This window comes from Helianthus annuus, chromosome 10 (genome assembly GCF_002127325.2).
Source record: "Helianthus annuus cultivar XRQ/B chromosome 10, HanXRQr2.0-SUNRISE, whole genome shotgun sequence".
Taxonomy (NCBI): Eukaryota; Viridiplantae; Streptophyta; class Magnoliopsida; order Asterales; family Asteraceae; genus Helianthus; species Helianthus annuus.
The window spans coordinates 4813854-4885942 of NC_035442.2; the positions used below are offsets into that span (position 1 = coordinate 4813854).

The following is a 72089-nucleotide window of genomic DNA, read 5'->3' on the forward strand; positions in this document are numbered from 1 at the left end:
GTTGTGAAACAAGATGGTCATTGTGGGTTTCGATCGGTAACTGTGGGGTTAGGACTTAAACAAACAAAGTATTTGTCTATCCGGCAACAACTTTTAATGGAGTTGCGTATGAACGAGGGTATTTGGAGGCAAGTCTTCGATCCAGAAAACTTAGGACATTATGTTGAGTTGATTAATAGGATAGATTTTCATGGAGTGAGTAGAGAAAAGAGCCAAAATTATATGGTGATGTCTAAGATGAGATTTCTTATTGCTTAAAGATATGGTGTGATTCTTCACACCTTCGACATTCGTGGCGACGATACAATTTTCCCTTTGTTGGGCAGTCCAGATGAAGCTAAGGTACCCCATCAAGTGGTTGCGTTTGTGGTCGTCGACGGTGGATATTCATCTATGTAAAGCTTGAAGGATCGTATCAGACGCCTCCCCCTAACTATCTTTGGACTTTGAAAAGAACAGAGACTGCAGTAGCCTGGCATGATTTATACAAGGATCAAATCAATGCGTATCAAAGGATAATGTGCCCACCGCCGACCTTAATTTAATGCCAAACGTGCAATATATACGTTAAGATTATTGTTGTGTTTGTTATTTTTAAACATATATCGATTTAATAGGTTTTGTTAATTAATTACTAATAAAACCAACTTTAAAAAAATAAACTAAACGTCGCGCTTAGGTCTAAGCGCAACGCTTAGGGTTGAAACGCTGCATATATGGGTGAAACGTGCCACATTAAACATTAAAAAAAAAACAAATTAATCCTAAACGTTGCGCTTAGGAACTGAAACACTGCATATATGGTGAAACTTGCCCCATCTTCCCCAAACAAACTCAAGTACTCAAACACACATATGCTGCGCATAGCCCAAAGCACAAGGTTTTCTATATATTAGGTGCGAGAAGTTGCGTACGATGAGGAATGGCGGTAGATCCACTGGATGGGCACCAGTATTTGGAGTTTCTGGTTGACTTGGATCCGTATATTAGGTGCGAGAAGTTGCGTACGATGAGGAATGGCGGACACGTCGCGATCAATTGGGCATTTTTAGAGACGGTTGGGGAGGCAGCGAGAGCCAGAGACATTATTGGACTCGACACTCTATGGTCTCGACTGTTCGAGACTGTGAGGGAGGAGTGTATCAAGAGCTGACTGTTGAGTTTATCTCATCATTTACTTATACTGAGCGGCCGGAGGGTTACATGGAGGACCCGGATCACCCATTTCACGAGATACGTTTCCGTTTAGCCGGGGAGGTCCATGAGATGTCTCTTGAGATGTTCACAGTCCATTCGGGGTTGTACACCCCTCAGAAGCTTGCTACAGATCTTTACACTGAAGGGATCAGAGAGACAGACATAACCTCATTAGTTTTTGGATGGTTATTGCTAGGATCCCCTTTAGTAAATCCTTGGGAAAGGGGACCGCTATCAGAGACCCCTTATACCAATACATACACCATATCATCGACTCATCCATTGTACCGCGTCATTTCAGCCGGGACAAGGTCAACCTTGGTGACCTTTTCTTTTTGTATTGTCTATTGTACCACAGGACGTGCGCGCTCTGACGTGCTTGGCGGAGTACTTTGCCTCCGCACATCATCGATAGCAGCGTGGGTTGTTGTACAGTGGGGCGTACATTACCGTCATCGCGCGCTCACTAGGCATCGTTCCTGAGCATGACCCCCTCCTGCCCCCGACCATTAGATCGACTTCATTAGGTAAACCTCAGGTTATGTCCATGCGGATGGCGCACACCTTCCACGGCATCGGTGTTACGTTTTGGACGCCAAACTACGAGATTTTTGTCCCGGAGGTCTTGCCGGAGGAGATACCAGTTTATCTTGAGCTGAGGCAGGGAGTACCAGCGCCTGTTCAGCCTCAGCCGCAGCAGCGGGATGATAGTCTCCTACCACCACCGCCGCCAGCGCTCCAGCAGCCGCAACAATACCCACAGAACGTCTACGACGACTTGCCTCTTGCTGCAAGGGCGATCGCTCTGGGCTTCGATCGCCGCCTAGGACGTGCTGAGCGCTATCAGATGTGGACTGTTCAGACCCTGATGGAGTTACGGACGGCCGCGGGATTAGGGGAGCTTCCACTGCCACCATCACCACCGCCAGAGGAGGACGGTTAGCCTATGTTAGTTTTGTTTTTATATTGTATTAGAACGTCTACGACGACTTGCCTCTTGCTGCAAGGGCGATCGCTCTGGGCTTCGATCGCCGCCTAGGACGTGCTGAGCGCTATCAGATGTGGACTGTTCAGACCCTGATGGAGTTACGGACGGCCGCGGGATTAGGGGAGCTTCCACTGCCACCATCACCACCGCCAGAGGAGGACGATTAGCCTATGTTAGTTTTGTTTATCTTGAGCTGAGGCAGGGAGTACCAGCGCCTGTTCAGCCTCAGCCGCAGCAGCGGGATGATAGTCTCCTACCACCACCGCCGCCAGCGCTCCAGCAGCCGCAACAATACCCACAGAACGTCTACGACGACTTGCCTCTTGCTGCAAGGGCGATCGCTCTGGGCTTCGATCGCCGCCTAGGACGTGCTGAGCGCTATCAGATGTGGACTGTTCAGACCCTGATGGAGTTACGGACGGCCGCGGGATTAGGGGAGCTTCCACTGCCACCATCACCACCGCCAGAGGAGGACGGTTAGCCTATGTTAGTTTTGTTTTTATATTGTATTAGACATTCAGTTGTGCTTTTCTTTTGTACGTACAAACTGATTATATATTTATGCAGAAGATCTTTTATTTATACGATGTTTGTTTGCAATGTTCATAATATCTTTAAATGTTTATTTCTCAACATATTGTACGATAGTTTAATTAAATATGTTTGTGTAATTGTTAAAATAAAAAATAATATACAACCAATGTAACAATAAAATCGTTTAAAATTTATAAAACAATATCATAATAAGTCAAATATACAACTTTTCAAACAAAAATGTACATTTTTTAAATATATACTAAAAAGAATATACAACTTTTCAAACAAACACACCAAAACAAAAAACACCACACCCAGACAACAACTCAAACAAAAACACCACACATCTATACGCTGCGCTTTGGCCAAAGCGCAATATATAGGTGCGACCGACAGACAAACAACTGACCTTGTGTTGACCTAGTGAGTTGTTTGTCTGTCGGCTGCACCTACAAGCTGCGTTTTGACCCAAACGCGACGTACAGATGTGTCTAAGCAGCCAAAGGGCATGTATGAATAGACGGAGCCTTAAAATATATGCATGTTTTTCATGATAACCATCACCAGTCTTATCAACCACACAATCTTAACCGTCACTAAACAACACGAAGTAAATCAAATCACCCAGCTAAACCTTAAATCATCGAAAACTATTTTATCTATATATTTGAAATTTGAAATTTATTAAAATTGAACTTTAACATGGGGAGTTACATCCCATCAAATTTTACTTATTCTTTTTTATTTTTTATTGAAAAAAACATTATCTGACTGAGTATCTATCCATACAATCCATTTCAGTCACGTGTTGGTACTATTTCAAGAGATTCTTACACAATGTCACCAAGTAACTCATCATGTTTTGCATATAAAAGTTTAGACAATACCTGCCATTTAAGGGTCACTATTCTCATGAATAGTTCAACCATTTAGGTATTTCATCACGTGTCTATTTTTCTCCTTATGTCAAGTCGTAGTCATTTGTAAGATATTCGAGTGTGTTCGGTTTGGGTTTTAGCAAAACCGAAACCGCAATATCGGTTTCGGTTTTTGAAAACCCATTTGGTTTTGGTTTTTTCGGTTTTTACACATGTTCGGTTTGATTTTTCGATTTTTGAAACAAAATTATGTGAAATTCAAAAAATAAAAAAGTATAATTTAAAATTTTAGAATCTTTCTACTGTGTTTGTTTACATTTAAGTTATTATTTTTAATTTGTTTTTACTTAATATTGTTCACATAAACATAACCTTCTAATCTATTTTCTTGTTTATCCAAAGTTTTTATTTAGACATTTTCTTTTATAATATTTTGAAGATCATTTAATTGTTATATTAAATTTTGTTATTTTTTGTAGGCAACAAATAAATCATTTCAATTATAAATGAATATGTTAATATTTTTAGTATAAATAGTTAACATTTAAGAGTAAAATTAATAATTTCTACTAGCATGGGTTAAACACTTAAAATCAAACATAAAAATATATGGATTATGCCTACTATTATATTGTAACTTATCGGTTCGGTTCGGTTTTTTCGGTTATTGGAAAAGGTTATCCGAACCAAAATTTTCCGTTATTAAAAATCCGAAAACCGAACCGTCTGTTTAAGTGTCGGTTCGGTTTTCTCGGTTATTTCGGTTATTTTGGTTTTCTGCTCACCCAGAATTAAACATACCAAACTTATACGAGATTGAGCATATGTTCAAGCCTCATAAACACCTTATTTACAAGTCCTAGTTCAAAGCTCACATAAAGCTCGTCTACGAGCCCAAGCCTGAGTTCGTTTATGAGCCTAGGCTTGAGTTTGCGCTTCACATAAAACTTGTTTATGAGCCCAAGCTAGAGCTTTGTATATTGATATGGTTTAAGTTTGCAAACCTACATAAGCCTTTTTTTAATATGTAAGCAACCATGGCCTATGTGTTTGTATCAAGGCTAGGTGGTAATCCGATCCAACACCCATTGTCCACACATGTCCCCATTAAATCTGCAACTAGATGATTGCCCCTACACCCTTTTAAAGTTATTTGACATGAATCACTTTTAGCTTTCCCTAGACTTACAACTCATAGCCACTATCAGTATCAACGAGTTCCATCTCTCTTTACAAACTCGTCGACCACCACTCACAACCCTCGGATAGCACAATTGCAGTTGCTTGACGCCTTTCATCGCTCCCCAGATACTCACTGTTCACACATCAAAGAAGCCGCCTACGTAAAAAAATACAAACTAAAAGAATGGTAAGTAAAGTTTAGTGTCATACTTACAACCTTATTGATACTTTGTGCATAATGATCTAAATTTGGATTGTTAAGTCTTGGGAAAATGAAGTCGAGCACAATCCTTAAGGTTGAGTTACTAGCTGAGATCAACCTTCAAGCTCGGGCTCGACTTGATTACACCTCTATTTTTATGGAAACTATGTTAAAGAAAATTATGTGAATTCCGGTAGGAACAAATTTCACATTTAAATATTAGTTCACCAGGCAGGGCGAAGTATAGAAGGGGCGGGAAGGGGCGCCCGATCTCTCGAACTTTTCGCTCAGCAATGTTATATATGTATAATTCGTATAGAAATTTTTGGGTATATACATTTTCGACCCCCGCGGTTCTATAGAAATTTTTGGGTATATACGTTTTCGACCCCCCCTCCCGTCATTCAGGTCAAGCTTCGCCACTGACCAAAGGATTACAATGTAGATATTCATGTACTTTGATTTAGTAAACGACTTTTACATATGCTTTGATAGATCAGATTGTAGATATACATGTATAAATTATGCCGCATCACGCGAAGCAACTCCAACTAGTTTGAGATAAAGTGTGACGTTAATATTAGTTTTTCTGCTATAATCGAAGCATGAGAATTGTTTCTTTTATTTTTAAAGTTTTTATGATTCTAAGTGGGGGCGTGATGTGTCGTGATAAAGCCCCTAGGGGCTCCATCCACACCCTTCAGCCTAAATAAACTCTCTCTCACATATAAACATATATATTGTATATATAGAAAGGCAATACCTTAGCAATCAAGCATCTTTTGTATATGGGATAAATTCGTTCTGTAAAATTGAGTGAATCTTTGTATCTATGTAGTTTATATCCTAATATATCAGTCGTATATTGGTTATCGGCTCTTGCCGAGATATCAGTGTAAAATATCAGTCTATTATATTATAATCGGTACCGATAATATCGACGATATTGATCGATATTTGACCGATATATCACTGATTTTCTCGATATCATTACCTTTCTTTCTAGTTCTATCATTTGTGTTTCTTCTTATTGATGTTATTAGTGTTTTAAGTCTTAATTGTTAGTTGTTACTATTAAATGTTAGTGTTTTAAATCTTAGTTAGTTCCTACTTGCTACAATTATTAGTGTTTTACAAGATGTAAAAGGTTAATTTGTTAATGGTGAAAGAGTATACTGAATTGTTAGTGTTACATTGCTACATATATAAATTTAGCATGATATTAAAATTACCGATATCCCACTGCAATAGCCGATATCTCAAGTTTAGTCCTTAACCGATATTCGATAGTTTAACGCATTAACTACTTGGCTTCAAATCTTAAGTGAGGTCTCATAAAATTGTTTGCTTGTAATTTTATTCATAAACACTTTTTTTATTCGATTGCTCATTTAATAAGCATTTTTAATTTACAAAATGTTTATTAACCTTTAGTTGAAATGTTGAATTCATTTTAACTCCAAGATCCCCTCGACAACTTCCGTCTTATTATCGTATTATCTTTAGTTTTGGCGCATAAAAATAGTTATAAGTATTTAGTTTTTTTTTTTTTTTCCTAACAAGAAGTTTCATTAAAACACGACCTGCGCTTACATAATAGTGAGTCACATTTTTATAGGGTAATTTTGATCTTATATGTTAATTTTGTAAAATGATCTTGTAGGATAATTTTGATAACTACCATATTAGTAAAATAATTAAAAAAATGTTACCGCGTTTTTTTACCTTTTTACCTTATTCGTACGTTTTGTACGATAAGCTTATGTATAGGGGATCTTTACTCTACAACTAACGAGCCTAGAATACAGACAAACAGATATGGGTAATTATAAACTATAAAATGTCGTACAAATGATTAATAAACAGCAGTAAACACATTATATTGTAAGAGCATTTTGATTTAACTTGGTAATAGTGATGTCGGACCTTAAACAGGATCATGGCATAATCATACAAAATGTCGTACCGAGTGATTTGAAACCAACCCAACTAGCAAATGTATGCTATATTGTTTCCCACACTTCTCTATTTAAAAATAGGTTCTTTATTAAAGGTTGTTCTATGATATACATGGTGTATTTTGCATATAATAACACATAGTCATAATAAGTATTTATATTTTTATATTTTATAGAATTAACTTATCAATATATATACCTCATTAGAGTGGGGTTCTAGAGTGAACACTAGTGTATTAATGATTTGAGTGAACAAATCCTGGTCATTGATTTACATCATCAAATCGTAAAATACAATAGTGTATCACTACTAGAAAAAAGACCTTTAATGACACAAGAACAATGACACACACTAATCTTATGACACGTAAACGCGCGTGTCATAAAAAATGTCCTCGTTGGTGACATCTGAATATTTTATGACACCTATATTTGTGTGTTATTGTTTAAACGTCATTTAAAAAAACAAAACACATTAAAGTATGTGTGTCATCGTTATGTGTCATCTTATAATTTTTATGACACTATATTCGTGTTTCATCGTTTAACTGTCATTAAAGTCATATTGAAATATGTGTGTAATCATTCTGTTATCTTATTAATTTATGGGGGGTTTCTTTTATCCAAAACCTGAACCCGATACCACCCGACTCGAAAAACTATCATACCTGAACCCGATGATAATCAAGGGCTAGCATTAGTTCACACAGTTCACTATCAAGAAGGTTGTTCGCAAATGACCTAACTCTACCTCGTTATACGCAAATTATTTGACACGACGTAAGCTTCCATTAAAACTTATTATATATACTGTTTTTTCATTTCTCTTCATTCAGTTCTTTTTCTTGAATCCTCTTGATTCAATTTTGTTCGTTGGCGATGTTGTTTTGGGAACAACTATCTAGGATATGCCATTGAATATCCGAATGAGATGGGAGTGTATGAAACCAAGTAGGCATAACATTTCTTCGATTATTAGTTGCAAGTAGTATCGAATTTTAACCAAACCGTTGTTTTAGGAGTTCATGTTTGGTGGTGAGCATCCTAACGAGACGGGGGGTAATGAAACCAACCAGATATAACATTTCTCCACTTATTAGTCGTAAGCATTATAAAAGTTTAATCGTTGTTTCAATAGTCCGTGCCTGGTGGTGAACATCCTAATAGGATCGGGTTGTTTTAAACCTATCAGGTATAACATTTCTTCACCTATTAGCCGTAAGCTTTATAGATTTCTAACAATACCATTGTTTCAGGAGTTCGTGTACATTCATAAGTTGGTGGATCAGGCTATTAACAGAGGAGATGAGAATGCTTATGTCATAGTCACTCGAGGATCGAAGAAAAACAGGGATGACCAAATGGTCAAGGTATGGCTAAGAAGTGATCTTGGTGGCAAACACAAGAAAACAGCTACACTCAGACGTTCTAGCTAAAAAAACTAGGTGTCTATCTGATTTTTTTTTTTTTTGAACGGCAAATTAGGATCACTGACGGACCACTGGAGTATCATCGTGCCACCAGCAAAACCACCCGATCATATCCATCTCCACTAGGCAATAATGCCTATACACCAATTCAGGAGGAAACCCAATAAATTTGAGAAAAACCCTCTTTGTGGGATTCGAACCCATGACCTAATGGTTATAAGCCTTATCCCACCACCAATAAATTTGATTTGATCGGTAGATACAAAAATGAACATATACATGAACCGACTCAACATCTAGATGGGCATCAGTTCAGTTCGTAACGAGGTTATCTGATAATGAAACCCATATGTTGGTGTAGCTGACAAATCAAAACATGGGTCCACAACTCCACATAACATAGTTACAACTATAAGGGACCGGAACCCCATAAATGTGACCGATCTCAAAACCATATTCAACGCGCGCCAGAAGATACATAATGAAAACATAATCGGCGAAACTACATTAATGCAGGTTCTTCCCAACCTACCACCTTCAAATAGTTATATTTATTACACTCAAAAAAATAATACTAACGTTGTAGAGAACATTTTCTTTGTACATCCGAAAACATACAACATAGGTGTGCAGTCCCGCATGTATTGGTGATAGACATTAAACGAACATTTAAACTTGCTAGTTGTTCAGATTGTTAGTGAAACCTCGAATCACAAGTCGTTTTGTATTGCCCATGCGTTTATAAAGCCCCCACAAGAACGTAACCAAATCCATACTCATGCTAATTAATAGAACACTAGAAAAATGTATAAATCTATCGTTCTTCCATGTTGAGGCGTAACAATAGACGAGACATCTAGGGGTAAAGCATAGTTTCAGTGTAGGGTAAGAAGGTGGTACCAAATCGAGTCAAATTTAAAATACTACATACGCCCCCTTATCTAGGACTAAATTTTGGTACTAGTTCTAGTGATCAAAACGAACTGTGAGCATATTAGTGAAAAAAATTCAATACGCTACCTAATGGATAATGTGGACCTTAAGGAACATAAGGATAAATACAACTGTTAGATGGCAACAAAGGCTTTAATTGCATGTCGTTTTATACTATTTTACAATGCGAAATAACAATATAAACCTAGACAGCCAATGTTTTGTGGGCCTACCAACAAAAGTTAGGTTTTGAATTTTTGCTGGTATATCTAAAAGCCAGAACTTATTTTATTGTTATTTTTATTCTAAAGTACTACTAGAGGGCTACTCAAACAACTACGACTGAATAGTCATCGACCTTTAATCTAAGGGTGGGCGGGGTACCCTCTTGCCGCATAGGTAAGGTGCCGCCAACTCCAGCGGTGAAGAGAGAGAGGGAATAAAACGGTGGGGAGCTGCCGAAGAGGGGGGAGGAGAGAGGGAGAGCTTGACCAATCAAAAGTTTCTTTTTAAAAAAAAAAAAAAAAAAAAAAAAAAAACCAATTCACCTAAGAGGGGAGTGCCGCCATCAAAAAGGGGTATTAGGGGAGTGTTAGAGGGGAGTTGACGTGGCTTATTCTGATTGGTTACGTGTAAGAGGGGGGACTCACCTATTAGGTGAGCACCCCTTACACCCTAAAGGATGGGCCTAAGAATGTGGGGTATGGGGTTTGGGGTTTGGGGTTTGGGTTGGGGCGTGGTCCAAGGGGCCGGAGTTTAAAGTCGGGCGTGAGGTGGGCTAGCGATCCTATGTGGCGGGCTCCTATTCGCTTGATGGCCATGTCATAGCTGGGTGTTTAAATTTTAAAATTTAAATTGTAACCGTTTGGCCAAGCCAAGCGGTCACCCCAACCCATCAACATCACTATAAATATAACCCCAACCCCACCGGCTACCCAAACCCAAACAATCGCTGTCCACCGCCACCCCACTTGATCGAACCCGCTACCCCAACCCACTTGACCGATGGCCTCTTGGATACATGAAGAAGAGCTAGCTCTCGTCACTAGCGTCGTTGACACTATGAAGGGGTGACAACCCGGTCAACCCAAACATAAATGGCGATATTGGCCGGAAGCCTTTCCAAGCTACTGACATAACGTCGGACACGACCGGCACAACTTAAACGCGTGCCAACATAAATGGCGCGAGCTACGGCCCAAGCTTGATCGTTTCAAAGCCTACTACGAAGCCGTTCCGAGCGGTGAGTTAAACCACGAGGACCGGGTGGCGGTGGCGAACATTGAATTTCATGGCAAGGAGCGAAAGCCGTTCGACAAGCTCGCACTTTTTGAAATTTACCTAACGCTCTAGTTTTTTTTAATTATGTAATCGTTTTTAGTTTTTTTTTGTAATTTTTAGGTTTTTTTATTTTGTAATCGTTTTTAGGTTTTTTTTTATTTTGTAATCGTTTAATTTAATAAAATTTTAGGTTTTTTTTAATGTTGTGTGTATTTTTTTAATTTTTTTTTATAAACTGCCAAGCCACGCCCCAACCCAAGCCCCGCCATACCCCACGGACACGTCACTCACCGGTGGGGGGGCTCGAACTCCACGTGTCAACTCATGCCCCCAAGCCCCACCATACCCCACGGTCTAACTATTAACATCGATATATGTGATTCGATCAAGTCTTGCCAAATATCTGATAAGTCACGTAGAGATGATAGTTCGTTTGTTAAAAAAATAATGTTTTTACGAATTGTTCATAAATAAACACTTACCGAACGAGATTTTTTGTCCGTGCCCGTTCATTAAGGAAATGAATGTTTTCACAAACGGTTCGGGAACACAAATAAAATCGGTGAAAGCAGCGAAGGTTTGAGTTAGATGGCGGATGGAGCAATGCTGGAACTTAATGCCCTAATCGTGGAATGAGAGGTCGATCATATTTGTAGACCTGAATAACGAGAAGGAAAGGGAAGCGATGTAAACAAGGTGGGAATAGAGTTTGTTATTTATTTGTTAGGGTAATAAGATAATAAGAATTAAAGAATATATAAAGTTTAGATAAAATAAATAAATGTGCAAAAATCTTTAATGAATAACATAAACAAACAAACATTAAAAAAATGAAAGAATGTTCACGAAAACTTTGCCAAACGTTCACGAACACAACCGAATGAACGAGACCTCTCTCGTTCATTCAATTAACTAACCGAACGAAATTTCTTGTTCATGTTCGTCCATTTATTAAACGAACGAACGTTAACGAACTTTCCGTCGGACGGTTCACGAATTATACGTTGAAAGTACGATTCATTTACATCAGTTGCACATCAACCTTTTGATTTTGATTCTTCGTAAATGCTGTAATTTTTACCATAATGTTTATTTTAGGACTGGTGCATGATTTGAATTTGTTAAATTCATAGTTGGTGTCTGATTTGAATTTGTTCTAATTTCTAATATTTAGGGTCTGGCATCTGATTTATAAAAATAAATATAATGTAATCAATTTATTAGGACGATGCGTCACTGGGGTATGACAAGAGGGTGAATAAGAGAAAAAAATCGTCATACAAAAGCGACAATGAGGAAGACTACTTGCAACTAAGGTAAGAACCCTTAAACACTGATACCATATAGAAAAATGAAAATCCGTAAGATATTATGTCGCCTCTACAAACTCATCTATAGCAACGACACTTATAGAAAGGACTTGGGTGACCTATAGGGACGGGGCTGTAGAGACAATATGTTGTAGACACGACATGTCGTATCTACAGGTGAAAAAGGCTTATAGAGAGGACATGTCCTCCCTACAGGCCAAAAAAATGTCGTCCCTCTAGAATCTTTTTCTTGTAGTGTTAGAGCATTCACATCCATTCCATCAAATTTTTACCCTATATTACACTAAAAAACACTACATTTTCTCTCTCCTTTTCAATTAAATAATATTTTTTATACCTTTATCATTACCTTTTTCTCTCTCCTCCACTCACAACCACTTTTAAAATATATTAAAATATTATAGGGGGTGAACAGTGTCCCCCCAAATATACAGATGAACAGTAACATTTTCTCTCTCCTCTACTCACAACCAGTTTTTATACTTTTTATATTATAACAATCTCACTCACACAATATGATGGATTGGATGTGAATGCTCTTATATCATATGTTAGATGAATAGCATTGATTTAAAATGTGTGCATCTATTAATTCTTTTTCAGTTATGTTGGTCATAAAGAAAGTGGTCAACTTACTGAAGCTGTGAGGAGAAGACCTTACAGTGTTGTATTATTTGATGAAGTAGAGAAAGCCCATCAATCAATTTTCAACACACTACTTCAAATGTTGGATGATGGAAGGTTGACCGACGGTCAAGGTTGGACTGTTGACTTCACCAATACAATCATCATCATGACTTCCAATCTTGGAGCTGAATATCTATTAAAAGGGTTGTCTGGGAAGACCACAATGGCCAATGCTCGTGAAATGGTGATGCAAGAGGTAAGCATACGGCTCTTCGCTTATCTATATATAAAGTAACTAGATCTTGATATTATATGGTTTTAGTAATAAGTTTTATTCACTTAAAGGTTTTGAGGCACTTTAAATCGGAGCTATTGAACAGGCTTGATGAGATTGTGGTTTTCTATCCTCTTTCTCATGATCAATTAAGAAAAGTTGCTAGACTTCAGATAAAAGATGTGGTCGCCCGCCTTGCTGAGAGGGGTATTGATTTAGGAGTTACAGAAGCCGCTTTAGATGTTATATTAAGCGAGAGTTATGATCTGGTACACGTTATTAGAGAAAATATTTGATTACAATATTGATTGGGTGTATTCTTGGTAGAGATATGTGTATTATTGTATTTCCTTATTTTTCTTGTTGTATTTCCTATAAGTATTATGTCATAATTCAAGGTATGCATTCAGCAAATTATCCTTTCATACATGGTACCAGCCTAAAAATTGATCCTCTCCTTAAAAACCCTACCGAGGTCGACAAATTTTTTTCTCCCTCAATTCTTTTCCATAGCAGCCTCATCCATGGCATCTAAACCTGAAACCACTTTTCCCTTGATCTCTCTTCTTCACTTGGTGCCTCTCAAACTATCCTCCACTAATTATTTACCCTGGAAGTAACAAATTCTTTCTGTCCTTTCTCATCAGAAACTCTTAGGCTATGTGGACGGATCTATTCAGGAGCCATCAACAACCATTACCGATGCTAATGGAACTAGTTCTCCAAACCCTAAACACGCTACCTGGTTCGAGAATGACCAACTGGTTCGTCTTCTTCTTAATGCTACTCTCACCGAAGAGGCCATGGCTGAATCTCTGGGTCACACCACTGCTCGTAGTCTCTGGTCTGCGCTTGAATCAGCGTACAGCAACGCATCTGTTGAACGCGTTCAAAATCTAAAGGACTCTCTTCGCCAACTCAAGAAAGGTAATGCTTCTGTTTCAGAATTTGCAAAAAACTTCAAAGCCCTATGTGATCAATTGGCTGCGATTGGGCAACCGGTCTCGGATATTGACAAAACACACTGGTTTTTATGTGGTTTGGGTTCTGCTTTTGAAACTTTTTCAACTGCTTATCGTACCGTTTCCCCTACTCCTCCGTTCCGTGATCTCATTTCCAAGGCTGAAAGCCATGAACTATTCTTGGCTTCTATTCATGGCTCTAATAACTCGCCACCAGTTGCTTTTATGGCCCGACAAAATGATTCTTCAAATCGTGGGTCTTCCTCTCGTGGACGGGGTCGCTCTTCTAACCGTGGTACCTATACCAGTCGAGGTCGTGGACGACGTCCTCCACACTGCCAGTTATGCCGCACTGATGGGCATTACGCTCCTGCGTGCCCTAGTTTGTCTTCATTTGCTCAAGCTAACTCGACTAATCTGGCACAGGCTTTTCAGAACTGTAATGTTTCTGAAGTTACACCAGACTGGTGTACAGATACTGGGGCAACTGCACACATGGCTCCTTCGTCTAACGCTTTGCACTCTTCAAAACCTTATCATGGTCATGAACAAGTAATTTTTGGTAATAATAATGTGTTACCTATTTCTCACATTGGACACACTATTCTTCATAACAACATTCCGCTAAAGGATGTTCTTGTTGTTCCCAATATGTCCAAACATTTACTTTCAGTGAGTAAGTTAACACATGATTGTCCGGTTGATGTTTTATTCTCACGTGATTACTTTGCTATTCAGGACAGGAAAACAGGGAAAATTCTAGCAAAAGGCCGACGTGAGCATGGTCTATATGTTCTTCGTGCGCGTATCCAAGCTAACGTTGCTTCGGTTGGTCATTCATTACCGCGAGCTTCATATGAAATCTGGCATACTCGTCTAGGACATGCATCTTCTGATGTTATTTCTTTATTAAAAAGAACTGGTTGTTTATCTTTAACTTCATTGTTACCAAAACCTACTTTATGTTCCTCGTGTCAAATTGCCAAACAGCGGCGTTTGCCTTTTATTAATAATGATAAGCGTGCCTTACATGTTCTTGACCTTGTTCATTGTGATTTATGGGGTCCGGCTCCCATTATGTCAACAGATGGTTTTCGATATTATGCAGTATTTATAGATGATTTTTCCAGATTCACGTGGTTTTACCCACTAAAAAACAAGGCAGAATTTTATGACACGCTCACCGTATTTCTCACCTTTGTTCAAACTCATCTCTCCGCCAAACTAAAAGTTTTTCAATCAAATGGTGGAACTGAGTTTGTCAACGGACGTGTTCAGAAGTTATTCTTAGATAATGGAACTCACCATCAATTGTCATGCCCATATACTCCGGAACAGAATGGTCGGGCTGAACGGAAACATCGCCATATCACCGAAACCGGTCTCGCAATGTTATTTGAAGCTAGTGCACCGGCCTCCCGTTGGGTGGACGCGTTTGCTTCTGCTACTCATGTTATTAACCGATTGCCAACCTCCGTTCTAGGTGAAAAATCTCCCTTTGAAGTTTTATTTCATCATAAGCCTCAATATGCTAATCTTCGTGTGTTTGGCTGTCGTGTTTATCCGTATTTACGTGACTACGTTGATCACAAGCTCGAGCCTCGAAGTATTCCCTGTGTCTTCTTAGGCTATAGCAGTCGTTATAAAGGTTACAAATGTTTAGATCCAATTTCTTCTCGCATTTATGTGACTCGCCATGCTACTTTCGATGAAGCTATGTTCCCTTTTTCAGGATCTCCAATGACAACTTCTTCCACATTAGTATTTTCCACTTACTTGGAAGAGCAACCTTCTATTGCCACTTCTCCAGGCGATACATCACCAACACCACACCCTAGTCCTATCTCTCATCCACCATGCACTCTGTGCAATATTCCATCCAATGACCAACCTGCACCAACCATTATTCCAAATGAACCCGCTAACCAACACCCCATTCCAAATGAACCCGCTAACCAACACCCCATTCCAAATGAACCTGTTGTCCACCAAAACGACTCTACAGTCGCGTCTCAGCCATCGGTTCAAAATGACCATCTCATGCTCACGAGATCGAAAACCGGGAACAGTCGTCCTAAGCATCGGGTTGATTTAGCAACCGTCTCACATTCGGGTCTCTATACCACTCTTATTGCTTCAAAGGAACCTAAAGGATTTCTCATGGCAGCCAAAGATTCACGATGGATGCATGCTATGATTGACGAACTCAATGCACTTAAAACAAATGATACATGGGATCTTGTCCCACGACCTAAGAGTTCAAACGTGGTTGGTTCAAAGTGGATTTTCCGTATTAAATATAAATCTGATGGTTCCATAGATCGTTTTAAAGCTCGACTTGTCGCACAAGGCTTTAGTCAAATTCCGGGCTTCGACTACTCTCATACTTTCAGCCCTGTTGTTAAAGCTTCAACTGTACGTGTTGTGCTCTCAATCGCCGTTACTAGAAAATGGTGTTTACATCAACTTGATGTTAAAAACGCTTTTCTCAATGGCAACCTTACGGAAACTGTTTTTATGGAACAACCACAAGGTTTTATTGACAAACGTTTTCCTAATCACGTTTGTCGTCTCAAGAAAGCTCTTTATGGGCTTAAACAAGCTCCTCGTGCTTGGTTCCAACGATTGAGTGCCTTTTTACTTCAGCAAGGGTTTCAGTGTAGTCAAGCTGACACATCCTTGTTTGTTTTCCTAAAGGGTTCATGTCTTCTTTATCTTTTGGTTTACGTTGATGATATAATTCTCATAGGAAATGATGAGCCATCTATCACTCGCTTTATTAATACTCTTCACACAGAGTTTGCCATCAAAGATCTTGGGGAGTTGAGTTATTTTCTAGGTCTTGAAGTAACCCACACGCCAACTGGATTATTTCTTAGTCAAGCTAAATACGCTTCGGACATCTTGACTCGTGCTGGCTTGCTTGACTCGAAACCAATGGCCACACCGCTCGGTACTAATGATGTGTTTACTTCTCAAGGTGAGGCATTTTCTGATCCTACCTACTGTCACACCCTGGCTTTGCGGAAGCGTGGTTAATTTGGTGTGACTTCTTAATACCATAGCTTAACCATAACAAGCTATATGAATTTAAAATCATGCAAAGTCATCCATTGAAAATAAAATTGTCAAACATTGTCTAAATGGGTAAACACCCAACAACCATTACTTGTCTTAAACAGTACAACTACTACCATAATGCAAACATAAATAAACATGGTTCAGGGGCTATGGCTTGTCCAGGAAAGAGCCATAAGCCTTGAACCCGGATGACTCTGAGTCTAAATGCAGCGGGAAATCCTGCTAAACCGTGCCAGATCCTTAATTCCCTGAAATACATGTAAGTTGAAAAATCAACAATAATGTTGAGCGAGTTCATGCGAAAGTGAGTAAATAAACCTTTATCTTTATCAAAAACCCTGGTATGTAGCAAATAAGGAAAAAGAGATCACCAATGGTTTGCAAGGCCATTGATATGTGTAAATGCAAGTAGGAAGGCTCAAACCTAGCAAATTTATGCGTCGGGAACAAAGTCATCCCAAGGTCCGTTCTGCTGGACCTGGGACTGGGCTCGCTACACCCAAATAGATCTACCGCTCCTGCCCCTCGGTCCTACCCTGAGGATTAATGACCTCAAGTTTCCGCCTACCCATTCACATGATCTAAGTAACCCTCCTTACGCTAACCATACCATGTATAACATATCCATAATCATTGTAACATGTATTTCACCCCCGCAGTTTATAAAACTGAAAACAGTTAAGAGAAAAGGGGGACATGAACTCACAGTGAACGCGTCACAAAATCAAGCAATCCAATATCCAGGTGCTGTGCAACGACCTACATGTGCTAATTCTATTAGACGGATGGCCGTGCTTTCGCTTCATAGTTTACATTTTTGGGAAACAGTTAGTCAACCGTTTCGTATATATATTTGATACGCATTCTCCTTCCCAAGGATGGGGGAATTAAATACATGTATACTTATATTATTTTATTAAGTCCCACTTAATATATTTTATTTCTTATTTCAAAATATATTCATTTTTCTCAAAAATAATATATTTCCTTTTTCTCATAATATTTTCCCAAAATAATATATTGACAACATACGCGCTTATGAATACTTCTGAATAAAGCGTAAGTTACGTTTTGGTGATTAAGTGGTAATGATAATTACCGTTGTATCTTATATTCTCGACGTATAAGCGTTTGTATTATTTCGGGCTTGACAAGGTTAGTAAATATTATTTTTACTCTAAAAATAATATTTATATATCTTCACAAAATAATCATAAACAGTGAGGTGACAAAATATATTTACCGAATAAATATTTATCACTTTTAGTTTTGTGAAAATCCCACCTCCGATTATTTATAAATAAAGTTGTGGCGAAATATATTTTTGAAAACATGTCAAAGTAGTCTAACACTTGTAAATAATTCTAAGTGTTAGATTTTTAGAAAATTTCGCCAGAGTTTCCCCTGTAACTGGAGGTGGCCACGCTTTCAAGCGTATCATTTTCTTTTATAAAATCATCTCAACAATTTGTCAATTCAACCGAGTCATTTTTCCACTCTTCAAATAGAAGACTAGTATGTAAAACCGCGTTGTTTCATGAACTTGTAGTTTTTACAAAAACTACGGTGTAGATCTCGTTATTTTTAGTGGATCTATTCATAACAAAGCTTAGTCTTGCAAAAACCTCGTTTTTGGAACAAATCACTTCTTACAACTTCCCGACTATTTTTGTAAACATTGTTATTTTGTCGGATCTTTTATTCTACAAGTGTTTCTACACTTGTAGTTTATAGAAATCGTATTTGTTAACACTTTATCCATTTTTATAAAAACATGATTTTCTCGACACCCGGTCCTACGAATATACCACTTGTACATACGTAGATCGGCTTGTTTTAAATACTATTTTTCATGTTAAAACACTTTTATACAAGTTCATGTTTCTCGTGTGGTGGAGTTTCACCTTTTAACCCTTGAACCGCTGGCATCTAGTGTATGCCAAAATTCGAGATCTTAACAAAGTCGGGTTAAACGATGATAAGAGCCACCACATCATAGATCGGGCCATTTTAATCAACATGTTCAAATACTACGACATTTACACGCGTTTTGAGCTTTTATCCAACAATATACACGTTTTAGTAGACTTTAAAGTTCCATTAAGCGGGTTACCGGCATTCAACCGACAAATATCCTTTTAACCACTTTAGACATGACCAAAAATGAGTTTTAAACGTTATACCTCTAGCTCGGGGCTAGGGAAGAAACTAGTCGAAAACTGCGTGGATAATAGCAAACGGTAGAGGTCCTTCGCGTTCCGTTTGTTCCGAGCTCCGTTGTACGTATCCACCGACACTTGAGTATGCTTGGAACTTGCAAGACTTGAACCGACAATGGATGTGGGGGTGGGGTGGCTCACGGCCGAGAGGGAGCAAGGGGGAGGGAGAGAGAGTGAAAGTGAAGTGTGTGTGTTTGTGTGTGTGAGAGGTGTGGTTATTTCTAGAAAAATGTGCCTCGTTCCTCGCGTAATCTAATTTAATATTATAAAGGTGTACTCTCCCGGGGCCCACTAGTTGGCCGATCCCATTGGGATGTAATGGTGCTCGGTTCGTTTCCAAACGTTCAGTTACGGTTTAGTTTGGTTAAGTGCGTTAAGTGCGAGGTCTAACCCCGTTAGTTGCTTTAGTGCATTAAAAGCGGGTGTTAGGGTAATCAGGGACCCTAACTGGCTCAGAAAAGTACTAATATTAATTTTGGCAATATTTTTATGTTCCGGGTATTGTCCGGTTGTTCGGTCGGATAGTAATCCGTTAAAGTGCTTAAGATATCCGTTAAGCGTCATAAATAATATTTTTAGCGACACAATTTATTCTGCAAAGTGTCGGGAATAATTCCTCATATTTTGGCACTTTATTAATTAGCTAGAAGCTAGTGTGTTGATAAAAGTGCTGTGTTCCGTGCTTAAAGTATGTTTTAGGCACATCCAAATCTCTATATCTTATTCCTAGAGACGTAATCATACAACCCTTGTATCCCTACGCACACTATGGGTGTAGTAAAATAATTCTGGCTCATTCAGGCCTTTAGAGGCAGTGTTTGCCTGATGCTGGCTATATCAGCATGTTCACTGTGTATCCGTTTAGTGCTACTGTGCTTTTGTGCATCATGTTTGTCACTAAGGTTCAGCAATTAAGTAGTGTAGTGACAGGAATATCAAAGTATGATGCAGATATGTACAAGTACCAACAATCAAGTAGCAGTTTATCAGCAAACTCAGTAAAGCACAGTAATTAGGCAATAATTAATAATTAATTAAGTCGTACGGATACCTGGTTTTGAGAGGGTTGTCACATTCTCCCCCCGTTAAATAAATTTCGTCCCGAAATTTAGGTTCTGCTTGAAGAAGCAGGGTTCTTAGGAAACAGGTGGGGGTATTTCTCTTTCATTCGGTCTTCACGCTCCCAGGTGAATTCAGGACCATGTCTAGCATTCCAGCGAACTTTGACGAGCTTGACACTGCTCCGGCGGGTCTTGTTAACTTTCCAATCTGTGACCTCAACAGGTTCTTCAACGAAGTGGAGCGTGTCATCAATATGAATCTCGTCGGTAGGAATGGCAACGTTAACTTGAGTTGGACTCCTCTTTAGATTGGATACATGAAATGTATCGTGAACGTTATTCAGCTCGGCAGGTAGATCCAACTTGTATGCTACTGTTCCAATTCTTTCCAAAACCTTGAAAGGACCAATGTAGCGTGGATTCAACTTCCCACGCTTCCCAAAGCGTGCTACACCCTTCCAGGGTGATACCTTCAACAAAACCATATCCCCAACCTCGAACTCTTGAGGTTTCCTTTTCAGATCTGCATAGGTCTTCTGGAGATCACGAGCCGCGCTAATGCGATCTCGGATTTGCGCGATCTTATCTGTAGTTTCCTGAACTACATCGGGACCTACCAATTGTCTATCACCTGCGTCAGACCAACAGAGCGGCGACCTGCACTTGCGCCCATATAAAGCTTCGAATGGCGCGGCACCAATACTGGTGTGGTAGCTGTTGTTGTATGAAAACTCAACCAGGGGTAAATGCTTATCCCAGCTACCGCCTAAATCCATCACACATGCTCTCAGCATGTCTTCCAATGTCTGAATCGTCCGCTCACTTTGGCCGTCGGTCTGCGGGTGAAACGCGGTGCTCATATTCAGCTTCGAGCCAAAAGCTTCCTGGAAGGATTGCCATATCCTCGATACGAACCTTCCATCTCTATCAGAAATAATCGAGAGAGGTACTCCATGGCGAGTGACAATCTCTCTCATGTAAATTTCCGCCAATTTGCTTGTATGATCCTTTTCGCGGATAGGCAAGAAGTGTGCTGACTTCGTCAAGCGATCCACTATCACCCAGATAGTGTCATGGCCCTTAGGCGTTCTTGGCAACTTCGTAATGAAATCCATGGATATTTCTTCCCACTTCCATTGGGGAATTTTTGGTTGCTGCAGAAGTCCCGAAGGCTTCTGGTATTCCGCCTTAACCTTAGCGCAAGTCAAACATTGGCTCACATAAATAGCAACATCGCCTTTCATCCTAGGCCACCAATAATAATCCTTAAGATCTTGGTACATCTTATCCGCTCCCGGGTGGATAGAGTACCGTGACTTGTGAGCTTCATCAAAAATAACCTCTCTTAAATCACCAAACAAAGGAACCCAAATCCTTTTCTCAAAACATAACGTTCCTTCCTTGTTTGGAACCAATATCTTCTCCATCCCACGGAGATATTCTTTCTCAAGGTTTCCCTCCTCGAGAGCTTCTTTTTGCGCTGCTCGAATGCGTGAGGAAAGATCGGTTTGGATAATCATTTCCATAGCCCTAACCCTTATGGGCTTGATTCTCTCCTTGCGACTTAGGGCATCGGCGACCACATTCGCCTTCCCCGGATGATACTTGATCTCGCAGTCGTAATCGTTCAACAGCTCAACCCATCGCCTTTGCCTCATATTCAACTCCTTCTGGTTGAATATATGCTGGAGGCTTTTGTGATCTGTAAAGATCGTACACTTTGTCCCGTAAAGGTAGTGTCTCCAAATCTTCAAAGCAAAAACCACTGCGCCTAGCTCCAAATCATGCGTGGTATAGTTCTTTTCGTGCACTTTCAGTTGGCGTGATGCGTAGGCGATAACCTTTTGACGTTGCATCAACACACAACCCAATCCTTGACGCGAAGCGTCGCAGTATACCACAAAATCGTCGGTACCTTCCGGTAGAGCTAAGATTGGCGCGTTGCAAAGCTTATCCTTCAACAACTGAAATGCTTCATCCTGTTTGATTCCCCAATCAAACTTTTTATCCTTTTGCGTGAGGAGCGTCAATGGCTGAGCGATCTTTGAGAAATCCTCAATAAATCTTCGATAATAACCAGCCAAACCCAAGAATTGCCGGATCTCGGTTGGCGTCTTTGGCGCTTCCCAATTCTTGATCGCCTCGATCTTGGTTGGATCCACATGAATTCCACTTTCATTTACCACGTGCCCAAGGAATTGCACGTCTCTCAGCCAAAACTCACACTTAGAAAATTTGGCATACAACTGCTCCTTCTTCAGTAGCTCTAAGATAGCTCTGAGGTGTTGCTCGTGCTCTGCCTTCGACCTTGAGTAGATCAAGATGTCGTCGATGAACACAATCACGAACTTATCCAGGTACGGCTTACAAACTCGGTTCATCAAATCCATGAACACTGCAGGTGCGTTTGTTAAACCAAACGGCATGACAAGGAACTCGTAGTGCCCATAACGAGTTCTGAAGGCTGTCTTCGGGATACTTTCCTCCTGTATCCGAAGCTGATGATATCCAGATCGAAGATCGATCTTGGAGTAGAAACTTGAACCTTGAAGTTGGTCAAACAGATCATCAATCCTTGGCAAAGGATACCTATTCTTGATCGTCAGCTTGTTCAATTCTCTGTAGTCAATGCACATACGGAAACTACCATCCTTCTTCTTGACAAACAAAACTGGAGCTCCCCAAGGCGAGAAGCTTGGTCGAATAAAACCCTTATCTAACAACTCTTGAAGTTGCGTTGATAGCTCTTGCATCTCAGACGGGGCAAGTCTATAAGGTGCCTTAGCCACAGGCGCGGCGCCTGGAACTAAGTCGATGCGAAACTCCACTTGCCTCTGAGGCGGCAAGCCAGGCAAGTCTTCTGGAAAGACTTCCGGATACTCCCTTACGACAGGGATGTCTTCGATCTTCGGCTCAGCAGCCTTTTTATCCACAATGTGTGCTAGAAAAGCAACACACCCTTTCTTTAAACACTTCCTTGCTTTCAGACAGCTAATAATCCGCAACGGCGTCTCACGCTTCTCTCCATGAACAACAATGGTCTCACCATCGTCGGTCGGAATACGGATAATCTTCTCGCGACAAACAATCTCTGCTTGGTTATTCGCTAACCAATCCATCCCTACTACCACGTCGAAGCTTCCCAACTGGACTGGTAGTAGATCGAGAGCAAACTCGCGCTCTCCTAACTCGATTACGCAACCTCTAATCACTTCATTGGCTTCTACTAACTTCCCATTTGCTAGCTCGATCGAATAAGGAATATCTAACTTACTAGCGGCTAAACCAAGCATGTTCTTAAATTCTAGCGATACGAAGCTATAATCGGCACCAGTATCAAACAAAACAGACGCATAGCGTTGGTTTACAGGGAACGTACCAGTAACAACATTGGGATCCTGGCGCGCTTCCCTGGCCTCCATGTTGAAAACTCTTCCACGAGCTTGGTTCAATTCCGGGCAGTTCCTCTTGAAGTGCCCTTGATCTCCACAATTAAAACATCCGGGCCTCTGCCCGTATCCACCATTGTTCCCAGCTTGGTGGTTTCCCTGGTTTCGGTTCACGGTGCCTGCTTGGTTAGCACGGTTTCCATCTCCACCCTGATTTCCTTGTGGGCGGTTCCCAGCACCACCACGGTTGTTTCTATTTCCATTTCCTCCCTGACCTCCCCGGCCAGCATTTGCCCAACAAGTCTCCTTCAGGTGGCCAACCTTTCCACATGCTTCACAAACTTTCAACCCACAACGACCGGAGTGATGTTTTTGACATGAGTTGCACTTGGGCTGTGCACCCATGTATCCCCTGCTCTTCTTTCTACCACCAACCGAATCTTGAGCTGGTGCATTCGATTCTCCCTTCTTAACCACCGTCCCGGTGCTTTGCTTGAAACTCGAAAACTTCCGCTTGCTACCACCAGAGGACTCCACGTGAGTCTCCTTTTTCCTGGGTTCAATCTCATCGAACTTGTTTAACCGAATCGCTTCTTCAGTTAAAGCCACACTCAGATCAATGGCTTCTGTGATGGTTGCGGGTTTGGAAGAAGTCACCATACTGATTATCTGAGGAGCCAATCCCCAGATGAAGCGCTCAACCCTTTTAAACTCGGGCGTAACCATATAAGGTACCACGTGAGACAGATCGTGGAATCTCTGAACATATTCCGCTATCTTCGACCCTTCCATCTTTAGGTGCCAAAACTCGGTCTCAAGCTTTTGAATCTCCGCGCGAGAGCAGTACTTCTTTCGCATAAGCTCTTTCAATTCGGCCCAAGACAGGGCGTAGGCGGCAGCTTCGCCTAGAGTTTGCACTTGAAGGTTCCACCAAGATAGGGCTCCATCTAGAAACAGCCCTGAAATGTAAGTGACCTGCTGGTCGATCGCACATTTGCTCATACGGATGGTGGAATCAGTCTTCTCTGCCCAACGAACGAAGGCAACAGCACCACCCGTGCCGTCGAAGTTTGTGGGCTTACAGTCCAGAAACTGCTTGAAGGTGCACCCTGCACATTCGTTTCAATATAGGAACTACATTAGCAATTGCTACAGGAATCCAATTAGACCATGGTACGTCTTAAAGACTTAGGGTTACCATGAGGGGGATTCTGGTTGCCGTTGATGTTCGTGTTGCTTCCGCTTGGTCCTTCTTGCGAGGCAGCATACTGAGCAATCGCGGCAGCAATGACTTCTTGCAGTTCTTCAGGAGTAGTGGGCATCGGCTGCGGTTGACGTCTTGGTGCCATTTTCTAAAGATGCGTACGTCGATTAGGCCATAGAAATCATACGTATATAGTGATAGTAATAGCATATAACATCTCATGTTATCAATATATCACACACAACATCCCCATGTCCAACATCCCATGTCCAACATCCCATGTCCCAACACAAAAATAATCAATCAAGTAAATCAGATATGATGAGAATGCGGCGATTGCATATATATCAAGACCATAAGCATAGTAAGTGTGTTAGTACATCCATCAATCACATAGGGGTTACATCACCCCTGTACAAAATACATCATATCAGTGTTACATACAATCAATACATCACATGTATCAACAAAAATCTGTGTAGTCAAATGGTCTTCAAAAGCTGTGCATAACAATCGCGGCTGTCTCACCGGTGTCTACCCTGGTAACGTCGATAAGCTCTAGACGGGTGGTGGTGGTGGAGGAGGGGGAAAAAGAGGATAATGCAAGCGGCGAAAGAGAAGCCAGTCCTCCTCCAGGGCCTGCTGGGTGCGGATCACGGATGCAATCTGCTGCTCTAGGATCGAAAGTCGAGCAGCAATGTCAGGAGGAAAAGACCGAAATGGCTGAGCAGATGAGGATGACGGACCATGACATGAATAAGGAGGCATCTGAGCTCTCTCGAGCTCCTGCAAACGCTGAGAATGGGAATCATGCTGAAGAACAAATGACATCAATAGGTCCTCTAGGGTATGCCCCATATGAGGTGGATCAACGGGTGGCATAACGGGTAGCGAAGACCAGAAAGAAGGCTCGCTGACAGTGCCAAAAGGCATAACAGGAAAAGATGGAGTGGATGCTGAAACAGGAGATATCTGAGGCATGACAGGTAATGGCATCGGTACATGGCCAAATGGATGGGCGGAAGAGCCCTCTCCAGGCCCCGCTGGAGGTATGAATGAAGGAATCTGAAACGAGAACTCAGGATGGTGAGCATCAGTGCGGTGAGGAGGAAGCGGCGGAACATCCTCGTCAGCCGGTATCCAACCGTGCTGAGCCTCCTCGTCAGGGGGATCCATGTGCTCTGCAAACAGAGCATGCTCGGGCTCAATAGGTAAGGGATCAACAGGAGCTAAAACAGGATCAACGTGAGCAACAACAGGATCAATATGATCGACATGAGGGTCAACTGGAACGTCAGCGATCGGAGGGTCAACAAGAGGATCAACAACATGGTCAGCATCTAACAAAAGTATATCATCAACAGGAAAATCGCCAAGTGGCTGACCCGCCAAAATAGGATCAACAGGAACATCAGCATGCGCCAAACCATGCTCATGTGCGGGATCGAAAGCAGCGGCCTGCTCTGGAGCTACTGCAGGCTCGGGATCGACAAACGCCATATCGAAGTCAAAGTCCGGATCGATAGGATCAAAAGGGTCGGCGGGGTCAACGGGGTCCTCTACAGGCTGGTCCATATGAACGAACTCAATATCACGGTCTGGATCGAATCCAGGGGGAAATACAGGGTCAGAATCCTCGATATCGTCATGCTCAAAAACAAAGCTCGGCATAGGGGCGGCAGATGACGCCTGGTCAGGATCCGAGTCATGAACGAAAAGCTGCGTGCTCGCCACATGTGATGGAGCAGATGCCACAGACTCAAAGGAGTCTGGGGCTGGAGAATGAACAGGCGAGTCTCCGACAGGAGCACCGGCGATCATCAAAAGACCGCCAGCGGGCAAAAGAGCTGGGTCAGGAACCTCGTCCTCGTATAGCTCATCATCGAAAAGATCAATATCGCCACCAGCCTCGGCATCAAGCATAAGCTCATAAGCTGGGTAGGATGCAAGAGGAATCGGGGCGGGAATCACAGCGAGAGGAAGATCCGCAGCAGGACCACCAACGATGGGCTCATCGACGCCGTCAGGTAGTGCGAACGGCTGAAAGTCGTCGTCGTCTGTACTAGTATAATCCGAGGTGTGCACCTCGTGCTCTGATGACATAATCTCGTCTGACTCCATGGGTCGGGGTCCAGTAGTGTCCGAGTCTCCAGTATCTGAGGTGTCCATGAGTCTGTATTACAATCACAAGTATGCACAAATATCAGCAAATCAGGTAATCACACAAGTTACCACATAATAATCACATATTCCTCCTAGTCCCACTAGCCTCCCAGCCTCCCAGACTGTTCTTCCTAGTCCCACTAGCCAACTTTTCCCAGCCTCCCAGACTGACTCCCTAGTCCCACTAGCAAACATTTCCCAGCCTCCCAGACTGACTCCCTAGTCCCACTAGACAACTACCTCGATCCGTTAGATCGAGCCTCGGCCTCCCAGACCGAGCCTCAGTCTCTCAGACCGAGCCTCAGCCTCCCAGACTGAGCCTAAAAATAATAAAATATGCTCAACATTTGTTTATAAAAAGTTTTGGATCTGGACTTAAGTGGTATGCAGAAAAACATTTTCGTGAGAGCCCTAGTGATCATAGTCTAGACTCAAAATGAACCCTAGTTCGCTATGATCAGAGCTCTGATACCAAGCTGTCACACCCTGGCTTTGCGGAAGCGTGGTTAATTTGGTGTGACTTCTTAATACCATAGCTTAACCATAACAAGCTATATGAATTTAAAATCATGCAAAGTCATCCATTGAAAATAAAATTGTCAAACATTGTCTAAATGGGTAAACACCCAACAACCATTACTTGTCTTAAACAGTACAACTACTACCATAATGCAAACATAAATAAACATGGTTCAGGGGCTATGGCTTGTCCAGGAAAGAGCCATAAGCCTTGAACCCGGATGACTCTGAGTCTAAATGCAGCGGGAAATCCTGCTAAACCGTGCCAGATCCTTAATTCCCTGAAATACATGTAAGTTGAAAAATCAACAATAATGTTGAGCGAGTTCATGCGAAAGTGAGTAAATAAACCTTTATCTTTATCAAAAACCCTGGTATGTAGCAAATAAGGAAAAAGAGATCACCAATGGTTTGCAAGGCCATTGATATGTGTAAATGCAAGTAGGAAGGCTCAAACCTAGCAAATTTATGCGTCGGGAACAAAGTCATCCCAAGGTCCGTTCTGCTGGACCTGGGACTGGGCTCGCTACACCCAAATAGATCTACCGCTCCTGCCCCTCGGTCCTACCCTGAGGATTAATGACCTCAAGTTTCCGCCTACCCATTCACATGATCTAAGTAACCCTCCTTACGCTAACCATACCATGTATAACATATCCATAATCATTGTAACATGTATTTCACCCCCGCAGTTTATAAAACTGAAAACAGTTAAGAGAAAAGGGGGACATGAACTCACAGTGAACGCGTCACAAAATCAAGCAATCCAATATCCAGGTGCTGTGCAACGACCTACATGTGCTAATTCTATTAGACGGATGGCCGTGCTTTCGCTTCATAGTTTACATTTTTGGGAAACAGTTAGTCAACCGTTTCGTATATATATTTGATACGCATTCTCCTTCCCAAGGATGGGGGAATTAAATACATGTATACTTATATTATTTTATTAAGTCCCACTTAATATATTTTATTTCTTATTTCAAAATATATTCATTTTTCTCAAAAATAATATATTTCCTTTTTCTCATAATATTTTCCCAAAATAATATATTGACAACATACGCGCTTATGAATACTTCTGAATAAAGCGTAAGTTACGTTTTGGTGATTAAGTGGTAATGATAATTACCGTTGTATCTTATATTCTCGACGTATAAGCGTTTGTATTATTTCGGGCTTGACAAGGTTAGTAAATATTATTTTTACTCTAAAAATAATATTTATATATCTTCACAAAATAATCATAAACAGTGAGGTGACAAAATATATTTACCGAATAAATATTTATCACTTTTAGTTTTGTGAAAATCCCACCTCCGATTATTTATAAATAAAGTTGTGGCGAAATATATTTTTGAAAACATGTCAAAGTAGTCTAACACTTGTAAATAATTCTAAGTGTTAGATTTTTAGAAAATTTCGCCAGAGTTTCCCCTGTAACTGGAGGTGGCCACGCTTTCAAGCGTATCATTTTCTTTTATAAAATCATCTCAACAATTTGTCAATTCAACCGAGTCATTTTTCCACTCTTCAAATAGAAGACTAGTATGTAAAACCGCGTTGTTTCATGAACTTGTAGTTTTTACAAAAACTACGGTGTAGATCTCGTTATTTTTAGTGGATCTATTCATAACATAGCTTAGTCTTGCAAAAACCTCGTTTTTGGAACAAATCACTTCTTACAACTTCCCGACTATTTTTGTAAACATTGTTATTTTGTCGGATCTTTTATTCTACAAGTGTTTCTACACTTGTAGTTTATAGAAATCGTATTTGTTAACACTTTATCCATTTTTATAAAAAACATGATTTTCTCGACACCCGGTCCTACGAATATACCACTTGTACATACGTAGATCGGCTTGTTTTAAATACTATTTTTCATGTTAAAACACTTTTATACAAGTTCATGTTTCTCGTGTGGTGGAGTTTCACCTTTTAACCCTTGAACCGCTGGCATCTAGTGTATGCCAAAATTCGAGATCTTAACAAAGTCGGGTTAAACGATGATAAGAGCCACCACATCATAGATCGGGCCATTTTAATCAACATGTTCAAATACTACGACATTTACACGCGTTTTGAGCTTTTATCCAACAATATACACGTTTTAGTAGACTTTAAAGTTCCATTAAGCGGGTTACCGACATTCAACCGACAAATATCCTTTTAACCACTTTAGACATGACCAAAAATGAGTTTTAAACGTTATACCTCTAGCTCGGGGCTAGGGAAGAAACTAGTCGAAAACTGCGTGGATAATAGCAAACGGTAGAGGTCCTTCGCGTTCCGTTTGTTCCGAGCTCCGTTGTACGTATCCACCGACACTTGAGTATGCTTGGAACTTGCAAGACTTGAACCGACAATGGATGTGGGGGTGGGGTGGCTCACGGCCGAGAGGGAGCAAGGGGGAGGGAGAGAGAGTGAAAGTGAAGTGTGTGTGTTTGTGTGTGTGAGAGGTGTGGTTATTTCTAGAAAAATGTGCCTCGTTCCTCGCGTAATCTAATTTAATATTATAAAGGTGTACTCTCCCGGGGCCCACTAGTTGGCCGATCCCATTGGGATGTAATGGTGCTCGGTTCGTTTCCAAACGTTCAGTTACGGTTTAGTTTGGTTAAGTGCGTTAAGTGCGAGGTCTAACCCCGTTAGTTGCTTTAGTGCATTAAAAGCGGGTGTTAGGGTAATCAGGGACCCTAACTGGCTCAGAAAAGTACTAATATTAATTTTGGCAATATTTTTATGTTCCGGGTATTGTCCGGTTGTTCGGTCGGATAGTAATCCGTTAAAGTGCTTAAGATATCCGTTAAGCGTCATAAATAATATTTTTAGCGACACAATTTATTCTGCAAAGTGTCGGGAATAATTCCTCATATTTTGGCACTTTATTAATTAGCTAGAAGCTAGTGTGTTGATAAAAGTGCTGTGTTCCGTGCTTAAAGTATGTTTTAGGCACATCCAAATCTCTATATCTTATTCCTAGAGACGTAATCATACAACCCTTGTATCCCTACGCACACTATGGGTGTAGTAAAATAATTCTGGCTCATTCAGGCCTTTAGAGGCAGTGTTTGCCTGATGCTGGCTATATCAGCATGTTCACTGTGTATCCGTTTAGTGCTACTGTGCTTTTGTGCATCATGTTTGTCACTAAGGTTCAGCAATTAAGTAGTGTAGTGACAGGAATATCAAAGTATGATGCAGATATGTACAAGTACCAACAATCAAGTAGCAGTTTATCAGCAAACTCAGTAAAGCACAGTAATTAGGCAATAATTAATAATTAATTAAGTCGTACGGATACCTGGTTTTGAGAGGGTTGTCACACCTACTATCGCTCGTTAGTTGGTGCCCTACAATATCTCACGATTACTAGACCTGATCTTTCCTACGCTATTAATCAAGCTAGTCAGTTTCTACATGCTCCCACTACTTTGCATTTTCAATTGGTGAAAAGGATTCTCCGATATGTTAAGGGAACATTATCACACGGTTTGGTTTTCTCTCGTCCAACTGATCCTTCTATTGTTGGTTATTCTGATGCAGATTGGGCTCGATGCATCGAAACACGTAGGTCGACCTATGGCTATTCTATATTTCTTGGTGGAAATTTAGTTTCATGGAGTGCTAAAAAACAACCAACTGTCTCACGCTCAAGCTGTGAATCGGAGTATCGTGCAATGGCCAACACTGCTTCTGAAATCATATGGATTACTCATCTTTTACGTGATCTTAACGCTCTACCAACGGGGCGACCTACCCTTCTATGTGATAATCTTAGTGCAGTTTTTCTTAGTCAAAATCCGGTTGCTCACAAACGTGCTAAGCACATAGACATTGACTATCACTTTGTTCGTGAACTCGTTTCATCTGGGAAACTACACACCAAATTCATTCCTACCAAGCTCCAAGTGGCAGACATATTCACTAAGCCTCTCCCTCGACCTTCATTTGAGTTCTTTCGTGATCAGCTTGGCATTCGACCACCACCAGTTCGCTTGAGGGGGGGTATTAGAGAAAATATTTGATTACAATATTGATTGGGTGTATTCTTGGTAGAGATATGTGTATTATTGTATTTCCTTATTTTTCTTGTTGTATTTCCTATAAGTATTATGTCATAATTCAAGGTATGCATTCAGCAAATTATCCTTTCATACACACGTCAAAATCTTGTCGACTGATTATAATTGGTTTACGCATTTGTATGCAATGATCATTTGGGCTGACATGTTTTAACTTTGTAGGTCTATGGGGCACGACCAATCAGGAGGTGGCTGGAAAAGAGGATTATGACTGAATTATCAAAGATGATGATTAAAGAAGATATTGATGAAAACACAACAGTGTATATAGATGCAGGCATGAATAGGGATGGTTTGAGTTACATGGTGGAGAAGAATGGTGGATTGGTGAATGCTGCAACGGGCAGAAGTCTGATATACTGATCGAAGTCCCGAATGCAAATGGTGGGACTCACAGTGATGCTGCGCAGGCTGTAAAGAGGATGAAGATCGAGGAGATCGAAGATGATGATGAAATGGATGAATAACTGAAAAGCAAAAATAGTTGGAGTCAGAAAGCATTCTGTTGATTCTGGTACATCTTGTATGGTAAATTAGAGTAATTTTTTTAGATAGTAACACTTAAAATAGAAAGCACCACTTGATATTGAAATCAGAAGCTGAGTGCTATAGAACAGTTGGTCAAAGTAATTTTTTTATTTTTTTTTTATTTTTTTTTTGTCTTCCAATGTATGTGTTTTTAGATAGTATTAAATTTGAACATAAATAATATGTTTTTGGTTGAAGCCGCGTTTAACGCGGGCATTAACCTAGTATACCATATAGAAAAATGAAAATCCGTAAGATATTATGTATTATTAATCAACTTCATAAATGGGTGCAATGGGATATTTACAAAGAAACATAATCAAAATACAATGATGATAATTAGAAAGAAAATTTAGTTATATAATATCTCATAATTATAATAGATGTCAATATAAAAGAGATAACAATTATCTAGTAATGACATCGCTAACATACCTCTCAAGCTAGATGTATGGCTTCGATTCGACGTCCAACTTGAAACAAATCACAAAAAGTAAAAGTAAAAGTAAACTTATAGATAGCCTATGTTAATTTTTGTTGTCATACTTGTAAGATCTTCTATAAATTGGAAAGGTCATGGGTATGCTAAATTTTAGTCATTGAATTTGTTCGATACTTTTATACAAAAGTTAGGTTTTTTAAGAAAGATATGCGAGTTGTACCATTTAGTTGTAACATGTCTACATCTTACCCTTCTCAAACTCTATCTTAATTTTGCTATTGGTTAGATAACTTAGATTTACTCGGTATGATGATGATGATGACCATTTAGTTGTAACATGTATAGAAAAAATTACAATAAACCTCTAGTACAGTGGTTGTAGGTTATTTGTTTATAAATTTATATATGAATACAGATTTTATGGTTTAATTTATAAAATTATTATAATTTAACAATTCAGTGATCAAACTTTTTTACATTACTATGCTAACTTTTATATGTGTCATTTAAAACGTAACCTCAAGCTAATATATATAAGCTAATGTATATGTTTAATTGTTATCTATCATATACTTGGTATTTTATTACCATTATTATTAACAAAATCTGAATACACAAGTAACACGCCCTCTCTCCCATCAACACCTTACAGTGTACGTGTAGATCACCACCACAACTAGAAACCTACTATTGCGGTCCCACACCCATTGCCATCTCCGAATTCTAACCTCTAAAGTTCTTCGTAGCGCGCCACGTTCAAATATTGATCCCTCAATCACCGTTACCAAATAAGCTTAACATCTAAAATTTAAGTGTCATCAATTGCAATAGTTTGCTTAGTAACTAATTTTTGTCAAGTAGATTTGCGTTCTAAACGTATTTTGTGTGCATTTACAATATGAGATATTTTGTGTGCTTAGAGCATTCACATTCAACCCACTAAAATATTTGAGTGAAGTTTTTATAATATAAAGAGTATAAAAAGTGGTTGTGAGTAGAGGAGAAAGAAAATGTCACTGTTCATCTGTATATTTGAGAAGACACCGTTCATCCCCTATAATTTTTTAATATTTTGAAAGTGATTATGAGTGGATGAGAGAAAAAAGGTAATGATAAAGGTATAAAAGAATATTATTTAATTAAAAGAGAGAGAAAATGCAGTGTTTTTTAGTGTAATTTAAGGTGAAAATTTGATGGAATGGATATGAATCCTCTAGTAACTAATTGAGCTTCCTTTTTTTTTTCTTCATTTTGTGATATTACTATATGATAATAAGAAAACTTAATGAACAGTAAATACAGGGAACAATAGTAAATAGAGGACACACCTCTCCTCCACGTCTGAGAATGATTCAGGCCACGCGTCTGATGTGAAACCCAATATCAAACCCTAAACCTACTACACCCCACACACCGGAACGATGAGAAAGATCAGAAAGAAGGAGAGAGAGAGAGAAAGGTAGCTGGCCATGTCCCATGTGTGTGCCGGAACGGCGGCGTTGCCTATCACTGGTGGTGTGGTGGTGGTTAGAGAGATTATCAGTGTGTGGTGGTGTCGGATTCAGGGTGCGGTTCCGGTGGTGACGGAATCAGGGTGCGGGTCCGGTGGTGATTAGCGGCGTAGAGAAGATGATAGGGTTCCGGTGAAGGTCCGACAAAGTTACGGTACCACGGGTGTCAGGATCAACATGAACAGACGACACCACGGGTGTCGGGATCTTTGCCGGTGAGAGATCTGAATGTTTTAGGGTTCCGACGAAGTCAGCTTAGCTCCGGTGAGAACCTGCTTTCCTGAACCAGGTATGCATGTATTCTTTTATAGTCAAAGCGGGTGTTTCATGTATTCATATCTAACGGGTTAGTCTTTTTTGGGACTTCAAAGATTAGTGTTTATGAAAAAGGGGAACGCATCCGGCAAACGCAATAGGTTGTGGTGTCATCTAGAGGGCGGTGTTCATCATCAATCGGTGGTGTTCGATTGTTTATTAGGGCAGTGGTAAGTGGAATTGGTACTAAAGCAATCGATTGGTTGTGTTCAATGGTTTAGTGCAGTGTGCATCACTGTTGTTTGGTCTCTACATTCTGAATTGGTTGCGTGTGATGTGGAAACAAAAATGATGCTTCCAGCATTTTTCATGAACAACATACAGAGATTGTGCGTTATATTTTGGTCTCAACAGCATTTGTCATGAACAAGGAGTCAACTGATCGGAGTTTGACTGAATCTGAGTTTTCGACAGTACTTTATGCTGTAAGCATCCTTTTTTTCTCAGTTTTTCAACTTTGCAAGTTTTTAACTTTTTAAATAATTTAGGCATATCGAGTGTTTAGACAAGCACCTTTTTGTTAGGGAATTAGGATGTCTCATACTCTCATGAGAACTAAAATGTTCTTTAAACAAGTTTTTAGACAAATGAGAATACACAAAAACACTCGATCCACTTACCACTGCCCTAACACCAAGAATGGATTGATAAGTTTGTTTGTCAAGTTTGTGTTTTGATTTTGAGTTATGTTTCGATGAAGCAACTTACAGAGGCTTTATGCATCTAAAATGTTAGAACGGATTAAACTCAATAACATTTAAACAGGCCATTTTCTGTGCAAGTCAAACACGTTGGGTTGCAAACATCTTTTGGTTCTTTTTTATTGTTGCAAGAACAATCTAAATCTTTTTTCAAAACGAATTAAGAGGTAGCAAATGAACGGGTAATACAGGTTGACTGCCAAGTGGGTTCAAATTTAGCCAGTGAAATCTTTTTTAGATAGTGAGGTGGGGTGGGAAACGGGTGCGGGTTTAAATAGGCCACATTTTGTATGAGTAACGGGTTGGGTAGCAAACATTTGTTTTATTTTATCTTTGTTATAACAAAACCAAAATAAATCTTTAAATAAAATATATTTTAGAGATAGCCAAATGGACACTTGCAGTGGGTTGACAAGTGGGTTCAGGTTTAAACAGTTAAATCTTTTCTGGGTGGGTCAGGTGAGGTGGGTAACGGGTTCAGGATTTCAAGTTTACATAGGCCAATTTTTTGTACGAGTCAAAATGTATTGGGTGGTGAACATAGTTTTGTTCTTTCTTATTATTATAAAAATAATTGAACTATTTGAATAAAATGATTTAAGGCCGTGGGGTATGGGGGGCTTGGGTTTGGGCATTTGTTGACACATGGAATGGGAGCCCCCCCACCACCAAAACCCACGCCCATGGGGTATGGTGGGGCTTGGGTTGGGGGCATGAGTTTGGTTTGGCCATTGAGAGCCCGCCATGTCACCTTACTAGCCCGCCCCACGCCCGGCTTCAAACCCACGGCAATGGGGCCACGCCCAAACCCAAGCCCCCGGGGTGGTGGCTTGGGCGTTTTCAGCCAACCCACGCCCCAACCCAAGCCCCATACCCCATAGCCTAAGAGGGTAGCCAGTTGGATGGGAAAGGCTGACTGACAACAGGGTTCAGGTTTAAACAGTGTGCCCATGGAGTCGAGTTTGACAATATGAATCTTTGTATACTATACAGATTCATGAGGTTGTAAGCATTAACAATAAGATCTGGACGACTTTCAAACCTTTTTACTCATTTTGACTTGACGCATTTGAGATATAATACAATGCAATTCAGCCAATCTCGGACGGTGAGCGGAAAATGTTTAATTTTGTGCGGGTGAGGCATCAGCTATTCTCTTACCATAAAACTCTCAAAATCATGCTCCCAAAGATAAGTGCAGGTGGTTCTCTATCTAATATATTAGATCAGTGTATGGTATGTTTTGCCATATGTATGTGACTTTAAAACATCTCTAATTTTGTTATTAAAACCCAATATTAATCCTCTTTGTGCCTCACAGTATCGCGCCATGAGACTTGGTTGGGTTGGATTGTATTTTCGTGGCTTGCTTCCACCTCTCTTTGAAGGGTAAATTACATATCTTTTTTATTTGTTTATGTTCATTATTCACAAAGTACACAATTTCACTTTTAGTCGCTTGTGCAGAGGTAACAGTTATACTGGTCATAGTAATTCACCTGTTTACACAATGCATAACACTTATTTGTTAAATCGTATCACCAAATATAAAATCAATGTCGCATGATTCTGCTTAGGGGTGCCCCAATGGTTTATTAGTGATGGAAGGGGGGGTTGTTCGACGCTGGGTTTAAGGGCGGTTTGTGGTGGACATGGTGGTTGGAGATACGACAGTCACTGGCACCGTTTTCTATAACCAATGTAAAGATGGCCAGTTTGATGCTCAAGATTATCCTCTTGGTGGTGAGTTTTAGTTTGGTTTATGAATGTTGGTTTCTTTTTTTTTTTAAACATTATAGCTTATAAGTATAGTGTAGCGGTGAGAATATTGCTGGCTTGTCGGGGTTTTCTAGCGGTCGCATCGAATCTTTCACTTTAATCGGTTTGCTAAAATATACAGGTGAAGACATTAGCGACACAAAGAAGACTAGGTGCCCGGACGTGTGAAGTAAAAAACTTTTGTGATCTACGTATAAACGGAAGATTATGTAAATGTTAAAACTGTACTTCTATAATTCTCTAATATGTCACGTATAAGTAAAATGTTCAAACCGTGAACGATTCGGCTTAGCGCGCTGCAACGCAAGCGTGGGTATAAACCTAGTTTGTATTAATTGGGGTTTTGTGTTTGCCTTTTTGGTTTTCAATATATGTTGATAGTTTGGGATATTTTTGTTAGGTTTTAAGATTATTTTATGATTTGAACAAAGGGTTTGAAAAGGTTTTAAGGTGGTGGTTTGGAGTTGACTAGAGGGTTGACGGTTGTGACTTGACTTGAGTGGAGGTGCATGGTGGGGTTGGGTCACGTCAGCTGTGGAGAGTGTGTGAACCATGGAGGTTGGTGGTCAAAAGGCTAGAGGGTGTGGGATGGAGCCTCTAGGGGCTTTATCAGGACACGTTTGCGTCGCATAGGATCCACGTCAGCCATGGGGTTTTATAACGAACGTCATCCTTTAACTTGCATGGTATGGTATAAACCCCCTATTAAACAAAATAAATAAAAAAAGATTGTATTGATTGAAATGCATGTGGGCCCCACCTGAACACTTCTTCCTCCTCGTTACCATGCTGGCACCCCACCTATAGCGCCCCTAGTTAATTTTGTGGGTGTGGGACGATGACGCCGGGTGGCGCTATAGGGGATGAGGTGGCCCTGGTGGCGCCTCCATACCCTCCGGCCTACGTGGAGGTAACACTGTAAGGGTGTTTCTGTTTGGTTTTTGGAAGGAAAAATTATCCACACATTCAAGCTGGCTATTTGCACATTTTTCTCTTGTAAAGGGTTACATCAAACTTAGTGTCTGTTTGGTGTCAAATACTAAGTTTAAGGATACCTATACACAACGTATACGAGGCCTATACAAGGTAACTAAATATTTGGAGTGTGAATTTGGTGTTTTCTTGATATCTATACGTTGTGTATAGGTTTAGATGATTATATAAGATCTCGTCCCGTTCGAACTTTCAATATATAAGTTATATCAGTTATGCCATTTCAATATTATCGTTTCAAAATTATATTGTTTCAATATTTACCATTTCAGTATTATCGTTTCAATATTATACTGTTTCAATATTTTACCGTTTCAACATTATACTGTTTCAATATTATCATTTCAGTGTTTATCATATAAACTAGTTGTTTACCATTTTAACAACTTTTGATATTACCGTTTGAACAACTTTCAATATTTACTATTTCAACATTATATCGTTTTAACAACTTTTAATATTAAGACTTAACTGCCATTTTGGTCCCTGTGGTTTGGGCACTTTTGCCATTTTAGTCCAAATCTCAAACTTTTTAAATCTGGATCCCCGTGGTTTGCATTTTGTTGCCATTTTGGTCCAAAAGTGAAATTTAACCAGAATCCCCAAATTAGAACCCCCTATTTTGTCCTTACCTTAAGGATATTTTGGTCATTTTAGAATTATTATAACTAAATTTATATTTTCTTTTAATTGTTTTTGTTGGTATACAAAACCTTAGGAAACCATTCAAATCAAAATCAACATTTCCATTTTCCACACACACTCTAATCGCTCATCTTCATTTTCACCATTGTTGCACAATGTTCTCTCCAGGCCCCAAGAAATATGTCGCTAGAAGAACAGCTCCTACACATCCGCCTCCTGGAGACGGTTCTCCAGCGACTCCTCTCACCGGAAACCGTAAGCCGGTGACGGATAATAATATTATTCCGGAATGTCCAGATACCGGCACCCCTGCCCCCTGGGCACCTCACTTGTCTGTTCGCGCTAGGTATTATTAATCTGGGTCTGGGTCGTGAGAGAGAGAGAGAAGAGAGAGAGAGACAGATGGCATTCTTTCAGATCTGGAAAATTCTTTCAGATCTATCGGCGCGAACTCATATCTGAAACTCAGGGACGACGGTTGTAGTCGGAGCCTTTACAGCAGGGACGGCGGCGGTGGTGGAGTTCGGTGGCGGTGGTGTTCGAGAGAGAGGAGAGAGAGAGAAGAGTGAGATGATGGCAGTGGGATGGTGGTGTTGGCGGTAGTGGGATGGTGGTGGTGGGGATGATGCGGTGGTGGGGGTGGTGGTGGTAGTTCAAAGGAGAGAGAGAGAGAAGAGAGAGGCAGAGGGGTGTCAGAGAGAGAGAAAGAGAGTGCAGGGATGTTAGAGAGAGAGGCAGATTTTTGGGTTTAATTATTTTTAATCAATATTACTCTATAATAAAGCCAAAATGACTATAATACCCCTGAGCATAAAGACAAAATAGCAGGTTCTTTTTTGAAAATCTGACCTGATTTCGTTTTTGGACCAAAATGGCAATAAAATGCAAACCACAGGGACCCAGATTTAAAAAGTTTGAGATTTGGACTAAAATGGCAAAAGTGCCCAAACCACATGGACCAAAATGACAGTTTACTCATCTATATATAATATAGTATAATTTAGTAACTTAAGCATCATGGTATATCAGTTTCCTTTGAGTGAGATGATGCATAAAAAAATTATTCATTAAAGTGGAGAATGGTCTTTAGATTAATTTAGTAATTATTATTATTTATTATGGTTTATATTTTGAAAATCTGACCTGATTTCGTTTTTGGACCAAAATGGCAACAAAATGCAAACCACGGGGACCCAGATTTAAAAAGTTTGAGATTTTGACTAAAATGACAAAAGTGCCCAAACCACGGGGACCAAAATGACAGTTTACTCTAATATTAACGTTTAAACAACTTTCAATATTTACCGTTTTAAGCAAATTATTGTGTAATACTAACAACCCTCATGTAACCAAACAACTGAATATGTCATATGTAACATAACTTTGTACAAACATAACAAAAGATAAACTACATTTGAATACGAAATACATAAACAAGAACAACCAGCTAGTCTATGGCGGTGGATCCCGATCTGCCTGTGGATCCTGCTGCTAATGTCGAGGAGATCGCTAAGGTAAACCGTCACGATCTCGTTGAAACTGCAGCTCCTCAACCACACACTGCATCGTATTAATAAGTGTGTCGCGGGCCAAAATCAAGAACAACGTGACATGGAAATTGAGGCAGGTCGGGTACAGGCAACGGTTGTGGATGCGGTAATGTATCAAGATCGGCCAGCTGCTCCTCCACCTGCGCCTCTCGGGGCTGGGGTGGCGGAAACACTAGTGGGAAGTCTGGTGTCAATGGAACTAGCACGTAGAGGTGGTGGTCCGTAGTGTGGAACCGCTCACGAAAGATGGGGAACTTCTTAAGAGGTTTCATCACCCACATCGTGCTCAAACCCAAACTCGTAGGCTCTATCAACGGTCGTAAATGCGCGTCACCATCTGGGAAAAGTCCTATAGAATGAGCAATGATGGTGACGTATGTGTCGTCAAGCAACTGGCCCCGCTCCGGCCGATGGTGTGCATAAGGCGAAGTATTGCGCCAAACTGTAAGCAAGAGTGCACGACCTCTTGAACAGTAGACTATACAAGAAAACGAGATCGCCGCTCGTACACCACTCATGGCTTTTCCCACGAGTCGCCCTGGAAGTGGCGATCAACCTATGTGGATACCTGCATAGAGGACTACAATAATAATTTATAAATAATAATAACGATGATAATAATATTAGTTAATGTATGTACTTGTGAAGCAGATCCCTTATAGCTGAAGCCCTCCCCTTGGACAGTGTGTGGTCCCAGGATCCGTCTGAATCACTACCCAAAACCCTAGAATCGTGGGTCTATCAACCACTATAAGTCCATCAGTATAAAGTGGTGTAATGATCTCCGATTCGTGGTATAAGTCGTAGCGCACCTCAAATCATGCTAGCGTCATATGACGATGCACGCCATAAAGGTGGAAAGAAACCCCCGCGGGAGGGGGTGCACGGGTCGTCCATCTCCTCAAGTCGGTCGGCCCGACGAGGGTGAAATTTGAAAGACGAAAAAAGTCAACTAGGATCTCTCTGAAATGTGGTAGATACGATAACTCAAAAAGCTGATCCCAAGGAGAATCCATCGGAATGAACTCATGGGCTCTAGCCGTCTCATCAACGCTCTCTAGTGCCTCCCAGTTGACCTCATTGTGACATCCGATGTGCATCCTCTAATGCTTCCCATAATGACTAGTGGCTAGCGATTCAGGTGGGAATTCTAAGTACATGTGACCCAGAAGTGAATCAACCGGGCCCCACAGCTGAGGCTATTGCTGCTGATCGACCTGGTCCTTCTTCTCCTCGTCCATCATCATGAAAAAACAAGATACGATATATGTATGCAATAACAATAACAACAACAATAATAATAACAATAACAACAACAACATTAAAAATTAGAAATAAGTGTACATATACTAACACTAATAATAATATAATTAGAATAATACTATTATTAATAACAATAATAATGCTAATACCTAATAAAAAATATGAATACGGTATACATATACTAATAAAAATATTAATACATAATAATAATAATAATAATAATAATAATAATAATAATAATAATAATAATAGTTATAACACAAAAAACGTATTTACATTGTAGCGCATAAGGGTCGTATGAGCATGGTACCCTTTTGATACCGAACCGGTACAGGTACCGAAAAACGAGGATATTTGGTACTGGGTACGGAAAAATAGAAAAAATGGGTACCAGTACCCATACCCATATCGAATATACTCGGTACCAAATGCTCATCCCTAGCGTACAATTCTTCCCCAACCGAGATTTTGCACCAAAGCCTAAATCCCCAAATCTTCAAATACCTCATATTTTCAAATTTCCTATGCATTAAATTCAAATTAAATAACAAACCATGTTCTAATGGTTGAAATACGTACCTTAATGTAGAAAGGTTGTAAATTTACGGCTGAAATATGGGTGGATCTACGGTCCCCAAAGCGTATGTATTTGTGTGTGTTTAAGTGTGTGTTTGTTTGGTCGTATGCGAGATCGTATGGATGACCCATGCCTTATACGCTGCTTATATACGACACGTATAAATCTGTACGTGTTGTATATTAGGCTGGTCAAATAACCCCCAAACCAGGGCTACAGTGGTCATTTCAAGTTTAAAAATATTCTCTTTAAACTTAAATTAGGGCTAGAATGGTAATTTGAGTTTAAATTTTAAAAAATAATGTCAGCAAACCTTGAGTTATACATGTCGTGTATTTGAATTTTTTAAAGTTCAAATCGTAGTTAACTTTTATAATAATAACAAGAACAAATATTACATTTTCCGTTTAATCGATATATTGTACACTCGGGTCTGTGTCTAGCCGAGATTCATTATTTTGGTATACCAATCTAGGCGCAACCTATATATATATATATATATATATATATATATATATATATATATATAGGACAAAGATCCGTTAGGAACCACCCTTTATTGCGAGAACCGCGAGAACCAGTGTGAACACAAACAGTAATACCTAAAAAAATCTAAAAAACACCCAAAAAAATTTTTTTTTATTTTTTTACTATTTTTTATATAAAAATCGCTACTTTTAGTATCCAAAAAAAAAAAATTTTTAAATTTTTTTTAAAAAAAAAAAAAATTTTTTTGGCTACTAAAAGTAGCGATTTGAACATAAAAAATTGTAAAAAAATAAAAAAAAATTTTAGATTTTTTTTTTATTTTTTTTTTGATTTTTTTAGATTTTTTAGGTTTTTTGGGGGGTTTAGTTTTTAGCATTTTAGCTTGAAGGGGGGGGGGGTGGGGGGTAGGGGGGGTTTGGTTTTTGGGGGTGGGGGAGGGGGGTTTAGGTTTTTGGGGGGGGGGGTGGGGTGGGGGGGGTTAGGTTTTTTTGGGGTGGGGGGGTGGGGGGGTTTAGGTTTTTGGGGGGTGGGGGTTAGGTTTTTTTTAGGGTTTTTTTAGGTTTTTTTAGCTATTTTAGCTTGTGTTCACATTGGTTCTCGCGGTTCTCGCAATAAAGGTGGTTCTCGCATGAACCTTACCCTATATATATATATATATATACGATTAGGATCATGAGTGAACAACTTCTTGAGAGTGAACTAAGTGAACTAATCTTGGCCCTTGATCATTTTTTAGATTAAAAGGGTAAGATTGACATTAGTCTAGTACTTTTAATTAAAATCTCTTACTTTTCTCCTCTCTTAACTCTCTCTCTCTCTCTCCCTCTCTCATTTTTAATTATTTATCTATTATTTTAATTATAAAAGATTGAAGGGCTAATGTTTTTTTTAAATAAACTGTTATGTTCCTTTTAAAATTAAATATTAAACCTAATGAAATTATGATTTTTAACATATGTGTATACAAGTCAGTATATACAAGACTTATACACTTGTGTATTATTACATCTTGTTTTCACAGGTTAGTATAAACCAAATTTATACACTTGTGTATTATTCAAGTACATATGTGTATACGGATCGGTGTATACCAGACGTATACACCTGTATATTATTCAAGTACATAGTGTATACATGTCGATATATATCAGACTTATACACTTGTGTATTACTACATATTGTTTCCACTATACATCTTTTCATCAAACATTGATCTAATACATATATGTATAGAGAATGTAATTAAATATTTTTAATTGTGTTCTAGCTGGAAAAATATTTGATAATGTTTGTATTTTTTTTAAATTATGAAATATTAAGTTAGGTAATTTGTGACAGAAAAAAAAATATAGAGAATGTAATTAAATATTCTTTTAATTGGAAAGAGAAATCAGGAGAGAGAAAAAAATTAATTAATTAAATGAAGATAGAAATATATAATTATACCCTTCTGTCTATTAAAATACTTGTAAGTTACAAAAGATAATTACAATCTTGTCATTAAAGAAAAAATCTAGATCTACAAAATCAATGGTCAGGATAAGTTCATTTTGTTCACAAATAAATCATTGTTCACTCATGAACCCTTCCCTATATATATATAGTGGAGTAGGGTTCGCACGGAAAGTGTGTTTTTCCTAGAAAGTCTAGGAAGCGATCTGGTCCATCCGATTGGTGTGTTTAAGGGTTGAGATTAAATCAATGGCAATCTTGTAATATTTGAGTTTAATTAATTGATTGTTTTAAATGGGTAGGAGCAATTTTGTCAATGGGCGTGTTTTAAATCAATTAGATAACTGCCCAGTTTCTAAATTCAAGCGATTTTCCCTCTCTCTCTCTCTCTCTCCAAACCCATCTTGGAAACCCCAATCCCTACCAAAAATAACTACAATCATGGAAGAAGATAACTTTAGAAACGATGGAGAGCACCGGATCAAATTAAAACACTTCTCCATCTCCACCATCTCCGATTTCATCACCACCATTCAAATATTGTTCTTATCATCTCCGTTTTCTTGACGATGTGTTTTAACAGCAAGCAAATTAATACAGTTGTGTTTTAGCAGCAAGCAGATTCATACAGTTGTGGTTTAGCATCCAGATTCATACAGATGTGTTTTAACAGCAAGCAGATTTATACAGTTGTGTTTTTGCATTCAGATTCATACAGATGTGTTTTAACAGCAAACAGATTTATACAGTTGTGTTTTAACAGCAAGCAGATTCATACAGATGTGTTTTAACAGCAAGCAGATTCATACCGTTGTGTTTTAGCATTCAGATTCTTACAGTTGTGTTTTAGCATCCAGATTCATACAGATGTGTTTTAACAGCAAGCAGATTCATACAGATGTGTTTTAACAGCAAGCAGATTCATACAGTTGTGTTTTAGCATCCAGATTCATACAGATGTGTTTTAACAGCAAGCAGGTTCATACAGTTGTGTTTTAGCATTCAGATTCATACAGTTGTGTTTTAACAGCAAACAGATTCATACAGTTGTGTTTTAACAGCAAGCAGATTCATACACTTGTGTTTTAGCATTCAGATTCATACAGTTGTGTTTTAACAGCAATCAGATTCATACAGTTGTGTTTTAGCATTCAGATTCATACAGTTGTGTTTTAACAGCAATCAGATTCATACACTGTGTTTTACCATCTTTATATTGTGGGATCTATAAAAAAATTGACTTTAGCCCTGTAAACTGTTAAAACACAGCACAGTAATCTTCTGAACAATGGAATATGCGATGTAATGTGACATGGAATTTTAGTTAATGAACACATTGACTTCCAGATTTGAATTCGAAAATAATAAAAATTCCGAAAATCAGGGAATTTTAGTTAATGAAGATACATTCCAAAAATAAAATTAAAATGTGAAATTACATGATAGCCCTTTTACTTAAAATCCCTCAATGACACATGTCCAATTCTTATTCCTTCCTAGACTTTCTAGGAAAAATAGACTTTCCACCCAACTCCTACTATATATATATATATATATATATATATATATATATATATATATATATAGGGTAATGCTCCATAGAAAACCTTAGATTTTTAGAAAACTTTGCAAACCCATCTAATGGCCTATATGTTGCCACGTGATGTGAAAAAAGTAGTTCAACTAAATAAACTAAAATTACCCTAAATTAAGACTCAAGTAATAAAAATCTAGACTGTCTAACCTGACTAAACTACTCACCGGCAAGTGAACCGGTCGACTCTAGCACAGAAAAGTAAGTCCGGATGTCGAACCCACAAGGACTCTAATGAATTACGTTAACGACTCTATTTAGACTAGACACTGACACGACTAAACAATTGTTGTGTTTTAAGAGGGGGTTTTACTAAAATCCTAAAATTGCAATTAAAATGAAATTAAACTAAGACACGAACGAAGACTAGGGTTTGATTCAGATGAGATTAACGACTACCTAGACTTGAATCCAGTTTAACTATGAATGGACTTCTAACGGTATTATTGTTGTATGGAGCCGGGATCGTAAAATACTAAACCTTAAGGTATTTCAATGCTAAGACTTCCCGACCCTTCTCAGGAAGAAACCTAGGAAACCCTACAAGGCTGTTGTGTATACCGACTGTTAGACTTCCTCTCAGTCCTCTAACGACTCTAAAAGTGCCCTAATACGACTATCTACCTCTCAGCGCGACAATCTAAGGCAATTCTAGGTTCTAACTTGGTTTACTAGACACGAATGCAATTAGGGAACTAAAACCGACTTCTCTCAAAATCTATCTTAGCTATATATTGCACCGAGACCTAATAACTAACTCGAGCCTCTCAGCGACAAGTTAAGCAGAATATTTAATTCTAATTGTATTTTAGTTACTGTTTCTAAGGCTATCGGCCGATTTACCCAAAGATCACCCGAACCCGCAATGATGCAAATAATCAACACAAATTTATTATGCGAAAGACATTCACCAAAATCTATGTGAAACAGTAAATAATCAACAACCAAAAGTAAATACGCACATGCACCAAATCAAAAATTCTAGAATCCTTTACTTTCAGAAATCAATCCATAATCAAACAATAATAACCGTTAAAAGATCCAAACGTTAATCAAACTATCATCTTGTCTAGGTAGTATCTAGGGTTTAGCCAAGAAACATGTTGTTCATAATAAACAAATTAAGTTCAAAATAAGAATTCATCGGAAAAATATTGAAAACACGAAATTAAAGAACACCAGGAGATAAAACCCGAACAATCTTCACTTCCACGCTCCAAGCTTCAACCGAATGATCCCGCGAGCTAAATCACCTTGAAAGACTCAAATTTCCTCTCCAAAGTCGCCTAGGTTAATCAAACTATCATCTTGTCTAGGTAGTATCTAGGGTTTAGCCAAGAAACATGTTGTTCATAATAAACAAATTAAGTTCAAAATAAGAATTCATCGGAAAATATTGAAAACACGAAATTAAAGAACACCAGGATATAAAACCCGAACAATCTTCACTTCCACGCTCCAAGCTTCAACCGAATGATCCCGCGAGCTAAATCACCTTGAAAGACTCAAATTTCCTCTCCAAAGTCGCCTAGGGTTTCTTGATTCGTAATTAGAGTTGTTTGTTAAGTTTCTTGGAAATTCCTTATCAAAACCCTAGCTGGTAACACTGTTCCACGAATTCCAGGGCATCGCGCGACGCGAAGGGGGTGTGGCGTCACGCGGCGCCCCCTTGAACTGATTTTATTATTTTTTTTATTCCATTTCGATTTCCAGCTTCTCCGACGCGCGTACGAATCCCGGTTTTCTTCCAAACTGCTCGTTTTTTACTCGTTTTTCATCACTTTAAGCTACGGGACCTGAAATCTAAGCTTAACGTCAGCAGTATCGAAATTCTAACCTAAACTAGACTCAAACGACTAAAAACTGACCAAAATATACACTATAAACATATGTACTTTGCAGTACATCACCACGTGTCTCAGCCACCTTCATATCCTTTTTAGCTTTTGAGGGCACATTGGTAAATTTACATATTCATACCCCACTCCCAAGATATTTTGACCAACCTGATTTGACACTATCACCTATCACATCATTCTCACCCATCATCCTCCATTTTGTTTACTTTATTTCAAATTAACCAGTTTTTTTTTTTCAAAATATGTTAATCTTCTTAAACCACTCATTTCACACTAGATCCGCCATTAATGCACTATGGAGCATCCATCAACAATGGTAGATCTAAAGGAAAATGGAGGATACTCTGATGTGCTCGACCATGAAAACCCAAAACATCTTCATTGACAACGATGATGTGTTCTACAATGAAGATAATGTTCCAGGTTTGCTCTACAATCTTCATCATGTTTATCAAGAACACCAAGAACACATAGAGAGAAGCAAGTTTGAAGATCTTCATCATGTTCATCGCATGGTTCTAAATCTGGTAAGTGTTTTAGAGAGAGAAAGTTGCTGTTTTAGAGAGAGAAACAACAATCTCTTGAGTATTTTATTTTAAAAAATCATTTCACACTTGATGTTTTTGTTAAAAGTTGTTAATAGGTTTTTGTGTAATAGCTGTTTTAGAGATGAAACATGATTTTTTTTTTTGTTAAAATGGTTCTTAAAAGGGGTAAATGTTTATGTAATTTGTAGGTTTTTATTTTTGTGTTAAAAAGTTGTGCTTGGTTTGGTTGCTTGTTTGGGCTTTTGATCTAAATAGTAACTGTTTTTTGTTGGTTTGGTTGCTTTGTTTGGGGCTTTTGATCTGAATAGTAACTGTTTTTGTGATGTTATTTGAGAAAAAAGATTTTCTGGCTATGAATGTGTTAATATTTATGTTTGGTTAACGACTTAACGGTTATCTTATCTTTTTGTTATTAGGACGGTGATGGATACAAGGGAAATAAGATCCAATTCTCGGGACCGTTGGTTTCGTCAAATGTGGATCAGATGCTCAAGGATCATGACCATGTTTATGTTACAACACAACACAACTAACACGTGTTATAGCTTGAACTTCTCAGACATGCATGTGTTACATGTGACATGAAACCCATGTACAACGTAACACGTGTTACGTGTGACATGAAAACACATTTTTATAACTTCCCTGGCATACACACACCCACATGTTTACAAACCGTTTCAAGACCGACCCAAACAAGCAAGGGTAGCCGCCGAAAAGCTAAGGCAGCAAAGGTAGCCGCTGAAAAGCTAAGGCAGACAGTCAAAGGAAGCTCCACCATTTTCTTAGTGCTATGTATTTTCGTTTACTAGTAATATGTAATGTGAGACTCTTATTGTTTTGTCTAGTACATGATGTTAAAACGGTATGGACTTAACACATTCTGGAAGTCTTAACACACGTTATAAAAAAGGCTTAACACACGTTATATCCGGTATACTATGTTGTTATTAAGTTACTATTGGAGTTTATGCATCCATTCTGGAAGTCTTAACACACGTTATAATAGAGGCTTAACACACGCTACACATGTTACAGTATGTATATACAAATCATGGTGTTTTGGAAACCACTAGCTTATACATGACACCATGTTGGGTTAAACCAAGATTATAATAGAGGCTTAACACATGTTATCCCAGGTATACAGTGTTACAATATTAACTTGTATGTTCCATATTAACTTGTACACGTGTTACGATCAGTATATGCACATCATGGTGTTTTGCAAACCACTTTCATATACATGAATACAAGTCGGGTTATAATGGATGGTTACATGTTATCATATGTATACAAGTGGGGTTACAACAAGATTACGATATTGTACAAGTGGGGTTACAACAAGATTACGATATTAACTAAGCTGACCATTAAACTCATCGCCCCCGTCGACTGTTTTCACCCTTGTCACATGTTAGATCAGTATATACACATCATGGTGTTTTGTAAACCACTAGCTTATACATGAATACATGTCAGGTTACAAAAAGATTATAACAGAGGCTTAACACGTGTTATACATTCCAAAATGTGCAAAACAAATGACCCGTTTCATATTATATTCCAAAATTACCGGTACATGTGTTACCATAAATGGCTCGTTTCATATTACACGTTATATACTAACTTGTACATTTATTACTTGTACAAGTTTTATGCTCAGTATCCACATTATCAGATATTTTAAACATCAACAAAAATAAAATAGATATTACTTGTTTTTTTTAATTAACAAAAGGTTAACACACGTTATATATCATTCTAACAGGGGCTTAACACATGTTATACATGAACACATGTCAGGTTACATCATGGTGTTCTGTTACAGCATGAACCACCAACACATGTTATAAATGAACGAAGACTTCTTTTCCAAAGGATGTGACTTATTCAATGTCCTCGCATTAACGTCGCCTACATCCATCCAGCTTGTCAATTGAATATCTTTTATGGATCTGTTTCTGTAAATCAACACACGTTATATATCATTCTAACAGGTGCTTAACACATGTTATGGGTCTGTCTCTGTAAATCAAGCAACCCAACAAAAAAACAATTATTGTTAAGATCAAAAGCCCCAAACAAGCAACCAAACCAGCAAAAAACCCGTTCAAAATCTCATCCTAAAGTTTTGGATTTATTTAAAACATGAACATTAACCATTACTAGAACACGCATTAACTTCGCCTACATCCATCCAGCTTGTCAATTGAATATCTTTATGGGTTTGTTTCTGTAAATCAACACACGTTATATAACATTCTAACAGGGGGCTTAACACATGTTATGGGCCTGAGTCTGTGAATCAAGCAACCAAACAAAAAAACACTTATTGTTCAGATCAAAAACCCAAACAAGCAACCCAAACCAACAAAAAAACAGCTACTGTTAAGATCAAAAGCCCCTAACAAGCAACCAAACCAACAAAAAAAACTCGTTCAAAATCTCATCGTTTTTGATTTATTTAAATACAAAATCATATTAACAACCATTACTAAAACACTTTCAACACACAAAAACATATTAATAACCATTTCAACAAAAAAATCAAGTGTGAAATGATATTTCAAGAACACTTACCGGATCTATAACCGTCCGATGAACACGAAGAAGATCTTCAAACCTTCTTCTCACACACACACTCGTGCGTGTGTCATCGTTCTCTCTCTAAAACAACATACTTCAAACTTCTTCTCTCTCACACACTTGTATGTGTGTTCTTGGTGTTATAAATGAATATGATGAAGATTGTTGTTTCTCTCTCTAAAACAAAAAAAAAATCATCTCTCTAAAAACCTTCATCCTGCCGTCGTTCTCTCTCTAAAACAACAATCTTCAAACATTTTCTTTTTCACACGATTTAGATCTGAACTTGAAGATCAAAACTTGTGTTTGGTGTTCATCATGATCTTGATTGAAGAGAGAGGAGAGAGGAGAGAGAGATAACATGTGTGTGTAAAAGAAATAAAGTTGATGTGTGTGAGAGAAAAGTCAGATTTTCAATACCTTAAATGCCCTTCTCCTTTACTTTTTTATAATTTATGGTTTTATTTAAATGTAAAAGACACCAAAAAAAGCTCAACCATTGATCTACTTGGATGAAACAAAATCAATGGATGAGGTTGGGTTTCCAAGGTTTTCTAAAAAAGATGGGGTTTTCCATATAACCCAACCCTATATATATATATATATATATATATATATATATATATATATATATATATATATATATATATATATCTTCTCATTGTTCCTCATTGTTATTATGGTAAATCACTCATAGATTGTTCGGTGTAGGCATAGGATAATCCCCTTCAAACTTCACATGTATGAAATGGTCCCCATTAACATGTACGAGAGTTATCACTTGGGGTCGTATATTGTCAGGAGGATCCAATATCGAGAAGAAAGTAGAACTCCCAACAATGCTCAACATGTGAACAATGACACCAAACCTTTGAGCTATGAGACGTCCTGTGTGGGGCATGTCCATCCAGTGACTTAAGGGACAAGCTTCCACTGATTGCCAATTTATGTTCGTACGTAGCCGGTAATCTCTCCAGGGCTCCATGTTTCAAATATTTGCCACCATGTCGAATTGTGAGTGTTCATCTCTTTTACAAGTTCTCTTCGAATGAAGTGCCATAGCTATTGATCCATATCTAAGCCCAAGGCTACAAACTGAAACCCACAATTACCATCCGACAACACATCTTTTATACTTGAGATGTACTGGTAGACCGTATGATATTGTTCACATGCTTGTCCCCCACGATTAATGGAAACCCATGATCATCTTGTGTCTCCTTCTTTTTAGATGTTATTGAACAATGTCAATGCAGTTTAGGTTTTTGAGACTTTACGACCAAATTTGTTTTACGAGAGTCCTGTGGACCAAATTTGTTTTACGAGAGTCCTGTGACAATACATATGAGTTGTTGTAAGGTCACCTAAATGTCAATACGGATCAAATCAACAATACGAACCATCATGATGTGTGGAATCCATCATGAATTGTGAACAAACTGTAAACACACTAATAGAAAGAGTAGAAACATAGAATTCACCAAAATAGCACTTGTATTGAATAAACACAACAAACTCTGACGTAGAGTTTGCTGATTACAAAATGACCCCAAAAAAACTTATTTAATTACATATAAAATGCCATGTATATAGGCAAATTTCAATAATTCGGAACAAACACATGTTCCGAATTACTAACCTACAATACGGACACTATAAGGTTTAGAGGAACAAACCTCTAATCACATCCAATACTACGGATAGAACCTTTACTTCGGAACTCATAGTTCCAAGTTATACAAAGTAATTTAGTCAAAATACTTGGTCTAATTACAAACATCAAAATACAAAAGTTACAAAAAGAACCCTCCAATCTCAGAGTTGTCTAATCCAGAACTTCATCACTTCCATGCATTTACAGTTGTGTCGGGAGCATCATGCCTACTATGTTCGGAACATGCAAAGGAGCTACTTGCCTCACCAAAGGAGCTATTTCTTGCAGCACCGTCAATCTTTTGCTATACTTTCTTTAATGTTGGACGACCGCAAATATCCCCGTTGTACAATGGGTTCTTTCTTCTTAGTTTTGGATGGGTTCAACACCGCTTTAATCTTCGACAACATTTTTTTTCGAATAAGGGGATGTGACTCTAATTGTTTCCTCACAAGAATATGCTCTTTTTCCACATTGACCTCCTCAACCGTCAGTCTTGCCATTGTTAGTTTTTTTTTTTTTTCAAACCTATGGTGGTGTTCTGTTTTAATTGGTTTACTCGATGTAATTTTTATTCGTGTCAGACGGCTGCCTAGCACTCGCTCATTTGTCCTGACAAATTACAGTTTTGCCCCAGCTCAAAATTACATTCTTGCTATTGTTTTAGTTTTTTTTTTCTTCTAGAAAAAACTATGTTAATGTTTTTAATTGGTTGAGAAATATTTAGCCTAGCTACCTGCAATGCGAACATGTTATAAAACTAATTAATTTTAATAAGATAAAACAAATAGCATTTTCTTTTGATTCGTCCATGTGTCAGTCCTTGATTGATGTATGTAGGTTTTTTTTGTTTTGTTTTTTTTTTTTTGTTTTTTTTTTTGCTTTTACGTGTTTTCTATGAGTGATATACAATAGCACTAGGTTAGAGCCCGCAAGCTTCGCGGGTAGAAAAATTTAATTTTAATTAATAGATTTATGTCCTAAAACACTTAAATATAAGACACAAAACCAACAACAAATTTTATGAATGTTTGAATAAATGGTTCAAACACGCTTCCTTTGGATTTTCTCCTTGGCAATCAGCTCTAAGAAGCCCACTTTTTCCATTATTTGGAGGCTGACATACCTACCAAAGACCAAAAAAACAATTGTTAGGTGATATAATCAACTACTACACATGTCGCAAAACGACCTAGATTGCCAAATTTAACAGTAAATAACGGGTTACATACCTCAGAAAAGACGGTTCCTAGTTGTCTAGTCCCATCACCTGTGTTAACAAAGGTCAAAACATCAAATGTAAAAAAAAAACTTCAAATCTAGTAAGATATATAAAATTAAATAACTAAAACCACGTGCACTTCTTTAATTTTTTGATGGCATGTATGTGTTCATCTCCTCTGCATACTTGTATAAAGTGACACTCACCTCTTTCTCCCTGAGATATATCAAAGTTAGTAAAATATTTAAAAAGTTTAACTGAAATGTTAAAGTTGATTAAAAAAACCCACTCTAAATCTTTTAGTTTTAAGTTCATTCTTTTCCCATTCTCTATGTTGTAACTGGTCACAACAAAACAACATTGGCCAATGGGGTTTAAAGACAGAAACGGGTCAAATACATATCAGTGTGTCATTTCCCGATCAAAGTAACTATGAAATCATACATAATGCATTATACCAACCTGACCCATTTTGACTTTCGAGTGATACTAAATATGACCCAACCTGGTAATAAAAACATATAATCGTTCTCTGCTTTTCCATGACATCTATGAAACTAATTACTTTCACACAAATTACATATATTACTTTTTTCAATCATCAAGCTTTCCAACTTTAATACCAACAGAAGATAATGGCTGTTACCGTTATGATCGGATCCCATCTTTTATTGAGACGAAGTTGAACAGCAACGCTAATGATGTCATCCCATGTAGTGTGAGTAGGAGGAAGACTACTAAGAGCATCACATACCCTGTTCAAATCCATCTCCTTTTTCATGAAATTCAAAATCTGCTGAGCATCAGGGCTCAGCAATGGGAATATTCCATCCACAAACCCTGATCCATATTTCCATCCCTGCCCCCTTAAAGAACCACCTATACAGAGACAACATAACACACGTTAAATGCGATATTATCATGAACAAAATATACATGTTATACTATAATGAAAAATAACACCCCCTATGTTCCAAATTAAGAATCAAAGGATCTTTTATACGAGTAGTACTTGTAGACGGTGCCCTCATTTTGGGTCCAGACCAATGAGCCTCAGCGGCTCAGCTTGGTCCGGACCCACCTTAGACCGCCTGACCGCCCATTAGGATTTGGCCCGTACTCAGCTAAACCTGGAACAATGGTACATAACTAACTACATACATACCCCTTTTCCTTGAAACTTTTTTATGATTGAAGTGTTTGAATTTCCCTTGGTCGTTTATGTAGAGACTATCGCGCTTAAATTTCTCTTTCGGATGGGCATCAGAACTTCCGGGTGCCTTTTCATACTTGCACTTGCAACTTCTTGGGTAAATTAGGAAGCAATTTACTCCAAATTTGAATGTCAACCTACAAACAGCAATCCACATATTAATAATAGTAAGAAAAAAATACATGAAGAGATTACAAGCAAGCATCCTATTTAAAATGCTGGTAACACGTTTATTGATTGTAGAACACATTAACTTCATTAGCATTGCATTTCAATAATTTGTTGGTTCAAATGAATTGGCCAATCAAAACAACATTTCTAATGCCAGTCTTTCATAGTGGAATCATTTAGATGGTATTTAATAGGATTATGACCCATCAGATGAACGGAATAATATTCTATCATCCTTTGTGTCCATCGAACAAAAAATTGATTAACAGAACCATCACTTTTTGTTTCAATGCAGTTGAATCGGCGAGGATGTGGTTGAAAAGAGAAATCAGTTACCGCCTCTTTGTTAATCCAATACAATTGAAAAAATTATTATGCGACTTACAATAGAACTTTAGTAAGGTGTTATGTATTTATGGTCAACAATGAGTATACAACGATAAGAAAGCCTAATCAAATCATATCTCTTAACTGTACCATATATAATTACAATAAACCTAACCAAACTATTATCTCTAATAAACGTTAACAATAGCTTGAAATTAAACCAATAGTAAATTCATATCACTCACTGATCATTATAAATCGTAAACAAATATACGATATGAAGTTAGTTAAAAATGAACTAAGAGCACCTTTTGTGGGACCACTAAGCATGATCACAGCAACAACCGTATTAAATATATAAAACGGGTCGTAGGGAGAGGGATTCGGGACTACAAAAAAGCTCTTACGAGTTGATAAAAGGGCTTGCCTTACGAGATCGTTGATTCATTTCCAAAAACACTTCAATATCACAACAGCCGATGTGAGCACAAGGTTTCAATCTTCCATCTATTTTCATTCTTGAACCACTCATCTGTAGCATAAAAGACAAATCAGTTGCAGGACTGCACGAGTCAATGTCGAATCATGCATTATCCACATAAGGTGAACTGATAACATCTTCTCTAAAATTGTAAAAAAATAAAAATAAAAACTGCCTCCATTTTAAAAGATACAATCACATCATCTGAAAACTCTTTATATACAAATAACCTGACAGCAACATCCTGCATGAACCGAAAATTTCATATTTATATATTATTGTTATTACTATAGTGGTACATTAACTAAAAAAACAATTCTATTCGAAACTCTTTTTTCCTAAAAATGCTTAGAAGTAACATAAGAATTCAGCCAAACATATCTCTCAAATTTAAGCCAATCTTAGTCCATTAAAACCATAGACTCTTGGGAATCTGTATACTTTTGTTAATTATACCACAATATTTAAGTAAATACTTGTAAGAATAGTAAAACTTTGCATCAACAATATATAAAATATTTAAACATGTCAATAAAAATTTGGAGCATAGAACATTTATTTTAATGAGAAGAAAAATTAACTTCCCTTGTCCATGAGATCTTTGATTGTTTCTTGATGTATACAACTGGCCCGTTAACGCTAAAGTATCCCATAGATTTAAGCAAATTGCTCTGCAAATATGAATCAACATGCAAATATGAAATCATATAATCTTAACATTCAAATACATAAAAGTGAAATGAAAACTGATTGAGGCCCTTAAACAACACCCACTTTACCACAAACAGACCCACAGTTTTAGTACATATTTGCATCAAGTTTAGTACAGAATGTATCAAGTTATAATGGAATTAACATAAAAAATTCTTATAAAATTCTTATAAAAAATTCAACCAACAACCCACAGTTTTAGTACAGAATGTATCAACATACTCTCTTCCCCACCAACAATTTCTTTTCTTCTCTTATGCTTCACCACAACCATCACAAGACCACCAATAGAGAACCACAATGATCATTGACAAAAGTTTCATCAAAACACATCAAATCCATACACAAAACGTAGATCAAAGAACGATCTACACGAATATGTAAACGAAATCGTCAAAAACAACGAAGAAAAGCGAAGATCTGAAGAAAACGCGTTGGGAAAAGGGTTTTTGAAAAGATGAAACAGGGGTCGTCTCGTCTTCGAGCATAATAGATCGACTGCCATTAACGTTACCGATCTAAAGAAAAATAGAAACATGAAACCGAAAAGGCTTACCTAAGTACTCGCCGGAACCCTAGGCTTGACTGGAATCTGATATGTCGCTGCAGTACGGGTTTAACCCCACCAAATCAGGCATCGATCAGTGCTGGAATTCCATCTCTACCGAAAACACCTAACATTGATGCAGATCTGACTGTTGATGAGACATACAAACCTATTCTTGAAGAACATCCAACCAGAGATCACTAATGGAAACCCTATCCGTCTCTGATTTAATTTCACTCTAAAATGAAGATGAAAAGTCATAGCATTTGTGTGTTCATATGTTCATGGTAAATAAGAGAGAGAGAGAGAGAGTTTAACTTTTAAATTTTGAATTTTGAATTCTGGGATGAGGTGAAGTAGTTTTGCAGAGAAGGAAAGAAGGAGAGAAGAAGAAGACGACAAGGAAAGGGAAAGAATTGGGGATAGAAATTTGGCTGGTTGCTTTGACCTGCAGAAGAGAGAAGAGGGAGAACATACCCTCATTAAATGCTCTTGACATTAGCAAGTCTTCAAATGAAAAAAAAATAGCAGAAAAAAAGGAGAAGTTGACACGTGGACTAAATGAATATGGAAGTGACAAGTAGGAAAGAAGTAATGGAGGATGGCTGTGGGAGTGACACCTAGGATTTTTGAGCATTGATTTATTATAATAGGTAGATTTTCTAATCATAAAACATAATATTAAATAATGTTTTGATGGTAAACTCATATTAATTTTAATAAGTTTAATAGTGATATTAGTAATTAAATGTGATAGTTTTGATTCATTTATAAATCAAGAAGTTAAACATTTAGGATATATTTCTTGTTCGATTAAGCATCAACTTCAAATATTTAAATCCAAATATGTTATTTATATTTCGTTTTGTTCACCTTTTGCAGTGTCCGGATATCTTTATCTTTTCGAACGGTGTAAAACTTTTTGGGCATTTTGCTTATATGTCACACCCTCAATTTTCACTTGCGGGGTTTTACTGCGAGTCGTGACAAACCAGGATTTAAGACATCACTCATATAAATTGACCTTTATAGGATGAAAATACGTTTTCAAATCTTTAAATAAAAATGTGAAAGCGTAAAGTAAATGTAAAGTAAAACTGTGTGCAAAACAACGCCCAAATAAACCAACAAGTTTATCAAATGAAACCATGCAAATAAATAAAATTGTTTTTAACATCCATGCGTGCAACCTAACCATGAGAGATACCTTAGCAACCTGAGAAACACATGCAAGAAAAGTGTCAACCATGGTGTGTGAGTTCACAGGTTTGTCAAATAATATTTGTTTCACTATTTGAGATTAATAATAGTTATTAGCAGTTTGGTGTCATATATGTAGGTAGCTAACCTATATATTATGTCACTAAGTGTTCGTAACCGAAGTTGACTGTGTTATGCGTTGTTTGCCTTGTTACCATGTCTATCACTGACAATGGTGGAGTGTTAGGCAAATTTTACACCTGTTCAACCTTTACCAGTCGGGTTAGCGCGACTAACCCGGGTGGGGCTTGTCGGGCCCAGTAGTACTACTAAAAACGTCTTCGCTATCTAATATTAACGGTCCGAGAATGTAAGGACTTAACTTGTGTTACTATTTCACTCTAGTGACCATAATGATATAACAAAAACTCTAATAAAACTGTACATTACTTTACCGTAATGTTGCTCATGTTTTCTCCCCCTGTGTTTAAATAATTGTAAAAGAGAGTAGGGGCCGTGAATTCATATTAGTTTTGCTCGGTTAGAATTATGTGACTACGAAGTATTGTGGTTAATCACATCCTACTATGTTTACATACAGTTATTATTAAGTGATTTGGACATTACATAGGGATTTCACGTGTACGATCATACAAACATTGTACGGCAAGGATCATGGCAAGTTCATGCATACATGTATCAGGTAGACACATATACATTCTAAACGACATTAGACCATGTGTAGTGGTAATGTGTTATAATGCCCCCACCATGGGGCATTATCCGACACGTGGCGTCCCAGTCAGCGTTGGGTCATTATAGTAAAAGTGGCGTAGTGGGAATAATGCCCCTTCCAATCATTAAAAAGAATAAAAAAAAACAAAGTATTTATCATTGGCCATGCCCCCACCTTGGACCCACTCCCATTTGCCACATGCACTCCTATTGGCCACATGCACTCCATGTCAAACCCCATGCACTCCAAGTCAAACCCCATGCAGCGTTTTGATCATAACGCCAACTTCAAGTTTTTGATTTCTTTTTTTTAAGAAAACGCCCCATGTAATGGTGGGAAGGGCGTTTTAGGGCGTTTTTTTCAAATTTTTTTAAAAATCACGCCCCACTACACATAGTCTTAGTATTTATAATGTAGTTCTAAGAGATATTTTTTAAAAGCTTAGAACATTTCATAAACCGTTTATGACAAACTAATTTTTAAATATGAAGACTATTCACACCCACATATCACTATTTGTTTCCTTTTTTTACCAGACTTATTTCGAAACAACATAGTTTTCGCTTCGCACCCCCTGACAAGAAATCTTGGATTCATCACTGCTGGGACAACTATGGTATTTAGTGATACTCGTCCAGATTACTTGAACATACACACCCGTTTATCTATCTGAAAAATACTTGTAAACATTTTCCCTTTTTTTCCCTTTTCTAATACAATAGTTTACTAATCCACTAACTTTACTTTTTATATCCAAGGAATATAACATTTATAAACATTAAAATAATAAGAAATTTATTTGGGCCAACGATTATTTTTATACAAAGTAGCGGATATACTAAATACCCAACGGGTAATGAGTAATCGGATACCCACCAAGAATGAGACACGGATTTACAATTGGTTATGATACTCGGAGTGCCAATATACTTTCCTGACACGTCTCATGGTCATCTCTAATTCCATTCCATATATATAAGTTTGCAACTTTTTTGTGCATTATCACTTGTACATTGTACTTTGGGTGTTTTCCAAAAAAAAAAAGTTGATTTTTTATTTTTAACCCAAAGGTTTTTACTTGTTACAAGTTTAACCTTACATAATTTTTTTTTTAACTTTAACCCAAAACTTTTCATTATTTACAATTTAACTTCACAACTTTTGTCACTTATACTTTTCATCTTTCGCAGATTTTCGTTTTACGTATAGTTCTTAATTTTTCGAGTTAATACGACGCAACGTGCATGTGTGGTTCAACGTTTTTACCTATATTTTTCCAACGTGACAAGTTAGTCGCAACACGCATATCCTAGGTCGAGTCAGTGTTGGTGGTTGATGACGGTTGTGTGACATTAGTATTATTTGACACCGTTTTACGCACTGCCGCAATCCGGGGTGTGCTCTGGGGGGTTTTCAAAGAAAAAATGGTTATGCATATGGTTTTCGTAACGTTGGCTTTGGGGGTTTTCCAAAAAAAAATTGATTTTTTTTACTTTTCACCCAAAAGTTTTTCGAGTTAATACGACGCAACGTGCATGTGCGGTTCAACGTTTTTACCTCTGTTTTTCCATGTTTGACAAGTTAGTCGCAACACGCATATCCTAGGTCGAGTCAGTGTTGGTGGTCGATGATGGTTGTGTGACACTAGTATTATTTGACACCGTTTTACGCCCCGCCGCAATCCGGGGTGTGTTTTGGGGGGTTTTCAAAGAAAAAATGGTTATGCATATGGTTGTCGTAACGTTGGCTTTGGGGGTTTTCCAAAAAAATTGATTTTTTTTACTTTTCACCCAAAAGTTTTTCATAAATTACTTTTAACTCAAAATTATTTGTTTTTTTTTACTTTTAACCCAAAACTTTTTATCTTTTGCAATCTATCCTCATAACTTTTTTTACTTTCAACTTTGGTCCTTTATAGTTTTCATTTTTCGCAAATTTTTCGCTTTATACTTGGTTCTAAATTTTGTGACTTAACACATCGCAACGTGCGTCTTTGGTTTAACGTTTTTACGTTTCGTTCTAAATTTTGCGAGTTAACATGACGCAACGTGCGTGTGTGGGTGAACGTTTTTACATCGTCTATTTTTTCCCCATTTGACAGGTTTAACATAACGTGCGGGTCCTAGATTGACTTAGTTATAACTAAAGAATCCCCGCCGCATTGCGGCGGGTCGCAATCCTAGTTTGTTCAATATATCATCTAAGCTGATATGCCCATGAGAAATCCAGTATGGAGAAAGTGAGTTCTATAAAAGTCCGATAGACCACGCTTAATTAGACATGGTCTTTGTTAAAGCTCGTCGAAAATCGAATGGTATTCAATCATTTTACTACTTTTGTACTGTTAGGCCAAAAGATATGACAAACTCAAATCACCATGCAGGGATGAAGATCTGTTAGTCATATTCTTGTTGTATTGATGTGATATACCATAACCATTTTCTAGAGTTGTCTATAACCTAAAACTATTTCCACACTCTAAATTTGCAACATTTGGGTTGAACCTAAGGCTCAGAAAAGTTTCAAAAAAAAAAAAAAAAATTAATATTACACTTAACCTAAAACTATTTGATTTTTTTTTTTACTTTTAACCCAAACGTTTTCATCTTTTGCAAATTTAACCTCACAACTTTTTTACTTTCAACTTCGGTCTCATACTTTTCATATTTCGCAAATTTTTCGTTTTATGTTTCGCTCGAAATTTTGCGAGTTAACACGGCGCAACATGCGTATATGGTTCAACGTTTTTACATTTCGTTTTACGTTTTGCTCTAATTTTTGCGAGTTAACAAGATGCAACGTGCGTGTGTGGTTCAACGTTTTTACGTCGACTATTTTTTCATGTTTGACAAGTTTGTTGCAACGCACAGGTTATAAATTGACTTGGTTATTATTTTCTATACTTTACGTTTCGGTCTAATTTCTTCACATTAACACGCCGCAACTTCAGTATTTGTAGTCGTTGTCGGTGGTATGGCATTGGCACCGTTTCTCACGGTTTTACGCCCCACTGAGGGGTGTTAATACTAGTTGCCTCCTATCTGATAGGGTCAAATACAAGATAAAAGAGTTAAATGCCATTTTAGTCCCTGTGGTTTGGGCCATTTTGCCAGTTTAGTCCAAAGGTTTCATTTTTAAACTGTGGGTCCAAAAAGGTTTCACAGTTGCCATTTTAGTCCACTGGGTTAACTTCATCCATTTTTTCTGTTAACAAGAAGGCCAAATCGGTCACTTTATATGGCTGAATTGCCCTTTTAGTTAACAGAATTACATACAAAATGACCGAATTGGCCTTCTCATTAACAGAAAAAAATGATGAAGTTAACCAAGTGGACTAAAATGGCAACTGTGAAACCTTTTTGGACCCACAGGTTAAAAATGAAACCTTTGGACTAAACTGGCAAAATGGTCTAAACCACATGGACTAAAATTGCATTTAACTCCAAGATAAAATCATATGATAAAATATGAACATGTCATGTGTGGACGGTGTGGTATGTTGGACGGCCCAAAAGTTGATTTAGTGATATCTTGGACGGCCCAAATATATGTGCATATACAACTTGTATAGTTGTATATGATACAAGTATACAACCATTTAAAAAAATTAAATATATTGACTGAAACATATGCATGAAACCGTAAAATAAATCTATTCATATATACGATAAATCCAAATAAAAACATTATTGGTTATTTTTTAAGTTGGACCGTTGTCGGCCAACGGCTAATAGTTATGATTATTAAAATCCATTATTCCTTTTAAAAACCAATCGGATTTTTTTTATCATTAAATATGATTCTTCTTTTTTGGTACTAACTGGCTTCCATTTGCCCTCCAAAAACATCTAAGCAGCACCAATTTTTGGTACCAACTGTAAATGAAAGGCCAAAGTAGGGTCATGAAGAATGTAACTTGTAACAAGAGTACGGTTCTAATGAACACAGAACTGGTAAAAACTGCGTATTGATCATTAACGTCTTTGATAACGCAATAAATGTTTTAACATTTGGTTTGTTTAGGCTTAGCTTCTCCCTTCTACATATGCGCATTCTATGTCTGATTCGTTCTCTTCAACACTTCTTTTGTTATTTAGTAACTCTCTGTTTCTAGATTTGTTTAGTTTCTCGCTTGTCTACTATCAGTCTTTTAGTCTTTTATGCTGGGGTCTCTCTGGAAGCAGTCTCTCTATCCTTATGAATAGAGGTAAGGTGTGCCTACATCTCACCATCCCCAGACCCTACCAATAGGTTTGCTATTTGTGGGATTTACTGGATACGATCGATTGACTGATTGAATGTCTGATTCGTAGCCCACTTCTCTTATTATCATATTCATGTAAAACAATTGTATAAAGCTCAATTGGTTGGAGAATGAGATCCTTAATTATTAGCAATTACAACTTTTGTACTTGATCAATAAGTTGGAGAATAAGATCCTTTATTATTAGTTATTACAACTTAGCTCAATTGATTGAAGAATGAGATACATGTTCTTTCTTGTAGCTTGTCAATCAGATTATATAATAGGTTCAAATAATAGTATGTCATTTTAATAGACACTTACTTTTAATTGCAAAGCAACTTGTTTTTTATAACATTGAAATTCTTTTCATATAACATAAATACTTGTTCTTTGAGAAAAATATTTTAAAATAGCTAGAAAAACATCATAACAAGGCCAGTTTCATAAGAATAACCAAGTTAGATGAAGATCAAAATTGTTCGGTTTCTAATCCCCCCCCCCCCCCACTTTTGTTGTATTATACCAAGCTGTGACATTTATTTTAGAATAAAAAAATGTATAAATGAAATGACATGCAAATGACTATAAACTAGAGATGTTCACATGTGAATTTCCAGATCGCACAATGACATCCTATCTTTCATTTTTTATGTAATGACACCCTATGTTGAACATTTCATCACGATATGCACACAAAACGTTAATTTCTGGACCCAACCACATGGTAGCAAACCGCAATCTAGAAACCACAGGGTTGGAGAGTGTCACGAAATGTCTACCACAGGGTGTCAGTACGCAAAAAGTGGAAAATAGGGTGTTATTATGCAATGAACCAAACCACTGATATACTATTAATTTTACACAAGTGTCCATCACGGGCCTCGAACCTTTGACCCCATTGAGAGGAACACCATTTTAAACAACTTGGTACTGCTAGGCCAAAGTTTCTTCGGTGCAAATGTATTAGATTTTTATCTTTAAAATTTCACTTGTAAATACACCTTGTATTTTATTTTAACGGCTAAGATTTGGTACAAACATGTCCATATCTTTGAAGTTTGAATATATTGCTTTTCTGTTTAGGTCTATTGCTTAAATACGTTAGGTTCATATTACATACACCTGTATATATAGTCAAAAATTGGTTTAACAAAAAATAATATTACAAAATTTAGTCAAAGTGAATCGACCCAGAAGTGAGAAAAAAAAATCCTTACAATTATATCAATATCACGTGTTAAGAAATTTTAATTAATAGAATAACAATATAAGTTTTGAGTGTATATGTATAATTTATACCGTTTTTGAGGTTTCTCATTGGTAAATAATATAATAATTTAATATTAATCGGTTATAAAATATATAGTTAAATGCCATTTTAGTCCCTTGATTTGAGTCATTTTATCAGTTTAGTCCAAAGGATTGAAACATTGTCATTTTAGTCCAAATAGTTTAAAGCGTTGTCATTTTAGTCCACTGGGTTAACTCCGTCCATTTTTTTATTAGTTAGAAGGGTAATTCGATCATTTTATATGGTCGAATTGCCCTTCTAGTTAACAGAATTACATATAAAATAACCGAAATGCCCTTCTAGTTAATAAAATAAAAGGATGGAGTTAACTCAGTGGACTAAAATGGCAACGTTTAAAACTATTTGGACTAAAATGACAACGTTTCAAACTTTTGAACTAAACTAGTAAAATAGTCCAAACCACATAGACTAAATGGTATTTAACTCTAGAATATATGATATCTTTTAAATAAACTTTTGCTGAACGGTAATTCAAATTGTGCTTCCTTTATGGTTGCTTTTATTGGATTAAATAAACACAACAGTGACATTTTTGGTCAACTTTTTATCGAAGACAAATGTTTTTTTTTTCCGTAAAATAAATAAATAAATTGTGCATTTTATCACCATTCATTTTAGATAATGTATTTTCGTCTTTGACGAAACAGCAATGTTTTTTTTTTTATCCATTCATTGATATCTATTTAGATGTTTTAATTCTCATATTTTATTACAGGCAATATTTTTTATTGATATCTGTTTAGGTATTTTAATTCTCATATTTTATTACAGGCAATATTTTTTATAATTGAACCAGGTTAGATCAGGAACTGCAAACAAAGAGTCGGTATTTGTAAACCATCCTTTTATCGAACGGTTAAATTAGTTGGTATCTGTGAACCATCCTTTTTCTGAAGGTTAAATTAGCACGATTTGATTCGTCTGACCAGTACATCTGTACAGTGACTGATTCAATAATTGGCCTTATTATGAAGATGCGGATTACAAATTGTTTGGTTGAGTCTAATGTTCGTAATCGGTAATCTTAGTGATCCGTGTATCCAGTGGCGGATCCAGGATTTTTTTTTCACTGGGTTCACTTTTTAGGTGCTCTAATTTCCATCAACTTGACGTTAGAATTTCCGTCCGGGTCGGGTCGAGCTTTATCACTAAATTCACTTTTTCGAATGATACTTTAAAACATACACATGAACATCAAGTTATGATATTAACATTTAAACATACATTAATTATGCAAAAGCCCCATACATAGAATTACACTAAACAATTATCAAGATTAAAATAGAGTTTGTTAGAAATTTATTTGAATTAAAGAGCACACACCATTCAATGCATATCACATAAACATCAAGTTAATTAGTTAATGGCACTTAATAGTACTACCATCACCGCTGATTGAGCTCCACCCCAAGGGTTCCATTAAATTAACAATAAAGGAATAAAATCGGAAAAAACACAAGAATTCGGCTGACGCAGGATTTGAACTCGGGGTGTCAAGGTAAAGGGGTGCACAATTAACCAGTGGAACAATAGCGTATTTGTGTTATGGGTTCCTCCAATATTTTACTTATGGGTTCCTTTTCAGTTTGTCTTATACATTTACGCTAAAAATTAAAAACCGAATGGGTTCCTGGGAACCCGATGTTCATACATAAGTCCGCCCTTGCGTGTATCACACCGGTCCTAAAAACTAGATGAAGTCATTAATAGTTTTCAAAAAAAAAAAACATATACACACATATGTTACTCGTGTGTGAAGTCATATGTATTACACATGTGTAATTTTTTGCAACGTAACTTTTTTATGTTGTCAAAAAATGACTAGCATATAACATATATTGGATAAAAAAAATGAAATATTTTTAGGTTTTTACAAAGATTTTTTAAGTAAAGTTTTTTTTTTAATAAATAGATAAACTTTTTTTTGATTGAATATTATATGTGTGTGTATTTGCATGCCGGACAACTAACTTGTAACAAAATACAGAATGGCTTCTCTTTTGGAAGATACTTCTAATAGACTCAGCTGTTTTATTCATTTTAGTACGACAACTTACACACTCTATTACTATTTGTCCACTACAAAGATTAAATCCTAAAAACTAAAAAATGCAAACTCTTATTCAATAATTTGATAGTTCTTTGATTCTAAGGCTAGGTGGTGTGGTATTATAAACTTAAAACCAGATCTTCACTCGTCATCGACTCCTTATCCACGATCAAACCATAGGTGCTCGGTTAGTCAGCTCGAAGGTTATGGTGTGTGTCATGTAGGTCCACGTAATCGATAAACAAACACTGGATAACGGATCTATGATATTCTAGTGAGCGGAAATCACTAAAACACATAATGTGGGTAAGAAACAAGATGAACACGAGATTACTTAAACTTTTCAGGATCTATTAATCACTAATAAACTCAAAACACAATACAAATCTGGATGGTTCTCTCTCGAGGATCTCTAGCTCTCCAAAACCCACAAGTGAACCATTACTCACTAAATCCTTTTCTTGCACTATATATAGGTATGGGCTACGAGGCCTTAGGCTCCCTAATGGGCTTAAATCACTATTAGGGCCCTAATTACAAGTTCAAGCCCAACCGACTATAATTACAATTAATTACAAATAAACCCAAATGACTAATCGAGCTAACTGTCAAAATATGTATCAAGTCTTCCCTGTCACGTATCCTCGCTCAGACAGCTTCTTTTTTAGCGTAGGTTAGTAGTAGGTTCGCCGGTTGGTTACCTTCAACATACTCGGCACAAAAGACTATGTCCCAGTCCTCCAATATCATGTTATGCAAGATGATGCACGTTTACATGACGTTTCCCATCTTACTCTTTTCAAGTATCCTCGACGGTTGGAAACCCGTGTATCCATTGATGCATCTGGTATAAAAGTGGAACGTCGGTAGTTGTTGGCATCCTCATATATCGTCTCCCGTAAAGAAACATAACACCTAACAAAGTACATTATTAAACTATAAATTATAACAACAATAAATAATAATAATAATAATAATAAGGAAAATTGGTTTTTAATAAACCAACTTTTGTCCCGCTGGTAAATAATAATTTTAAAATAGTTAAAACTAGTAAATTACAACTACATGGACTGTTTGTGTAATAAATAAAACTTAAAAACTAACTTCAGTTAAAAAAATTAATGGAAGTTCATTGAGTACCAACATGTTGATAGGTAGGATTATTGTATACCAATTACGTAGGTAAAATTATTATTTACCAACGGGACAAAGATTGGTTTATTAAAAACCAATTATCCTAATAATAATAATAGTAATAATAATAATAATAATAATAATAACAATAATAATAAAAGTAGTAGTAATAATAATAATAATAATAACATTATTAAACTATAAATTATAACAACAACAACAACAATAATAATAATAATAATAATAATAGTAATAATAATAATAATAAAAGTAATAATAATAACAACAACAATACTAATATAAATAACAACAACAATAACAATAATAATAATTAACGAATACCTTTACAGAAACTGTCAAGACTGTCACGACAAGTTCTGTCTGACATCCTTAGGTATTCGTCCCACCCATCGATCGCCATGTTGTACGCTAGTTGCCAAATTGCGGTTGTACACTTTTGTATTCCAGAGAATCCAAATTTTCGACTAGCACTTTCCCTTTGTGTGAAAAACGAATATTGGCCCACAAGATCATCATAAATTTTTTAAAAAGGCGACGACTCATACGAAACGAAACCGACGCCTAAACTGTGCATCGTCGTACAAGAGATTTTCACCAAAATAATCCTTCATTAAACAGTCATGAGCACCTAACCGATCTCATTCAAGAGGCGCTTGTCTGCTACGCGTTGTAGACGATTCGGCTTCTTCTCGCAAATACTGATTTGCCTCCTAAGTCACTCCGATAAGCATATCGTCAATCACTCCCTTGAATGAAGAGTCAGATGACATTTTTTATTAATGATTGGATAGAATTTGTAGGTTTCAGTGAATGAGTTTATGATTGGGTTGTGTAATAGATGCATATATATAATGAAAATTGAAGTGTTTGCTTTTTTTTTTAAATTTGACCGTTTACCAACGGTCATATATGATCTTTCTTCTCGAAATCGGCACAAAAAGCCCGTTATTTGTTTGGCGAAGAGATGTATAGCGCCCAGAAAATGAGGAAGGGGCGACATGTGGTGCCAAAGAGGATGAGGTGGCAGAGGACGTTAAGCCACACCGTCTGGTAACAAAGACAACTGGACTTATTATATAACCGGCTCATTAAAGCTAAAATTGACAAAATATAAAATATAGAAAACAAAATAAAACAGGCATTAAAATTGCACATAAAATAATAATAATGCAAACATAAATGCTGATAAATAAATATAAAAGAAAAGTATCTCTCACATTTACACCCCATCAACAAAAATACAAAATTACAAAATTACAATTTAATTTTTTTTATTAAATTATTTGATTGATTCTATATCTCCCTCATTATTTTATTCTTGCAAAATAATAAATAAATCATAAAAAAAGTAAACCACAGTATACCACTGTAAAAAAAACAAAAACTTACAATGTTACAGTCACACCACCCTCCCCCACCACATGTGCTTGTTGTTTCAAGTATCCAAAACTCAACCCGCAACCCGACCCGTTTACCCACTGGACAATTTCTGCAACTCATGACCCACATCTGCAGTGTGTTCTATTCCATTTTTTCTATATATTTCATTCATTCAGCTGAAGCCATTGATGATGTCTTGTTTGGAACAATCTCATACTCACCCCCTTCTTCGTCTTCATCGTCGTCGTCGTCATCTTCATCGTCGTAATCATCTTCGTTCAGATCTGCATTCTGTTGCTGCAGTTGTTGTTGTTGTTGTTGTTTCTGCTGATACTGGTGTGCTTGTTGTTGTTGCTGAACTACGGCCGGATGTGGCCATTGCTGCTCCGGTCGGGCCATTATAGCCATTTGGGTTTCGGGTTTTATGCTGAGACCACCCGGGTTACTATTACTATTATTATTACTACTACTGCCACTTGCTGCTTTTTCGCGGTAAATGGCGTCCAGCTGGTGGAAATACGGGCAGGTTTTCGAGTCCTCGGGGCGTTTCTTGCTGCTTTCCTTAACCTTTTTGTAGTACTTGTTGATGTTTTCCCATTTCTCTTTGCACCGTTTCGCGTTCCGGTTGTATCCTAGGTTTCTCATCGCTGTCGATACCTCCTCCCATAGCGGCCCTTTCGGTCCGCTATCTTGGTATTTTGTGTCGAGACTTGTTCGAATCTGGATGAGTGCGTTAATTTCCGCTTTCGGCCATCGTGATGGGCTCGGTTGTAGCGTGTTCTCTCCGGTCGCGATTTCGGGATTCTTCACCACCGCCAGAGGTAGTGGAGCATGAACAGGTACAGGTACAGGCACGGATACAGGTGTAGCTGCACATTAGGTATCGTCAGAATTAACAATCAAATCAAATGTACCCAGTAAAATCTCACTCAATCAGTACATTTTAGAGTCAACAAAATCAAAAATAATTAATCATGAAAGTCAAATTTATTAATTGTGATTATAAAACTTGATGAATGATTGCACCTGCTAAGGCGGGCGGTGTTCGTTGCTGTGGTTGTGGTTGTAGTTGTGGCGGTGGTTGCTGTTGCATTGGTGGTGTCGGTTGTGCTGGTGGTGCTGGTGCTTGTTCCACTTGTGTCGGTTGTTGTTGTTGTTGCTGCTGTTGCTGTTGTTGCAATAACTGCATTGCGGGCATTTGTGGTATAACCGTATTCGGATTCTGTTCCGTAATTTTCTGCAAGAAAGTAACAACAGCCGCGTCTTTCGCAGCGACCATGGATCTTTCTTGAACCAGCAATTCGTGTTCTCGTTTCATTTTCGCCATTTCCTGCATCCGCCACGCTTCCTCTCTCGCCATCCGATCGCGCTCTCGCCTATCCAACGCGTCCAAAAACTTCGATTGCAACTCCTCTTGTTTCTCCACCACCTCCTTCATCAACCTCCCGAAAAACTCCTTCCATTTCCGCTTTCGATTTCGCCTCTTCTCCGGTACGACCTCATCCTCCTCCTCTGATGAACTCGAAGAACCACTCGAATTCGACTCCGACACATTCAATTGCGAAAACGGAAACCCACCCGCATTATTAACATTCACATTCATCGCCACCGCCACCGCCCCCGCCGGCGCCGCAACCGAGATCGGATCCACATTATTCTGTTGCAACTCCGACGGAGTTGCAACAGAAGGCATTGATGTGATTGTAACTTGAGCCGGTTTCGATACAACCGGAGGCGGTAGCGGTAGCGGCAACGGCGGCGGCGGTGGCTGGTGGTGGTTACCGGCGGCAGAAGGACTACCTTCTAAAGCTTGTAATTGTTCAAAAAACTTGTAGGTTTTTCCATCTGCTTTTGAACTTCTTCCTTCTTTAATCCTTTTATGATATTTATAAACATTTTCGAATTTCTCCTTGCATTTCTTCGCACTTCGATGAAAGCCAAGCGAAGCTAATTTCCTGAACAAAACAAAAATCAACAATAAATATATTACTCAAACAATTTATTCAAATTTCAATTTCAAACAAAATCCATTCAAATTTATTGAATGAGATTCCGGTTAACCGAAACTGACACGAGGTCTACTACATAGTAGATCTCGTAGTCAGTTATTAGGGTTTCAAATTCCAAACTACCTAGAAACCTCTTCCCATAGGGGGCCTTTGAGGCTAGCATCACGGAACGCTACATCCATATCTGAGCGTATTTTAAGTAAATACAGCGTCTCCTGCCGCGGCCACCGGTTTCCCCCGGAACTCCTGCCGCCGCCTCCGCCGCCGCCGTCGTCAGTTTTTCCTCTTTCATCTTCACTGAATCCTAGCTCGGCGGCGGCGGCGGTGGAGGTGGGTTGAACCGGTGAAGCGGCGGAAGAGTCGCCGGAGCTAGGGGAAACTCCGGTGAGCATGATATGGAAAATGATGGGGAAAGAATAGTAAGAGTAAGAAGAACAAGAAGAAGAAGAAGAAGATGCTACTGTTGGGTGAAGAATTAAAAAAACAAAAAAGATGGTGAAATGTTGAGGGTTTTATGTAAGATTGGGGGTATAATGGTGAATTTAATAATTTATTTCGGTGGGGATCTGATCTGCTGTCAAACTCGCACCAAAAAAAAAAAGGAAAAATGAAAATGAGTAAATAAAGAGTAAAAAGCACGGTAGTACCTGTGGTTTAGTGAAATTTCACCTTTAGTCCTCAACTTTTTAAAATTACATTCTTAGTCTCTGTGGTTTTACAAGTTGTTACTCGGATAGTCCCCAAAGCGGATGAAAATTAGTTTTTCTGGTTAAGTAGGTGTGAAATGACAAGGACTATCCGAGTAACAACTTGTTAAACCACAGAGACTATCCGAGAAACAACTTGTCAAACCACAGGAACTATCTGAGTAACCTTCATCCGCTTTAAAGACTATTCGAGTAACAACTTGTCAAATTACAGAAACTAAGAGTGTAGTTTTGAAAATTGAGGACTACACTGAAATTTCACTAAATCACAAGGACTATTTGTGCATTTTACTCGAAAATAAATAATGAAGAAATATGTGTGAGTGAGTGAATAAATAAATAAAAGAAGTGGCAGTAATAAATGTATTAAAATAGCTGGGGAATCTTTTGGAATTATTAATATTTTCTTCCCTTTATCTGCTTGTTTAAGAAAAGTTTCAGACACCACCACAAGGGGTCACTTTGGTTTATGTGGCAGTAAATGGCACAGATAGATAAATAACTCCTTACCTTTTCTTTATTTATATACATACATATGAAATATTTATTTTTAGAAAAAAGTTACTAAAAGTTGTAAGAAATAATATGGAATGTTGAAGAAAATGAGTTTATGTATAAGGGTAAAAGGGGCG

General features: G+C 37.9%; 2 protein-coding genes and 1 long non-coding RNA gene across 12 annotated transcripts; 1 reads left to right on the forward strand and 2 right to left on the reverse strand.

Moving 5' to 3' along the window:
• The first annotated feature begins 33755 nt into the window (after positions 1 to 33755).
• LOC110883856 lies at positions 33756 to 37167 on the forward strand. 5 transcript variants are annotated; one of them, XR_002560741.2, is made up of 6 exons: positions 33756 to 34271; positions 34354 to 34722; positions 35992 to 36234; positions 36320 to 36387; positions 36576 to 36741; positions 36899 to 37167. It is a non-coding gene; the product is annotated as an uncharacterized LOC110883856 (long non-coding RNA). The 5 variants fall into 5 exon arrangements; XR_002560743.2 differs by having other exon boundaries at positions 36466 to 36741; positions 36899 to 37112; XR_002560742.2 differs by having other exon boundaries at positions 35992 to 36199; positions 36466 to 36741; positions 36899 to 37112.
• Positions 37168 to 52908: 15741 nt separating this feature from the next.
• Positions 52909 to 57166, reverse strand: LOC110883857 (pentatricopeptide repeat-containing protein At2g35130). Of its 6 annotated transcripts, none has more exons than XM_022131509.2 (7): positions 56672 to 57163; positions 55331 to 56075; positions 54378 to 54562; positions 53859 to 54091; positions 53343 to 53428; positions 53223 to 53260; positions 52909 to 53116 (listed from the first exon to the last, which is right to left on the reverse strand). In XM_022131509.2, exons 2-6 carry the CDS (start codon positions 55462 to 55464, stop codon positions 53257 to 53259), a joined length of 642 nt encoding a protein of 213 aa, XP_021987201.1. In that variant the 5' UTR covers positions 55465 to 56075; positions 56672 to 57163; the 3' UTR covers positions 52909 to 53116; positions 53223 to 53256. The 6 variants fall into 6 exon arrangements, 4 of the variants coding, with proteins under 4 accessions (XP_021987201.1, XP_021987199.1, XP_021987200.1 ...); XM_022131507.2 differs by having other exon boundaries at positions 52936 to 53116; positions 53350 to 53428; positions 56672 to 57165; XM_022131508.2 differs by having other exon boundaries at positions 52936 to 53116; positions 53419 to 53428; positions 56672 to 57164.
• Positions 57167 to 68520: 11354 nt separating this feature from the next.
• LOC110883858 (trihelix transcription factor GT-2) lies at positions 68521 to 71268 on the reverse strand. Its single transcript, XM_022131512.2, has 3 exons — positions 70874 to 71268; positions 69768 to 70696; positions 68521 to 69610 (listed from the first exon to the last, which is right to left on the reverse strand). Exons 1-3 carry the CDS (start codon positions 71140 to 71142, stop codon positions 68910 to 68912), a joined length of 1899 nt encoding a protein of 632 aa, XP_021987204.1. The 5' UTR covers positions 71143 to 71268; the 3' UTR covers positions 68521 to 68909.
• Between the last annotated feature and the right edge of the window lie 821 nt (positions 71269 to 72089).

Excerpts from the sequence above, each read along its gene's own strand:
- LOC110883857 (XM_022131507.2), bottom strand. The coding sequence starts at position 55,464 with ATGCTACAGATGAGTGGTTCAAGAATGAAAATAGATGGAAGATTGAAA. Across the intron at positions 54,563-55,330 it reads GCAAGCCCTTTTATCAACTC|GTTGACATTCAAATTTGGAG; the intron begins GTAAGAGCTTTT and ends TGCTGTTTGTAG. Across the intron at positions 53,117-53,222 it reads TAGGAACCGTCTTTTCTGAG|GTATGTCAGCCTCCAAATAA; the intron begins GTATGTAACCCG and ends GGTCTTTGGTAG.
- LOC110883858 (XM_022131512.2), bottom strand. The coding sequence starts at position 71,142 with ATGCTCACCGGAGTTTCCCCTAGCTCCGGCGACTCTTCCGCCGCTTCA. Across the intron at positions 70,697-70,873 it reads CTATGGGAAGAGGTTTCTAG|GAAATTAGCTTCGCTTGGCT; the intron begins GTAGTTTGGAAT and ends TGTTTTGTTCAG. Across the intron at positions 69,611-69,767 it reads AACACCGCCCGCCTTAGCAG|CTACACCTGTATCCGTGCCT; the intron begins GTGCAATCATTC and ends CCTAATGTGCAG.